This window comes from Rhipicephalus sanguineus, chromosome 2 (genome assembly GCF_013339695.2).
Source record: "Rhipicephalus sanguineus isolate Rsan-2018 chromosome 2, BIME_Rsan_1.4, whole genome shotgun sequence".
NCBI classification, from domain to species: Eukaryota; Metazoa; Arthropoda; class Arachnida; order Ixodida; family Ixodidae; genus Rhipicephalus; species Rhipicephalus sanguineus.
Window position 1 is genome coordinate 119,342,066 of NC_051177.1, and position 60,948 is coordinate 119,403,013.

Here is a 60,948-nt window from a genome sequence, read left to right on the forward strand (position 1 = left end):
ACTGCCGCTGGGTGGGGGAGGGGAAGACGACTAAGGAGTAAAGAATGAAAGAAAGATTAGTCAAATCGGCGACCATAAGAAGTACACCAAGCACGGGACCTTTTAATGGAACTATGTTCCGACAGCTGCTTTGCTACATAGGCGCACATTCATCCCCAAAGAAAGAAAGAAAGAAAGAAAGAAAGAAAGAAAGAAAGAAAGAAAGAAAGAAAGAAAGAAAGAAAGAAAGAAAGAAAGAAAGAAAGAAAGAAAGAAAGAAAGAAAGAAAGAAAGAAAGAAAGAAAGAACATTGCGTTTGCTTTTTCTTCCTCTTTCTGGTACCGCTGTCGAAACAAAGTGAGGCTGTCGCTACATTTGTGCCAGCGGGCGTCTTGGCATGATGAAAGCGCTATTACCGGATCATTCGCTCGTTCAGGACACTCGAATGTTGGCTTTATAAGGGGCGTCTTTGGCACAAGTTCGCACCTTTTCGAAGCTTCTTTGACATCACAAACATGCTTCGATTTATTAAATGCGAAGCATTTCTTAGCGAACCTCAGGCACTTTGGGCGTTTCTATCTACGTATCTATCTATCTATCTATCTATCTATCTAGCCGCCTACGTCTGGGCGCTCTCCTGGTCGTCTCCATAACTTCTAATATACCAAAATTGGCCTAGCAGGGGATCAGTGTATGACGAACGCGATTCACTGGTCATGACATGAAGAACGCAAAATACCTGTCGCGTACGTCATGAAACCCTTTCTCTCAGTCACGTGTGGCACATACCCGTAAACCAGAGTTAATGTTATATGGGTATGTGCCACAGGTGATACAGAGTCTCAACCAGCACAGTAACCGCGAACACACACATTGACACGCAAATAATGTGATAATAATAAGAAGTGTTGGGGTTTTATGTCCGAAAACCGCGATATGATATGACAGATGCTGTAGCGGAAGGCTCCGGAAATTTTGACCATCGGGTATTCTTCAACGTGCACCGAGATCGCACAGACCACGGGCATCTAGCATTTCGCCTCGTTCGAAACGTGATCGCCGCGGCTGGGATCGAACCCGCCACCTTTGGGTCAGCAGCCGAGCACCTTAACCGCTACACCACCTCGGTGGACGCAAGGAAAGTGCGGAAACTGAAAACGGAACACCACTGGAAGACGCTCAACTGCCATCCACTCGTCCACGTGATCCGCAACGTGGGCCACGCGGATTACGCAAAAGCCGGCGTCAATGCTTCCCACTATAAATCTGCTGAGAGAACCAGGCCTCGCATCGTTACCGATGATTTCAACATTGATTTATCAAGACCCAACAACGCTTGATCCTTATACTGCGTGAAAGACGGATTGGATGTGGTGAGGGCATCGCAAGACCTCGCTGCCACGTCAAGGACAGGAGGCATCATGGATCATTTCATCGTATAGGACATCGAGGATTTCCACCAGCTGCACTATACCTCGCACTTCACTACACTTGATCACTACACGCCATCACGAACGGATCCGAATAACAAGTCCGGAACAGCGTCTGGTGCTTACGGATCACGGTGATGATGACTTTGTTCAAGAACTGTCAAGAACCCCCTCTACACATACACACGGGTTCGTAAAACGTGCGTGCGTTCTCCGTCTTAACGGACAAGTACAAGCATAACAACTGTAACTGTGACTGTAACGTACGTGCAGTGCGCCTGCGCGTGCCACTAGGCTGTGTATATATCTAGGGAAACTTTCCTGAATGAAGCTTAGTTGCGAGTAACGCCTGTCCTGTGCATCTGTGTTCCTTCTTTGTCCTGTTCGGATTCGCGCTATCCAATAATAATAATAATAATAATAATAATAATAATAATAATAATAATAATAATAATAATAATAATAATAATAATAATAATAATAATATCTGGGGTTTAACGTCCCAAAACCACGATATGATTATGAGAGACGCCGTAGTGGAGGACTCCGGAAATTTCGACCACCTGGGGTTCTTTAACGTGCACCTAAATCTAAGTACACGGGCCTCAGACATTTTCGCCTCCATCGAAAATATTCGCGCTATCCAGTATTGGAGAATATAAGCACTACGTATCAGCTTACCGCTTCTCGTTTTGCTAACACCCATGCTGCTGTGGCCATCGTTACGCAACTGTAAACAACCGGTTATATAATAGATGTGCGACTCTTCAGCATATGAGTGTGTGTATACCATTTCTATATTTCTCTAGGATCATTTCGTAACGTTTTGCGCAATGTGAAAAATTACGCCACAGTCACCATATCGCGCATGCTTCGCATAACATCGATTCCCACTGTATGTGGAATCTGCCAATTTTTTTAATCCAACAATAGTGAGAAGACGCTAGCGCGCTCAAAAGTCCACGTTTTTCCTTGCCGAGCAGCAGGAACAAAAAAAAAAGGAGAGTGGGAGGGTGGCATTATTTTGTTCACTATGGTTTATGGGCCATGAAAATAACGAATTTCGTACGCCGCGTCGAAGAACGCGAGAATGGCATAATTAAATGCCAGTTGTCTCTCAGGCGATGTGCCACGGAGATTTGTCAAATACGCTATAGGGATAAATAAAGTAAAACCTTTGTCACAAACGTTTCTGAACTGAACTCCTAAAAAAGGATAATTCAACGTGCGAAGTTATGACTTCACATCTCATGACAAAACAAGATCTTCTTAAGAGGTATTCTTTTTTTCCTTTGGCGCTTGCACAAACAAAAAGAAAACGTACGTTCTCTCGGCTATCTGCACAAATCTTCCACGGTTCCTAGCAAAAAAATTAAATCTAAAAAGCGTCATCCGCGTTTTTCTTAAATACACAGGTAACCCCAATTTGGATTGCCGTCATGCCGTAATTGCACTTTCCTTTCAGTCGCAATTTCGTGAACAGAAAAAAAAATCCGCGGAATTTACACGCTGTGCGAATCGGTTTAAACGAATATCTCACTGCGCTTTAGCGAAGAACGGTGTCCTTATTTAGCGACTATTTGCGAGCACATTACAGAGCACAAGACCAAGTCGAACACATTTTAAAGACGATAGTCTTTCTTGGGGAACTTAAACGCAGAAATTTCGGTCTGTCTTTCTGTCTTTCTGTTTGTCGGCACGTCACCCGATTCAGCCAACCGGCCAAAGTTGAACCACTTGCTTACCGCCCACCCATCTTGAACTGGTACGGCTGTTCATACTTGTGAACGTTGTCGATGAAAAAGTAAATATTACGCATATCTGAGGCGTAACATCATTAGGTAAGTATTAGGTGGTGTGTTCCTTTAATAGAAAATACATAGATACGCAATTTTAAAGACCTTGATAGTATGCGTTTAACGTTGAGACAGTAACGCGTTTATTAAATGATTGCCACAGCTGAAGCGATCAGCGCTCCAAGCCGAGCAAGCGCGAGCGCCAACAACAACCGTCTTCGTCTTCTTCTTTCGCAGGCGTTCTTGTCTGCGCCCTACCAAGTTACAAATCACTGCCCCGCGGAAAATGAGCCATCCTGGCGACCTAAGCAACAGGTACAACTGGTGGGTCATAATGCGGCTTCAGTCGATCGACGCGAACAGTCTCGCGGCCGCGACGACGGCGGTCCGTAGATGATTGAACAGGCTCAATCATATAGTTAACTGGGGATGCTTGACGTAGGACGGGGTAAGGGCCATCGTACTTAGGCAGTAGCTTTGTGGAAAGGCCAGGAGCGGAGGAGGGAACGCGAAGCCACACCAACGTTCCAGGCGAATACGACTGAGGAGGCAGGTTTTCGTCGTGACGGTCCTTCTGGCCCTGCTCGCCCTACAATGTTACAACCCTAGTTTCTTAAAGGGGTCATGAAGCACCCCTTGGGCTGATTGAAAAAACACATCCAGCGGAAAGCTGACACGGCTATGAACTGCTCTGCCAAATATTACAGTCGTGCGCGCAGCGTAATGGCCACAAGCGGAGCGCGAAGTTGCCGTTTCCCCAGGCACCCTCTTTTCAAACAGAGGCCGGTTCTCACTCTCATCGGTGGGCGGGGCGTCTGTCCGCTCTACGTCGCAAGAGACATAGCATGCTTATTGGCCGATAGCCGACGTAAATCGAGAGCGGCGTTCGGATCAGATGCGCTTCTTGCCGCGGGGTGCCGCCACTTGCCAGCGCCGCACTCCTCAGTACACGGTAGCGGCACTCGCGCAAGCGAATCACAGCGGGAGAGCGATCGCGTTTCATGACGCGCGCTGGCGTAACTTCTTTCCCCCATGCCATCCCTCCCTGTCTAGCTTCCAGCGCGCTCGCCGGCACGAGAAAAGAGAGAAAGCGCTGGGAGCGTGCGCCAAACCCCCGTAACTCCGCTGATTCTTGACGGATTCGAGAAATTTTTGCGGCAATCGATTCGGGAGGCAGTACACTCCGATACTGAGGCCATTAGATCATTACTCGGAAAAGTCGTTCATGACCCCTTTAAGGTGCGCTGAAAGTGCGACTGCGCTGAAACTTGTGTTCCTCCGTGCCCTCTGCACAAGCTCATGTTGTGTTTCGGTTTCGGTTCAGTATTGCATTGTACGAATGACAGGGGGCGCCGCTCTGGCATTCCTGTTTTACCCAGGCGACGTGTAAGTAAGAGAGTTTGTGGAGAGTACTCGTTGAGTGCGGACGTTTCTTCTCCTTCGGCGCATCGCGCCCAACAGCGTGTTCTAGCTGGCCGGCGTCCCCACCGGTCGCGTTGGTCACCGCCGGTCTTCGCCTGCCGCTGCGCCGGGACTACCAGCCCGCAACACAGCACTCATGTTTCCCGACGTATTGCCAGATGGCGTCCATATCTCACGCAGTGCCTCTTCTATCGTCTTTAGACGACATTTGCAGCGAAGCACGCAGATACGCGGCCAAGTTTTTTTACCTCGACCCGTCTTACTCAACGTAAACTGTGTGTGTGCCGTGCTCCAACCTCTAGCTTTCAAGCTCCCCCATTCACTTCCCCAGTGTATAGGGTAGCATGCGAGTTTCTCTAGACTGGTTAACATCTGTGCCTTTCCTCTCTCTCCATTTCCTTCCTTCTGGCGCTCAAACAAAGTGAGATGGGGATTTTCTGAAGCTCCCACAGTCTACTGCCTTAACCTGCCTCGGACGCACTTCATTTTCTCGGAAATCCACTGTATTGCTGCGAACGCCACCAACCAGCAAAGGGGTCCTCTGCAACGTCATTCCAATCCATTTTATGATAATTTCAGCAAGTCATACGAAATTTCCCTGCGTGTCTTGAGACAGAACTTCCTTGGGCGCATGCCACGAGGTTCTCGCTGAATTGCTAACATCGACCCCGAAAGTATTTCTTAAAAGTCTCTTCCGATGTCATGATTTTTCGTGTTTACTGTTACTTTCATCCGCACGTTCACCCAACTTTACATCTACCCGTCGATATATATAGTTATCCCGATACCAAACTTTTATGACTGTGTTTTGCGCCTTGGCCCAGAAAAGACGAAGTTCTAAGGCGATTCTGCGGACGGATTGGATTGATGAGGTTGTGCTCGAGGCCAGCCGATGGGAAGAGAAGAATAGAAAAAGAAAATCGCACCTATTCTTTCCGTCGTCCTCTGTGAACAGCCTGAGTTGATAGGTGACGCCGGAAGGGAGCGCTGAGAGCGCGGTCTGCTCGCCGCCGGGCATTGTGCGCGCGCGGCTGCCCGAACCAGACGGCCTCTCCAGAACCACTCGAAAAGTTCGCGCGCCTCAATTTCGAGGCTGCAGTGCAGGCTTTCCTGCTTTCGCTGTCCTTATTTGATACAGTATTTTCACGTCTCTCGCGGCTCGCATTTCTCTATCACAGGAGCAACAATGAACGAGGAAGCGAATAAGAAGTACAGAAAAGAAAGAAACCCTTGTCCTTCGCACAATAGCCAAATTGAAAGATTGCGTATAGGCATTCTTGTATGCGTCTGAGTTTCAGTCATTGAAAGGTAGCGGATGGGATATGGTATCCCGTCGTACTCGGTGGTACTAGCCTATGTTGTAAGTAAGAAGTGAACTCCACAGTACTGAGTTAATTTAGTACTTTAGAGCACTATGGTAGCCAACTTAGTAATCCATTGTGTCACGGTGATCGTGCCTTCTCGTCTCTTGTTAGTCCTTCCACCTTGTTTCGCGCTGTGCCGTTTTGTACTTCATTGTTTGCTTCGAGAGCTCCGCTAAGGGTGCTGGAAAATTCAGGAAATGCTGTAGCACAGTTTACGTGACGTACTTCTCGCGCATGATACGCGGCAAAGAAGTGCTGAGTGAGGTTAGGGCGTTATTTTTACGCATGCTCGAGAAAAGTCTGCCGTTGTGAGCGCAGGAAAGAACGATACAAAGCAACCAACATGGAAATCGTGGAATGCGGAAATGGCAACCACTAAATGTACAAAATGATGAACTTATTCAAAGGGTCACAGCAGCAGCCGGTATGGCTGAAACATTCAACATGCATGAGGAATATGTTATCGCGCGAGCATAATAAATAAGGACGTGTGAGCAAGAAGTAGAGTGCTAAACGTATGGAGCTGAACTGTTCGTTGCAACTGCAGAGACTACAAAACAGGCGCATGCGTGTGACAGTATCATCAGAAGCATCACGGTAGCTGAATACATGAGCAGAAGTGTCACTAATACAAGCGCATCTAATATAAGCGGTAGCTTAACGCGTATGTTCTTCGACAGCTAAGCTCCAGGACGCGGGTTCGATTCCCGCAGACGGTGGCGGCATTTCGATGGGGGAGACATGTAAGAACGCCCGTGTACTTCGATTTCGGTGCACGCTAAAGAAACCCAGGTGGTCAAAATTTATCCGGAATCCTCCATTACAACTTGTAGAACACCTCAATTTATTATTACTAATTGAAACTTCTTACACAAGCATCCGACCTTTCGCTCACTCTGTTTGCTTTCGCGCGTCATTGTTTTGCTGAGCGCAGTATAGCATGTGTTCCTTATAGAACTCAACCAACCTGCCAAGCAAGAAAATTTGCTGAAATCCAGGTGTCGTATATTCGTCGTAATCGCAGTAGTTATTGTTAGCATTACTATTACCACGAGCAGTCGTAAGCGATAGTGATGGCGAATGCTTATCAGCATTTTACGTGCACAAACCTACAACACGTATTCTGTGTGCGGATGGTCGTGTGTGACTGCTGCAACTATGAAACGAATGGGAACGTGACCCTCGCAACAAGTATGCCTTTAAAGTTCCTTGATAAGTTCACAGGTGACGGTGTAAGTAGCTCAAAACGACGGATCCACATTTAATTGCTTTATAACACTAGTCGTCAATGTTGTTGCGTATATCAGGTGCTAAGTTTGCCGACACTGAACATTTTTCACATTGCTTATTAAGGAAACCTTATTTCTGCTGTTCTATTACCACATGTGAAATTCACTCAAGAACAGTCACGTTAATAATAATTCTTAGGGTTTTACGTCCCCAAACCACGATATGATTCCGAAGGACACCGTAATGAAGGGCTCCAGAAATTCCGAGCTTATGGGGTTCTTTATTGGCACCTAAATCTAAGTACACGCGCCTCTAGCCTTTCGCCTCCATCGTAATGCGGCCGCCGCTTCCGGGATTCGATCCCGCAACCTTCGGGTCTGCAGTCGAGCACCATAACCACTAGACCACCTCTGCGGGTGAATAACAGTCACCGTGGCGTCGCGTCTCTAATTTGGTGGAATATTTAAACGAAAGTCAAGCATCTATTACAGTCTGCAGTTCCGGCATTTCCTACGGCTGCATTGTAAGTACCAGAGTGACGCGTTTCGTTCTGTGGCGGTTCTGATGAGAAACCTCATATGTGCACGCCCGCACTCAGTTAAAGAATTGCCGTTCCGAAGTGGGTCAGCACCATGTCGTTTGTGCGATGCACGTCGCCCCCATCTCATCGTCCTCAACGTGGCCGTAATGGCGGTCGATTACTTCGGTCAGGCGCTTCGGTTGGTGCCGTATCGGATGACCACTCACTGACCGCCACTTTGGATGCGACAGGGGCGCCCAACAGTTTGTTTCGTATGTATAAGGGCTGAATGCGCTCTCGTCGGAGGCGATCTCGTAACTTTATACTGACTGCTGAATGAACTTCCGGACTGAGATTGGTTGCGCCTTTCGTGGGAAGTAATACTAAACAGATTGACGTGCGGTGATGTCCCGAGTTGTACGTTTCGCGATATTGCATTTAGATTTGCCATATGGAATAGAAGAGATGATGGTTCAGATGGTGCGCAGGAATGGCAACCTCGCATGCCCTAGAAATTCGATATGGCCAAAAAACTTCGCCTGCGTCTCTTAGGCTGTCGAACTTGCCCTGTTTGTAAATGCCAGCTTGAGTGAAATAATTTAGGCCAGAGTCGAACAGCTTCAAGAGCCAGAGACAGCGCTCAAGGTTACTGCAAATCACGTCATTAATCAGCACTAATTAATAATAAAGTAGCTTCTAGGGTCTGCGCTGCCCAAGTATGGCTGTGTCTGAACTCTTCACTTCTGCGGCCACGTACCTGTTCTCACGTTGGGGGAGGGGTCGTGTCTCCTAAAGAAATACCAACAAACAATCGCTAAACAATGAAAACTAACCAAAAGTTGGTAGCGGGGAAGAATAATATTGGTATGTTCGATTTTATTCGTACATAAAACCACTACCACAGCCAGATGTGGTCATCTATCGAGATTGAAAGTATTTTCATTGAATATTCCAGGCAACATGGGTAAAGGCACTTCAGAAAATTTGCTCTACATATCTTGCTTGAAGTATCGTTGCTGAAGCTGAAGTCTTCATTTTGTACCTAAATGTGTCGCCCATTTTTATTGCGCAGCCGATCACGACATGAAGGCTCGAAACTTTCGCTATACGGTACAACTCGCAACGCGCTTCGTCGTCTCGATCTGTGCTGGATGGTGGTGACACTGTTCCTATAGTATCTGTGCGCTCAGTGGATGACGATCTAGCACGCTTAATACGTTGTTCATTAGTTGATAAATGGTAGCAGCCACAAACCTTACACGTTCGTTTGAACATTTGACGTGCGTGTCTGTCGTGAATTTTAGTTCGTGAATTCATCCCTCTCTAATTTGCGATGCTAACAATCGTTATCTTGGCGTCGTTATTTCGCGTCAGTGCGGTGAAGAAGAAACAACGCGCGCTGCACCTGTGTCATAAAAATTGACGCAGCAATGTCATAATTATTGTTGGAGTTTAACGTCCCAAAACCACGATTTGATTGTGAGAGAAACCGTAGTGGAGGGCTCCGGAACTTTTGACCATCTGGTATTCTTGAACTTGCGCTGAAGTCCAAATACAAGGGCCTCTAGCATTTTCGCCTCCATCGAAAATGCGGTCGCGGCGGCCGGGATTAAATCCCGCGACGGGCTAGTCAGCAGTCGAGCCCCATAACCACTAGATTACGGTGGCGGGTTTGACGCCGCAAGAAGAGATGTGTGCAGCTCTTAAGAAAGAAATGTGGTTTTCTTAATCTTGGGGCCATTGAAAGACTACCTATGCTATCTCGAAGAAATAGAATTTACGGCACAGGCATATATTGCCATATATGTCTTGTCTCAGGAAGATATCGAGGAGAAACGTCTGGCTCTTGAGGTGTGGAGAGAGATAGAGAATAAATGTCTTTATTTGAGAAGAGAGCTCAGAAGAGGTATCCTTAGTCCGGGATGCCTTGAGCTCGGGCCGCGTCTTGAGCCCTCTCGAACAGCCTTAGCTGATCGTAGAGGTTGGTGCTGGGCAAAGCTATTTCTCCCAAGGCTATTTGGTGGGGTAAGAGTTCGGGGGCTTTAATGGGGTTTTTCTGCAGCCCACTACTGTATACAATAAAGGGACCCAATTTCTCCGCAGTCTAATTCTAAGGAAATAGGAGAGAGAACAAAAATGCGGACTGTCTGATCAGAGTCGTCTAAATAGCTTTCAGTTCATTCTGAGAAACGACTGTACCCACGTTCTCATGTAACTTTTGCCTGATGTGTCCCGGTAGTCGGTGCCTGCATGCGGTGCCGAGACGATGACACGGACGCCAGCCCTGCCTGAGCGACGGGTGAGGATCGGGCTACTTTGCCGCAGAAACAGCAGACATCGTTATTATCTACTGCCGCAATAACGATCACAGTTTAACCGTGTCGTCGGTCGCGCGTCTCAGCCACGCGCTAGCTGGCTACGTCACATACGTCCAGTAGGGCGGCCACCACGAACAAGGACGACGTACTACGAACGCCGACGCCTCTTCTTAACGGGACCGCGTAAATGGCCTCGTCGCTCATCGAGCCACACGCAGCGTCGCCGGACGCCGCGGTCTCCCCCAAAATTCTGCGCATGGGTCGCGAATGCAGCCAGGCCGGAGCACAGCAGGACAGCGCGATCGAAGAATCGCGCAGGAAAGGAGCGAAGCCGATATGGGGATAGATGTTAGGATGTCGATGGGGAAGGGAAGGATGTAAGGGAACGGTCGGGGAGGGAGGAAAGGGGGTGGAGGGTTCGACTGCGCGCCTCTTTGTGTCGCGCGTCGAGCGCGCCAATCTGCCTAATGGACCCTGGGGAGCGAGGGACGCGGCCGGCAGAGACAAGCGTCGCCGCCGCGATGCCGCGTAGGGAGCACGCTTCCCCCTTTCCCTTAAAACGCCCAGCGTGACGCTCCCCACTGTCTCGCGTGCCTGCTTGCCTGCCAGGCTCGCGTGGGTTTTCGAGCGAGCGAAGCCACCCTACGGCTAGCTAGTTCGGTTGTCGGTCATGCCCCGAGCACGAAACGTGCCTGTCGGAGCAGGTGTAACCGCCCCCCGGTAAGAGCTGCCGCCTGACCTCATCTCCAGGCCAAGCTGGCCTCGGACGATGCATCGGCGGCACTGGGACAGGCCACTAAGCGTTGCGCCTGGCTCTCGCTAGTCGCGTGGCATTGGCATCGTTGGTTGCGGTTGTCGCGATGGTCCGTGGCTCTCTCGGCCTGTATTTGCGTTTGTTTCGAGCTGTACGGGCGGCGTTCCGGGAAACGGGGTTGTTAGATGGCGCCAACACGTAGCCACCTCTTTTTTTATTTTTAATTGTTCACTATATGGTCATGTTGGAGGCGCCAGGGTAACTTTGCATACGAGCCGAGTATGTGGCATCGGTGCCGTGGTAACGAGCTACTTATGGTCGTGGCGTGTTTTGTTTGTATTAATCCAGTGTAGAAACGAATAAGGGGCACAAGGACAGACTGTAGCTACTGCCCGTGGATGCGGCACAACCTATCTTTCTGGCTAGAAAGGGGACTATATTGGCCTCGAGGACATCGCGTGGCGCCACCTACGTTGTGACGTTACTCATAGGATGCCGTGTTGTGTCGTCTGCTGGAACACCGCATTTCCTGCGCTTTTGCCACCCGTTTTTATTGTGGGCAACGCGCGTGCTTCCCCCTTGTTTTGAAGCTCATTACTTAAAGAAGCGGTATGAACTGATGGGCAAGCAAACCAGGTACAACTCGGTGCCCCCGGTGGCATCCGCGCGTCTAATTAGCATGCTACAATCATGACGTAAAGTACTTACAGCTGACGTCATGAAGGACGATGCAAGTGATGTCGCGAAAGCTAAACTGCTAATGCATTATGAAATACTTTTCCTGTAGGAATTCTCAGAATTTGTATAAAACGAACGAGTGAGCTTGCAACAACGAGGGAAAACGTGCCGCCGAACAGTATTGCCACCGCGCGTGCGGTGCACATGTACTACTGTCAACGAGCACGTGGGTATGGTGAGCGGAGTGCATCGCCACACATGCTCAGTTGTGCTGGTGGAATCTGCAAAGCAATGGGCCGATTCCCCCTCCACTGCTCCTTTTAGTTGTACTCCGATTCGATTGAGGACCATTACCGTTTCGTTTTTTTTTTTCACTAATGATACGTTTACTTTTCTCCTTGGCTTACATTTGTCGGCAACGTGTCGATGTTAGTTTTGAGCGCCTTCGATGCGGGTTTAAACGTGACAAAATGTTTACGTTTCGTAAGGAACTCGCCGTAAGAGGTATTCGAGACGCGGGCGCTTTTCTTCTTACTTATTTTCTTAATTTACAGTGAGCCTGTCGTTCACCAGCATCAATAAATTCAACTACAAACGCCAGCCATAAGCTGCCGGGAGCGCTCGCGAGCACAAGTCAGCTGTTGCCGAACATCTTAGCTGCGGCGGCGTACACGAAATCCTCGTCACAAAAGTGCTTGCTGCAGACCCGCGAGTTAGCGTTGGCGTCTTTTCCCACTTTCGGCTTTACCAGTCAAGCGTCGCGCTTTTTTTCTCTCTGTTTGTTTTTCTTTTTTCACATTTGGGGTAATCATGAAAACTTAGAGCGGGATCTGTCGCATACGTCTGCCACTGCGGCGCCGAGCAGTACACCAACAAGCTGAAGCTGCTTGCAGGGAACTTAGCACAGCCTACACGGCGATAATATCTCCAGCTGGCCTAATTAAGCTTCACACATTGAGAATTAATCCCAGCGCACCGCAAATTCACCCGATCGTCGCGTTTCACAACAACTACGCAGCAAGGCGATCAGGAGCATCCTATCTGTAACGTCAAAACGATCGCAGCGCCGGCCTCTCCAGTGGAGGACCTCGCGGCCAATAGCGCTCTGGAAGGAGGGAGAGGGCAAAGGAAAAGAAACGGCAGGAATGAGAAGAGCATATGATTTGCTGTGGAAAGAAAGAAGAGAATAGAAATAAGAGAGAGGTGAAGGCGAGAACGTGAACGGTTGGTACCACCCAGGTGTTACGAGAAGCCAGTCGTTTTCAAACAGCACAGAAGCGACTGACGTGCTTTCCGAGTCGGTGATCGACGGGGGTCCGTGTTCCGATCGCGTCTGTGGGCTCAGCGGACGATCATGCAGCCAACCTAAATGCATTGAACAATGATTTTCAGTTATTTCGAATCGGAAACGATGCGTCACGACGAATGGGGCGCTAATAAATAGTAATAATAATATCTGGGGCTTCACGTCTCCAAACCACGATATGATTATGAGGGACACTGTAGTGGAGGGCTCCAGAAATTTTTACCATCTGGTGTTTATTAACGTGCCCCGAAATCTAAGTACGCGGGCCTCTCGCATTTCGCCTCTATCAAAATGCTACCGCCACGGCCGGGATCGAACCCCCGACCTTCGGGTCAGCTGCGCTAAACCGTCAGTTCCCGGTGAGGAAACAGAACACGGGGTACCGCTGCAGCGCAGCGTATAAACACTCAGCAGCTACACCCATCTGGCGCGATGGAGCATGCACCTCAACTAACCATATTACAGCTGGCGTTCAGCGATAAACGCGCCCCGAGATCCAGTTAGAGCTAATACCGTTATTTCTCGCCATTACTTCCCAAGTGTCAGCAGCCACGAGTCCTAGACGTTCGCCTAAACATGTGACGTGCCATTCCGTGAAGCTTACCTGCTTCGTATACGCTATCCAGATGACAATGAGGTAGTGAAAATGCGTGACCTAGACACTGAAGCCGTATGTTGTGGCTCGAAAGTGCTTTGATTGTAAATTGTATGTTATTACCAAGCTAGTTATGGAACAACTTGGAGTAAAATTTTGTCCCGGTCACGACCACATTGGACTAATGCACTATTTTTACCTCGTTTACAGGCCTAACAGTAGGATGAATTGCGGAAAATATGCGCATTGAAGTCACTTGAAAGGAGCGCGCCTGGAACATGTTTCACAATTAAAATGTCTTTAAATCGCGCCGCTACAGAAACGGCCGGTGACCTAGAGACATAACGCTTTCCGACTTGTACATGCATGTGCACAGTCCCGCAGGGTTAACTTATTCGTTCAGCTGGTCGCACGAACAGCCATGTTTATTCGATATAAACTCGGGAACTAGTGTTTATAATTTACGTTATATAACGTCACAAATGAAGAATGAGTTCATGGCGTCAAACCGTGATGATTTTCTGGTTTCTCTCGAAGAGAGCTTCCGAGTGTTTGCTCCATACCAAAGCGATGGCGACCACACCCGAGTGGATTAAGAGGACAGCCCTTCGCGCCGCTCACCCACAGCTTTTCAAAGCGCGGAAATAGCTTACACCCGCTCATGGCTTCACAAGGCGTTCGCAGGCTGGGATAGTTTTCAGCTCGAAAATTGTCCAACAGATGGAGCGGATATATTACGGCGACCGACAGTTGCCCAGAAAACGTGGCGTGCCGTACGAAAACTCCATGTAACCTTAAATAAAATCAATTAAAAGTCAAGGTTGGAGCCGGAGTCGAACCCAGGCATTCTGTGTGGCAATCAAGTGTTCTCCACGGAGCCATGCCAGTGCATGAACCAGGTTTGCAAATAGACCTTATACCGGCGTCATGTCTAGCGAGGAGTCGCGTTAACGGAAGTAATATTGCGTGGCAGAAGCGTAGAATCGCGCCAGGCGTAACACCATGTGAATTGCGTAACGAGCGGGTGGTGTTAAGCTTGCCGCCCATTATACAGGGCTCAACCAACATTCATGATTCTCATCATGATCAGCAGCAGCAGCAGCCACAGCATCAACAAAGCGCACAGTCAGGTAGAGGTTCGCGTATTGCCCTACAGAGGTACTTCGCTAAAGTCCGTAAACCTTTGAAAGTACGTGCGAAGACAAAGGTACGCGCATAAAGTGTTGAAAAGGTCGATTTATAACAAAACGTGTTTGCTCGTTGCGGCTTTTTTATGTTACAAGAGTACTACACCTGCCGATATTTTCTCGGATTCTTTGACAGTGAATGCTGTAAAAAAAAAAAAGAAAGAAAGAGATTTGGGAGTTTGGCCCCTGATTCTTTCTTGCAAACTGGACAGAACGCGCGGCTGTTGTTATCACCTCACCACGAAGCCTGAAGACAAAGACAAGCACAGACACTCGGCCCACTCTTCTTTCGGCTAACACAATCAGCTACACAGCGTGCTAAATGTGTCGCCCAACAGCTTGTCGAAACACGTCGTAAAAGCGGAAGACCTTTATTTGTCCGCTCGTCTCTCCTCTATTGTTTCGTTCGGCCTTCTTCACATTCAGAACAATAGCGGCACTGGCTACGACAGGAAAGCGAGAAAAGAGCTCTCCCTCGTTACGAAACATGCAGAACGTATTCCACGACGTCCTCGCACAGAGGCACGATCGTTGCGTCCGAGGCGCGAGCGGTGGCAATCTTTTCAGCACGTATGCAAATGAGCCGCTGTTGCCGCCGGCCCGCGAGGTTATTTGTGCTACGTGTACGACTCTCGTCGAAGCGTTGGAAAGGGAGGGGGACGGCACCGGGGCGCACGCGTTACGCCCCGTCATTGACGCTGCCATCCTTTCCACCTCGACAAAACAACGAAAGCGCAGAGGGAAGAGGCTAATGGATTAGACTGCCGCATTTGAACCGGATTGCGTATACGCATAGCCCCCGAGCTGGCTTCCTCTAAACTCACTCTGCGGCAACAAGTAAACGGAGGACGTTTATGGAGTTCCACACACACACACACGCCCGTATTCCGCTTTACACGTATGTAATCCTCCGAGTTTCACACGGGGTCGTCTCGTTTCATAGCGCCATCACTCGTCATTAAGGCTAATGAGCTTTCGTTGGGTTGATCGCGGCCCGCTATCACTCTCAATTTCCCGGCCTGAGCATTCGTTCGCGTCGCCCTGTAAAACGCGTCTCGTAGGTTTTTTATTCGCACAAGTGTCGTACGAAACGAGGCGAACATGGTGTTTTGCTTTGTTCGAAGGGTCAATTTGTATACGCGAGAAGTTTCGAATAAACGGCGTTCAGATCAGCACAGTAGCGTCTTATACAGTGTCTCAAGAAGGCTGAAAGCTCTGCAATAAAGATGTGGGAGAACATTCGTCTTTTCTGTTCTAAATGCGAAGTGTTCCGATGGCGGTAAGGAAGAAAGCTTAACGGATATTGTGACCGCGAATATTCTATCGCCTATTAAGAAGGGACGGTGTCCAAATTGGCTTCGTGTATTTTGTATAATCGCGTATTTTGTTGAGATTAAAATAAATAGGGGAGTTAGCCAACTCGCGGAGAGCAGCTGAAGGAACAAACAGCACGCTTGATACCGTGGAAAAACACTGCCCTTTATTTCCTACGCACTCATCTTTTATAGCAACCTGGTGATGAAGTAATACGACGCATATCACACATCACATATCAGCGCGTGTAGCGGTGGCTACTATGTTACACTACTCCCCACCAACAAACAAAAAACAACGATAGTTTAGCGGCCTTCGTGGTCAGAAACGCACAACTGGTTTTCTTGTCCTCGTGCTTCTTCGCAGCATTGGCGTACTGTCATGGGTAGTAGGCACAACCAGATCGCGTGTTGCTGTTCCACTTTCGCTGCATGATTCAGGACACGGCTCAGCAACTGGATTTGGCTGCTCCGACTCGCACTTCCTGGGTAGCGGAACCAGTTGCTCAGCCGGTTGCACACCCGCCCGTTCCGACACGCACTCCGTGGTTGACGTAGCTTGTTGCACAGGCGGTAACACTGGCGTCGGTGACGAAGTCTGTCGCTCAGGCGGCAGTCCAGGAGGCGCACTAAATGGGGCGAAGTTCGGCCGCAGGTGTTCTTGATGGCGCCGCCAACACCTACCGTCTGACAAAAAGACATCAGCGATGTTATCGGTGGCTCTGTCAGTCACTCTTGCTGGCATCCAGGTTGGCCCCGAACGGAAATTCCGTGCGTAGATGTAGTCTCCGGGTTTTACGGGCGGTGTGGATCGAGCTCCACCCTCATGGACAACCTTCTGCTTGAGCTGCTTCAGCAAGACATTAGCTCTCATATCTGGATGCAACAACGTTAGAGCAGTCTTTAACTTACGGCCTATGATCAGCTCCGCTGGCGAGCACCCGGTAGTTTCGTGGGGAGTTAATCCTGTAATTGAAAAGAATACTGGCAAGTTGGCATGTAAAACTCCCTCCAACCGATTTCTTTAGCTTTGACTTGATGCACTGAACTGCCCGTTCTGCAGCCCCGTTTGACGCTGGATGGTATGGAGGTGTCAGTACTTGTTTGATGCCATTTCGATGCAGGAAGTTTTTGAATTCCTCGCTCACGAGCGCTGGTCCGTTGTAGGACACCACTACGTCTGGCACTCCGTGAGTAGCAAACATAACCGTCAGGCATGGGATAGTTGCCTCTGCCGATGGTGTGGATATAGGCACGGCCTCTATCTACTTTGAAAATGCATTGATAACGATCAGCAAGTCGCGGTTCTTCAAAGGTCCAGCGAAGTCAATATGAAGGCGAGACCATGGTCTGTCCGGAAACGGCCATGGCGTCATCGCTACCGGCCGCGCAACCCTCTGGTGTTCTTGGCAGACCTGACACTGGCGAAATGCAGCGATAATGTCCTCGTCCAACGAAGACCACCAGACGTGACTCCTGGCGATAGCCTTCATCTTGGTCATTCCAGGGTGCCCCTCATGAAGGAGTCGCAACACTTCTTGCTGTAATGCACTTGGGATGACCACTCACGCTCCCAGAAGTATACAGTCTTCTTGCACGCTCATATGAAGTTTTCGATCTGCGTAGAACCTGAACTCGGGGTCACGTAGCTCAGCTCCAGACCACAAGGCATCTCGTAGCTTCGCTAAGGTTGGGTCCTTGGAAGTAGCTTCCGCGACTACAGTCGACCGTAGCACCCGAGGATAAGCAGCCTCCAGCATGAAAATTTCCGCTGGCCTTTCCACAGGTTGAGCGTACACTGGTAGTGGAAGGCGACTCAAACCATCCGCGTTGGCAATGCTTGCTCCCGGCCGGTACATGAGCTTGTAGTTATACGCACCAAGCATCAGAGCACAACGCATGATACGCGTTGAACACATTTCAGGTACGCGCTTGTCCGGAGAAAGCAAGCCCAGTAATGGTTTATGGTCCGTAATAGCCTCGAACTCGCGTCCCCAGAGGTATTGTCGGAACTTGGTTACGCCAAACATGAGCGCAAGAGCCTCCTTGTCGATATGACTGTAATTTCGCTCGGCTGGCGCGAGACTTCGTGATGCAAATGCGATTGGTCGTTCAGCCCCGGAGTCTTCTCTATGGGCCAGAACGGCGCCAACGCCGTACGGTGACGCATCGCATACGAGAACCACGGGTTTCTTGGGGTCATAATGCGCCAGCACTGCTGCTGAAACAAGTAGCTCCTTGCTCCTTTGCAAAGCACGTTCGTGATCCTCACGCCACTCCCACGACACCTTGGCCACAACCAGCTCGTTCAAGAGATGCAACACACTAGACAGCCCCGGCAGAAACCTGCGGTAGAAGTCGACTAGGCCTAGGTAACTCTGTAATGCCTTGACATCTTCGGGTCTAGGCGCCTTCAGCACGGCCTCTACCTTTTCAGGGTTGGGTTGAAACCCCGCAGCCGTGACAACGTGACCCAGGTATTCAACTTGTCGTTCTAGGAAGGTACACTTATCAAGCTTCAATTTGAGCCCAGCTTGTTTCAGTCGGCTTAGGACTAGGCCCAGGTTTGTTAGATGGTCCTGCTCATCACGTCCAGTCACAAGAACATCGTCGCAGTACACCACAACGTGTCTGAGCCCTTGTAGCAGGTTTTCCATCTCCAGCTGGAAAATTGAAGGAGCAGATGTGACGCCAAAAGGCAAACGCGTGTATTGGTACAGTCCTTTTGGTGTGTTGATAGTCACCAGCTTGCGGGATGCCTCGTCCAGTTCAACTTGCAGATACGCATCCTTCAAGTCCAATTTGCTGAACTTCTCGCCGCCGCTAAGACGGTTAAACAGGTCTTCAACGCGTGGTATCGGGTATTTTTCAGGCACTGTCACGGGATTAACAGTGCCTTTGAAGTCGCCACATATCCGAATCTGGCCACTCCGCTTCAAGATAGGCACGATAGGCGCAGCCCATTCCGAAGTCTTGACTGGACGCAGCACTCCAACTCGTTCCATGCGCATCAGTTCCTTGTTGACGCGGTCGATCATTGCCAACGGAACAGGACGAGCCTTGAAGAACCGCGGCTTCGCGTTGTCTTCGATGGTTATTTTCGCGGACACTCCTTTGAATATTCCCAAGGCGTCGTCGAAAACACTCGCATACTCAGCGACGAGTCCCTCAACGGACGTGATAGCCTTAACGTCCATCACATTGCGCAGCTCGATTCCGAGGCCTTTTATCCAGCCACGCCCCATAAGGTACGGGCAGCGCCCTGGGACGACGTGCAACACGTCCCGGCACTCATGGTATCCCAGTCGTACAGTCGCAGGTAGGCTGCCTTGCACCGGGGACAGCTCACCGGTGCAACCTTTCAGCATGACGCTTGACGGTTCCAGACGACAAGACGGAAATATGCGGCGAAAGGTCTCTTCCGACACGACAGACACACTTGCTCCCGTGTCAATTTCCATAAGAAGTGAAGTTCCATTCACGGACACCTCAACCCGGTACGGGCTACCGTCGTGATCCGGTGCGCGCACTTGCCACATTTCGTAGACTTGCGGTGCCGGTGTCTCGGAGCGGCTTTCTTCGTCGCCTACGTTATGGATTGACTGATGCTTCCGGGACAAAAACGCTGAACCACCTGCGCTCGTCACTGTAACTGCCTTGCCCTTGCATACTCGCGCCAGGTGCCCCTTGCTTCGACACTTGTGACAGACGCTACTTGCATGTCGACACTGCGTCGCCAGATGCTCGCCTCCGCAGCGGAAACATGAAACTGGTTTATGCTTCTGCTTTCCTGTATCACGTGACACGGCATTCGTCGGCGCAACAGTCATTGGCATGGCTGTTGACAGCGCGCGAGAATCTTTGTTCGCCGCTTCCATCGCGATAACTGTCTTCTTTCCGGTATCAAGGGTCAAATCTGGTGACTCCAACAGTCGTCGCTGCATTGCCTCGTCGTTGACGGCTGCCACAATGCGGTCACGAGGCATTCTGTCTCGAAACGAGCCGAAAGCACAATTGTCAGCAAGTTTGTTCAGGCTAGCGAAGAAATCCCCAGCCGTTTCACCAGAATGACGTATTCTTGAATTAAACTTGAACGTTGCAACCACTTCCGATGGTCTCGGCGAAAAATGCTTCTTCAGTACTTCAAGGATCGTTGACAGGCTTGTTTCTGACGCCTTCGACGGTGACAGCAGGTTCCGCAGTAATGAATACGCGGCCGGTCCCAAACAGGTGAGAAGTACTGCTCGCTTTTTTTCATCTTCGACGTCGTTGGCTATGAAAAATTGTTCTACACGCTCTTGATACTCATCCCAGCTGGTTGTTCCCACGTCGAACGGCTCAAGCTTGCCGACTCCAGGCATTCTCACTGATATACGGTAGAGAACACAGCCTCACAGGGGACGTTCCAGGCAGCACCAGCAGATCACACTTTCATCCTCGTCGCCACTGTCATAGCCAACTCGCGGATTGCAGCTGAAGGAACAAGCAGCACGCTTGATACCGTGGAAAAACACTGCCCTTTATTTCCTACGCACTCATCTTTTATAGCAACCTGGTGATGACGTAATACGATGCATGTCACATATCACACATCACATATCAGCGCGTGTAGCGGCGGCTACTATGTTACATTGTCCCTGTTTGCTGGCAAGAGTTACACAGCAACACGAGGTCCACTCACACAACTGCACTAAGGCCAACACAATCCATTCACACGGACGGCGAACACATCGACACTGAGGTAAGATCAAATATTAAACATATACAGTAAGGTTCCCTCCCATGATCCAGAAATTTTCCGATAGACGCAGGTTATAGTCTACGTCACACTTCTATATATTGTGCATATTGTAAATATTTTCATCATCGTAGAAATTTATTATTGGTCGCTTTCATAACTTACCCAAATGTGGGTTACTTGTTGCGGGAGTAGTGTCCGGTCACAAGTTATTGCCGTTCCTTTCGGAAGTAACAACACGCACGAAAAGCCCCGTGTTTTTCAACCCCTCTCTGCAAAACAAGCACAGTGACCTTTTGTCGTGCGCCGCCCTTTAGTTGGGTACGTCACCACTATGTATCAAGACTAAGTGACTGCCGGCGAGGAGAAGGGGAGGAAAAGATGCTATTTATGTAGCCCTACCCTAGCTGGAAGCACGGCTCAGCGTCAACTGTCGGTGAGGCACAGCCGACGTGGCGGGTTTTTGAGTAACACTACGGGGTCGTCTTGCACTGGCCTGCATTAGAGCATGTACTTAAATATATCAGAGTGCGTTTTAAATTCCGCAGAGGCCCTCTTCTTGAGCGTATATAACATGTAAGCCAATTTTCTTGACCATGCAATAAAAATCAATCAATCAATCAATCAATCGATCAATCAATCAATGCCTCCGATCATAGTACACACTACATCGATGCAGCCATCCGAGTCAGCAGAGAGAACGAGGCTCTACCTACAACAACAACAACAAAAACAAAAACAAAGAAATAAAAACTGAAGGTAAAGCAGAGAGTGAATGAAAACATTTATTAAAATAATGACAAACTTCAGGGTCGTTCGCCGGGCTCGGCGGAGAACTCAGTACAGGACTCTACAAGCCGCAGCCGCTTTCCGGGTTCTCGCGACGAGATCGAGCTGGTCCCGGGAGTTTACGCTAGACAGCGAGGCTTCTGACTGCAGAAGTTTATGCAGACTGAGAACTGACGTTATTATGCAAGAGTAATGGAATTGAATTAAACTGCACATTAATAAACTAGATATGGTCCAACAAATAATGTTACAAGCATCTGTATTCTTAGCAGAAAGCTAGTATGGATCCCTGCATCTATAACATACATAAATGGACAGGCCGTAGGCAGAGTTATACAATCATTTGAAGACATGTTAGCTTAGCATACGGAACATATTGAAAACATCGAGCTTATATAGAACAGTATAACGATATTTTAGGCTTGCATATTAAGCATGTTTAAAAAGTCAAATATTTTTTTACATTAGTTTAATAGGATTTCTGGTTAGCATACAAAACATAAACATGCAGGAAATGAGTATAGTCGGAGCCACACATACGCGGCAACAACCTTTCCTAAACAAAATTACTTTAACAACTAACAACGACAAAGAAAAACAATAAAACAGAAATTCCACTGTAGTATCTGCTATAGATTTAGAGCTCGCTAATTTCACCAACGCAGAAACACAGATTCGGATTTCGAGAGGGGGAAAGTAAATGTTTGGTGGAAAGGTGTAAAAAAAGAGCGCGACATGTGTATATATGTGACAAGGGGAAAGCTTTTTCGCAGTGGGAGCTAGCGCTCTCTAAATGGGCCGTCAGTTTAATTCTGGACCCATTTGGCGCAAGAGCTAAAGCTGCAGCAGACGACGCAGTGGGAGTCGCTGCAGAATAGGCATAAAAAGGAAGAGCTGCGCAACTCGGCAACTCTCCGCGCGCATGGTAGGCGTTATATATGTTCGTGTGAATGCTCGACAGTTGACCAGAAAAGTGCGAATAAACGTATATGTCTACGAGAACGCTGGCGATTGCGTGCATGCTGCGGCGTTGCGGCGGGGGGAATGGATGACAGAGCTCGCTGAGACCGATTAGCAGCTCGCAATGCTGGACCCTGCTACGCGAGTAATGGGCCGCGCAGTGTTACTCCGTGTTCGTTACAGAGTCTAGGACGAGCCGAACAAAGTGGCGTCTAGCTGGAGCTGCCATTTGAATGGGTGACACGCCAAAGCGAGCGAACGAAAGTAACGAGAGTCTAGGCGGAATATTTCCCGAGTTTCTGACAACCCGGTGGCCTGGGCTAAGTTGGAGGCCAGCCAGCGGCTGACAAATGCGAAGCTGCGTTTTTCGCTGAGTTTAAGATTTGTGGTGAAAGCGTGTACGCTTGAGTGAAATGTCTCTCAAGCGAATTGGGCCGCTCGAAATAAGTTGTGAGGAATTACGTTTCGAATTGAACGACTGTTAAAAATGAAACGTAATATTTGTTCTAAAACGACAGGGCGTGCAAACACAGACACAAGAAAGAAGTCACGACACCGCAATATTCACCGTGTTGAGCTTGGTGTGATCTCAAGATATGGCCATGCAGAGATATAGAGAGTGAGGGAGAGAGAGATTAGTTAATTAAAACACATTTTATTGCCACTTTCGCGCGGGCGTTACTGTGTTGACTATAAGGTTGGGAAATTAACAGGGGGAGTTAATTCAAGGTAACTGCTGTCTCACCCTACTAGTAATGACGCCGCATTCGGGGCACTGTCAGAGGCGTTGGTAGAATCCCTGGACTTGGCGATGTCTTCGTAGCACGGAAGCCGGACGCAACGCCTGTGGTACGCTCGCCCTGGAGCCCTTAAACTTAGCAGCAACAAGTATATAATTGCTTATTCAAAATCACCCGTAAAGGTCCTGAAATAGTGTATTACCCAGGGTGAGGCACTTCAACACCATGGAAAGTCCCTTTTTATGCATGTTCGTTCCTGTGTTTGTACATACGCACGCAAAATGTGAATATTTCGGGGCGAGGGTCCAACTTCCAGCCCATCTACCCCCACCTCAGGCTGCGCCAGTAGGGTCTACAGTGGAGTCACAGAGTATAGTCGGCGTGTCCAGTACAATAGCGTCACGCGAACAACTCGATTTACGCAATTACGTCGGTCTGCCTCGTAGCGCGTTACTCTACACCAAATATGCGGCCCAGGCAGCACCCCGCAGATTGCTTCACATAACATCCTTTACCACAGCGCATAACATGTACCGAAATTTTAACAGCGAATCAGTTTAAGCTATCCGTAACTTGCGCTCCGTCGTGCAAAACTCCACAGGTGGGTGTGCGCCACAGGAATCGGGCAAGCCCGCCACTACCGAGTACAGTAGGTGCGAGCGTTAAACGAAACAAACTGTTCGGCGAAGTGGAGCACGTGAAACACGTGAAAGAGAGAGAGAGAGACAGAGAAAGAAAGAGAAAATAGAGAGAGAAAGAAAGGAAATAAGACATAAAATGATAGAAAGACAGAGAAAGAGATAGAAAGAAACCGACGCAAAAAAATATATATGATAAAACAGAGCAAGACAGAAAGAGAAAGAAAGAAATAAACACAGACAAAGAAATGGAGAGAGAGATAAGAAAGAGTACATAGAGAAATAAAGATAGAAAGAACGAGAAAGAGAAAGAAGTAGATTGACAGAGAAAGAAAGAAAGAAAGAAAGAAAGAAAGAAAGAAAGAAAGAAAGAAAGAAAGAAAGAAAGAAAGAAAGAAAGAAAGAAAGAAAGAAAGAAAGAAAGAAAGAAAGAAAGAAAGAAAGAAAGAAAGAAAGAAATAGGAAGAAAGAAATAGAAAGAAACATATTCAAAAAAGAGATGCAAGAAGAAGAGAGAGAAGGAAGAAAGAAAATAAAATAAAGAGAAACAAGGGAGGGCACCCAGCTGCACTCTTCATTCGTGTTTGGTACCGCTAGTGCGAAGCTGCGATACGCTTTTTTTTAATTGCAGTGCGTTTAAGCGGCAGAAATGTGGACTGAGGCGGCGAATCACATTTACGTGCCAGGAGAGGGTAGATCAAGGTTTCAGGGCGAAATTTCACATGGTGCATTTAAACGTGGGCATACATCATCGACGGAGAGCGAAAAAAATTTGAGGCGACACTAATCCTTGTTTTAGGTGTCTCATAGTAGCGAGTTTTAGTATAGCGGGAAACGCTTACGTTAGCGTTAGCGTGCGTCCCAACGCTAACGCTAAAACAGAACGCGCTGCGTGCCAACTGGTGGTCTTTTAGTACAGCGGAAGGCATTCCCGCTAACGCTACCGCAAGCACATACGGCGCCATCTAGACATAAAAACACTAAATGCACGGTAGAAGCCACAAAAGCGCCACCAAGTCGAGCTGATCCAAAGTCACCACTGTTGCGTCTCCAAACGCAGAAGTGTTGAGTTCTGACACACTGGTTTCTTTCGACATGCCGCGTTCGAGAATTCTTCAAGACCCCTATTACTTGGCCTTTTTAAGCTGGGACGCATCACGCGTCACATTCATGCACTGCCGCGAAAGGCATGAAGGGAAACGACGCCTGACATGTATCTGCTTGATTTGTGGCCGTATCTTGGAAAGAGGCGACTAAAGACAGCGTCGCCATCTCTGCGCTTCTACAGAAAACATGAGCGAACCTTGCAAACAAATCTTGCTAAGCCTTCTGCAGCGCAAATCCACTTTGTATCTCAAAAACGGAGCTATTTTATTGGCGGTACACGGTTGGCGAAGCCTCATTACTCAAATCTAAATCAAACACGAACATTATTAGGGAATGAATAAGTTTAATAATGCAGGACGACGGCTACAAAGATTCGAAGTGGACGGCTCTCGCTTCAACAGGCACCGCCATCTTGCCTTACGTACGGGATCTCTTGCGTGCGTTAGCGTTGAACGCTATATTCCAGAAATAGCGTTCGTACGTAAGAGCTTGGGCTACGTTTACGTTCTGCTCATGCGCAGTTAGGAGCACGCAACGCTAACGCTAACGCTAAATCCTTGCGTTTGCTGTTTTCCGCTATACTAAAACTCGCTAGTGGCACTCGCGCGCCGGCGTTCATGTCGCTGGCGTATTCCGTGGATTACACTGTGTTTCGACCCAGGAGGTTTAAAACAATTTTTTTTAAAGACGACCTTGGTTTCAGAAAGACGTCTTGCTGGGCGAGTTGGTAGTATACCATTATTAAACGTAGCGCAAAAAAAAATTGGACCATCTCCCCGAAGGGAACGCTGATGGGATGCGAAGCAGCAGCGTTGCGCACGGGTGGCGTCACGGGTTGAATGGCGCTAACGCGGGTGCTGCGGTGAGCGCTGGAAGATTCGTTTGAAGCGAAACTCGGTGTAGCGTTTACTGTTGTAAACGTTTGTTTGAAACGCACACACGGGAGGCGAGCGGGCGTTGGAGCCGGCAGCTGCGGCACTCCGGCGGGTGAGGGAGAGAGTGACGTACGCGCGCACCTGCGAGGGAAGCGTGCGAGGGGTGCGTGACGTCAACGCCCAGCTGCGGCGTGACCTACTTGGCACCGCTCCAACACCTGCGCCGAGGGAAGCGCGTTGCCTCGCGTTTGTGTGGACGGACGGACAGCGTCACACAGGCTGGTCAAAGAGCTGCTACGCCTCTAAAACACGGACACAGTAAAGGAGCAACAAACACAGCGCAGTTTTTTTCCTACGAGCGAGACACACCGCAGATAGCATAGAAAGCTATCAAATACGCCGGATCAGTCCACCGGAGATTATTACACTGAAAAGAGCCAAAGGAACAAATGATTAACTTCAGAAGGACGTCTTGCTGGGCGAGTTGGTAATATAGCATTATTAAACGTAGCGCTGTGTTTGTTGCTCCTTTGCATGTGTCCGCGTTTTTTGCGCTATACGTTTCACCTTGGTTTCGTCGTATTGCCGAAGCGAATCTCAGAAGCGACATGGAAAGAAGCATGTGCTTGAGATCTACTCCGCCAGATGCCGCAACGACACCACCTGCTCACACGAAAACCGTCTGCTCTTTCAATGAATTCATTGAAGTCATTTTTATTAATTATTCTGAAAGTTAATTGGCCCTTATCTTAAGTAAACTTATGCTCCGTTAACATAGGTATCCAATATAACTCTTAAATTTCGACCAGAACCATCGATTTCTTACTAACTTTATTTTAGAGGACTTTTTTTGATTATTCAAAAAAACCGGAATTCAGTCCTCGACCGTGTACGTTATTAGAAGAGAAGCAAGAGTTTCACTTGTTTCTTGTGCTTCTGAAAATTCAGGCAAAATCTCTTCTGGCAGTCGTAGTAGAGTTTTGTCAGAAACAGTAAGGTTCCGGCCTTCCCTGGAACGTTGTTGTCGGGCGGCCTCGGCGCGGCGTCTTTCATATTTTTGCTAGCGTTCTTCGGCGCCTGAAACGGCCCAACGGTACGCGCTTCCTGAGATCACCGAAACGCGTGTGTGACATTAAAATTTTGTCCATAGTCGGAATTTCTCTGGACTTGTGCAATGCCCCATGTCGGCATTGCATCATGCCCTAAATAGAAAGCTTTTACTTCACCATCACGGAATATTTCAACGAAGCCTCCATAGAAAATGTTATCCTTTTACATTTGTTTTGAATTGCATGTACAGTGCAGCAGATTCAAGTGATTCCGATGTTTCCTCAACCCTACCCCAATCTGCAAATGTTCGGACCAGTATATAAGACACTCGACTTTAAACCGTGGGGCCCTCCGTTCAAAACACTGCATGGCATTTTGTTTTAGGCATTTTATTTTTTATGTTGATTCGTCTTACACGACAAAGGGACTGCTGCACATACACATAGTTTTGTCGTTGAGTAGGCAGAAAAGTAGTTGCTCATTGAAGAGGCCCTGCACCACTTTTTCAGCATGGTCAGAAAACGCTCCCTGTCGGTAGCCGAGGCACCTGGGGACATGTGAGCCAAACATTATTGCGCAGCACGTGGCCTGGAATTTACAATAATTCTCAAAGTCAGCTAGATATCACACCCTCTTCTCTCGACAAATTATGCCATAAAGCCAAAGTCCACGGCAATTGGCTGATTTGAGCATCGTGAGCTGCGTAGTTATCGTGGCTTACGTTCATCTGTCTATATAGGGAAACGCGACGTCCTTACGCTCATCTGTCTCTATAGGGAAACGCGACGCTCTCGCGGTTGTGACCGACTGTTGTGAGCGAGCTCCACCGCGAGAAAAACTGGCGCCGCCGTCGGCATGACGTGGCATGAGGGGTCACTTCATTACAGCGACCGCGTCTTCTCTGTCGGAAGCCCATATGTTGCCCACTTCCATATTAAATGCGAAGCATTTCTAAGCGAACCTCAGGCACTTTGGCCGTTTCTATCTACGTATCTATCTATCTAGCCACCTACGTCTGGGCACTCTCCTTGTCGTCTCCATAACTTGTAATATACCAAAATTGGCATAGCAGGGGATCAGTGTATGACGAACATGATTCACTGGTCCCGACATGAATTACGCAAAATGCCTGTCGCGCACGTCATGAAACCCTTTCTCTCAGTCACGTGTGGCACATACCCGCATACCAGAGTTCATGTTATGCGGGTATGTGCCACATGTGATACAGAGTCTCAACCAACACAGTAACGGCGAACACACACATTGACACGCAAGGAAAGTGATAATAATAGTTGTTGGGGTTTTATGTCCCAAAACCACGATTTGATTCTGACAGACGCCATAGCGAAGGGCTCCAGAAATTTTGACCATCTGGTATTCTTTAACGTGCACCAAGATCGCACAGTACACGGGCATCTAGCATTTTGCGCCCATCGAAATGCGACCGCCGCGGCAGGGATCGAACCCGCGACCTTCGGGTCAGCAGCCGAGCACCGTAATCGCTACACCACCGCGGCCGACGCAAGGAAAGTGAGGGAGATGAAGACAGAACACCCATGGAAGATGCTCAACTACCACGTGATCCACTCGCCCACGTGGTCCGCAACGTGGACTACGTGGATTACAAAAAAAAGAAAGAAACGGGGGGAATGCTAATCAACAATAAATCCGCTGAGAAAACCAGGCCTCTCATCATTGCCGGTGACTTCAACATTGACTTACTCAGACCCAACAACGCCTGGTCCTTATACTGCGTGAAAGACGGCTTCGGTGTGAATAGGGCATCAAAAGACCTCGCTGCCACGTCCAGGACAGGAGGCATCATAGATAATTTCATTGTAAGAGGCATCCAGGATTTCCACCAGCTGCACTATTGGCCGCGAGATCGACCTACAGGTGACAGCACCGTCGCCGCGTTAGTGTGGAGAGGTGGTCGGAGGCGCGGATACAAATGCACACAGCGGCGCTTCGTTGTGAGTGGTTTGAGCCGATTGTCGGCGAATAAAATGCGTTGATTGCAGCTTATTGGTAATGTATACGCTCTTCATTGTTGAATCGATGCACGAAGATCATCCAACGTTACTATTACTAGTGAGAGAAGCGCAATCTGCCGATGAAAGGGATGCTTGCCCTGGATGACAATCTGCGCTTACGCACTACATGACGTTTTTTGTTGTTTTCTCTGTACGTGTTTAGCTTGCGTTTTGCGTACTGCAGTAGCACGGCTGAACAACTCAAGTGTTTACTTCTTGTTCATTTGTATACCAGCCCATATTCCTGTGCAATGAGTTCAAGAGCACTGTTCACGCGAATACGCATATATACACAGGTAAGAGTTTAGCACAGAGCTTTCATCGATTGATTACGTGCACGACAATGATGCAACAAAGGTCCGTTTATTTTATGGAACAAGTGTCTTTTTCTTTCAAACTAATAATGTCCGCCGCCTTCCATTAATTTATAACAACTGCACACAAACGCTCAAGATAATGTAAAAAGAAAGGATGAGGTTTTACGTGAAATTATACGACATAAATGTAAGGCACGCCGTCGGGATTAATTTTGAACATCTGGGTCCTTCAAAGCGTACCTAAATCTAAGCACACGGGTGGTTCTGCATAAATGTCGCCCCAAGTTAAAATTGCGCGCGGCAACTCCGTTTTATCACTGCCGTGTCATTCCACTGTCTGTTGTATCTTTTCTTTTTTAGGGACAGTTTGAGTACCGAAGCCTCACACTTCACTTGATGGAAATATTTCGCTGTAGCGGGACCACGACCGTACAATAAAAGGGCATCTTAAGCACAACTAAAGCCCATCATGAACTGGAGTGCCGCGGTTATACACCTAACAACAACGCGAAAGTGAATGAGCCTCGTTTTTGTTTACCACCGAGTCGCTGAAATGCTGCATTCACACACTATTCAATGTTCCTCATGTTTAGGACTATGCCAAGTGCACTTTAGGGTGTGCTTGAACCAGAGAGCGGTACCAACACTGAAATTATTCTGGCGAACGAAGGGTACGTCACCAATACACAGCCCTCTCGAAAGTCGGACATACCGATCTTACTACAATGCGCATGCAGCCCAGCAAGTTCATTTGCTTCTGTAAACCATGTTAGGTATACGTACGAGAAGTTAAACTCGCGCTAACATAATAGAACAAACCGCCCTTTGAGAACGTGCAGGACGTACGCGCACATGCAAACACGACGTGGCTAGCAGACGACGCAGGGAGCAATCCACACTAGACGCGCTCCAGTCAGTAGCCGCCAGGTGGCGACTCCGATCGATCTCGCGGCCAATACCTCGCACTTCACTACACTTAGACCCCTCGTAGCCGCGATCACGAACGGATTCGATAACAAGTCCGGTCCAGCTGCTGGTGCTCACTGATCACGGCGATGATGACCTTGTTCAAGAACTGTCAAAAACCCTTCCTGCACATACACGCAGGTTCGTGAAACGTGCATGCGTTCTCCATCATAACGGACAAGTATAAGCATAAAAACTGTAACGCAAGTGTAACAACTGCAACTGTGACTGTAACGTACACGTGCAGTGCGCCTGCGCGTGCCACTCGGCTGCGTACCTTATATATATAGGGAAACTTTGCTAAATGAAGCTTAGTTGCGAGTAACGCCGGTCCTGTGCATCTGTGTTCCTTCTTTGTCCTGTTCGGATTCGCTCTATCCACTATTGAAAAATATAAGCACTACATATCAGCTTACCGCGTCTGGTGTTGGTAACGCCCATGTTGCTGTTGGCATCGTTACGCAACTAAACAACTGGTTATATGATACATATGCGACTCTTCAACATATGAGTGTGCAACTTCCACATTTCTCTAGCGTCATTCCGTAACGTTTCGCTCAATGTGAAAAATTACGCCGTAGTCACCATCCCGCGCGTGCTTCGCATAACATCGATTCCCACGGCACGGGGGATCTGCCGATTTTTTTTGATCCACAAGGTTAGGTTGACAACCCAATTCAACTTGGCCTAACCGATCTGGAGCCCTGTTTATTTTTATAGGGAAGGTGCCACGCTTTTCGCGTTACAGACACGATTTGCTGCCGAAAATTCAGGAGCCTTTCCTCAATTTGGAAAATGGGGGCAAGCGAAGCTTGGCATGGGCGTGCCTGACGCACTGCTTTTCTTTCTTTCTTTATAGGTAGCAACCGTCCCCTGAAATCTGTTTTCGGGTGGAATCGGTGTGGCGTCTTACGTGTTCTTTCCAGCGCCCGTCAGCCTGTAGAATGACCCAAGGAAAGGACCATCACGCGATCACGGAAACGAGGGTTAGGAATTCAATTTTCTCGAAGTCGGAATTTCCCCGAAATGTGCAATTCCTGATATCGACCTTTCGCGTTGCCCTGCAGATCGCTTTCAGTGCGCCAACACGATATATCGCAGTGAAGCGCCCACAGCAAGTGCGCCAGTTCCCTTTTTTCCCTTTCTTCCTTTTTTTCCTTTTTCTTCTTTTTTTGCATGGTCGGTGGAACGCGTTGATATGTTTCAGTTCCGTTCACATTGGGCAAGCACGGACTCGTGGCCTAGCGTTCACGGAGTTCGCTTTCGACCCGCGGAGATCCGGGTTCAAAGCCCAGCCCTGATGCGAAGCATCTTATGCACACCGGATTGAACACGGCGGAGTTCAATCCGGTGTGCGGCGTGACCACCCTTACTGCGCATGCGCAACCCTCTCCACACACCTCCTCTCCACTCTTCCTCTCCACTGCCCCTCTCGCGCACCTAATTCTCTCCTGCGACGCCTTCGGCGTCTTGACGTGACACGAGCGGCCGATGGCTGCCTCTGCTTCTGTGGCTCTGGACGCGGGGCGCTCGTGCTCTCCTTCCCTCGCTGAAGAATCCCACGACGACACCAATGGCATGGACTGCACAGAGGCAGACGCACATGTTCTTGCGACTTTGCGGGAGTCGAATGCCTCGGACGCCGGCAGTTCCACGCAGCGGGAGCTGCATGGAGACTGGAAGACAGTGCTGATTATACGCCAGAGGAAGGCACAGGCTCGAGAACACGAAAAAAAAAAACTACACCATGCAAGGCGAGTAGGATGCCACATTTGCCAAGAGGGGATTACAAGATTGTAATCAGACCAACTGGAGGAATCAAAATATCTGAGCACGGTGTAGTTAACCTGACAGCGGCGGTGCAAGATGCGGCGGGCATCCCTCTAGAGGAAAGGGAGGAGGATATCATCTGCCCCAACAACTATCAAAGTATCCTGATCGCCAGTACACCGGATCAGGAGCATGCCAACAAGTATCAGGCAATAGCACGTATCAAAGTTCAAGACAAGTTTTACGAGACAAATGCTTATGAGACGGCGCCGGACATGACGGCCAAAGGAGTCATCAGAGGAATCCCACTCGAAGAGGGTCCCAGAGACATCACAGCAGCGGTTGTTACTACCAAAAACCCAACGGCGATAGCAGCGAAGAGACTCAGTAATACTACCACAGTGATTGTGCTGTTTGAAGGACACAAAGTGCCCACGTTTGTCCGATACAGGGCAGCGCTGCTCCGCTGCTCCCTGTACCGGAAACAAGTGGACTTCTGTCGCCAATGCAACAGACTGGGACACCGGGGAGACGTGTGTCCCAACCCTGACAACAAGCTTTGTGCCGGTTGTGGAACACCAAATCCAGATGAAGGTCATCGGTGCGAACCAAAATGCCAGCTATGCGGTGCGGACCATTCCACCGCAGACAAGACATGCAAAGCCAAATTCAAGAAACCCTTCATTGTTAAGCAGAGACAATGGCAAAGGCTGCAACAGGAACGACAACAAGACTATGAAGATTCTATCTCAAGAGAAGACAAGGCCGAGTCTCGCGGAAAGTCTGGCCTCCCAAACGCAAAGGAACGGCCCTCGAGATCAAGAACAAGGTCAAGCACGACATCGAGATCTCCATCGACCCGTCGATCCTCATCCCATTCTGGCTCCAGGAAACCGGGGACACGACCCAAATCCCGATCCACGTCCAGGTCTACAACCAAGCCACCCACTTCAGCAGACCCGAAACCTACTTCAGCAGACCCGAAATTTAAGGTGAGCTGGGCAGACGTGGTCGAGGGCGCGCCCCCGGGGTCTGGAGGGGAGACTGCCATTGCCAACGAGATAAGGGAACTAAAACACGAGAACGCGCAGTTGAGGATTATGCTAGCACGCATGAGCGATGAAATCAAAATTCTCAAGGAGGAAAAACGCCTAGTAAGTCAGGTAACTCCAGCTCCACATGCGAGCACGAAAGAGCCAACAATTGAAATCCCGGACAACAACATGGACGAAGGGGATGATCCCCCTCCGCTAAAACGCAAGGCCCAGGCCAGAAATGTTAAACAAGATAACGTGACGGTAGATAAAGCATTAGCCGATATACAAAAGAGCCTTGTGGAGATACAAAAATCAAATGAAAAAAGGGACGACATGATGAACCAAATGGCTAAGGCGATAGCAACTATTATGAATAGATTAGACGTCTTAGAAGCAAAGCAGTTGCCAGGCAGTGGACTCTCCTCTGGTGCAGGAGAAGCACCACAATCTATACCAAATTCTCAGCCACAGAATTATATAAGGTCAGCTTCTCTCCAACCTCCTGCTTCCACGCCATGGTCACACCCGCAGTGACGCGGGCTAAGAAAGCGTTCAGAATGTGGCAATGGAACTGTAGAAGTTACGAAAACAAAAAGTCAGTTTTGCAGCAGTATTTAAAAGACAAAGATAAACCGGACGTCATAATTTTGCAGGAAACACATGGTATCGCAAAGCTAGCAGGATACAGATCTTTTGGCTATGCCGAAGGGGAGACCAGGGCATTAACCACGCTGGTAAAAAGAAGCATCGCGTGCGTGCAACACAATACAGGTATAGTGCACATAGACAATATTTTATTGGAACTCCTGCCGCGAAAGAAGACAGGGCGCAGCTTATTTATTCTGAACATTTATAGCAACCCCATGCAACATAAGCATAAATTCAAGAACCTATTCCAGAAAACACTTAGACTCGCTGGAGAAAATCTAGTAGTTATAGCAGGAGACTTCAATGCGCAGCACACCGCCTGGGCATATCTATATACCAGGCCAAAAGGAAGGGCCCTGTGGAATGACTCGCAAGAATTAGGCCTAACGCTCGTCACCGACCCTGGCAGTCCAACCAGAATAGGCACGGCGCTAAACAGGGACACAACCCCAGACCTAACTTTCACCCAAAATATTGAACAGGCAACATGGCACAACACACTACAAGATTTGGGCAGCGATCATCGCATATCAGAGTTACACTTCGCAGATGGCCCAAGTAGCCCCAAAGAAAGAGAAATCAAATTAATAGACTGGGAACTGCTTCGTCGAAAGCGAGAGGCGACGGAGCAACGATCCATCACAGACATACAACAATGGACTAAGGAGTTCAGTGATGACATCAAAGCTGCTACTAAAATAGTGCCGCCTGAATCTAACTTAACGAAATGTGACAGCAAGCTTCTCCACATGTGGGAAGCTAAGCAGTCACTCCAACAAAGACTTAAAGGCCAGAAGCATAACAGGAAGCTGAGAAAGCGCATAGCGCTTCTTAACAAAGAAATCGAACAATATGCTAAGCAACTCAGCAAACAACAGTGGGACGAGATTTGTAATTCCATGAACGGGCAATTAAGCACCGGTAGGACCTGGCACTTGCTCAGGTTCCTACTTGACCCTGACAATAACAACAAAAACAACATTCAAGCCATTACTAAGCTAATACACGCTTATGATGGAACAGAAGAGGAATTTCTCAAAGAATTAGAGCAGAAATACATCACACAGGCACCCCCTTGTAACCATCCTAGCTACAACGGTAATGCAAACTCAACACTAGACGAGGAAATTACGGAGGCCGAAATCCGCGCGGCCCTACAAAACTTAAACACCAAATCAGCCCCAGGACCAGACGGTATCACTAACAAGACACTTAGGAACCTCGATGATAAATCAATCACAATATTAACAGAATACATGAACGAGTGCTGGATAAAAGGAAAGGTACCAGCCCAGTGGAAGAAAGCGACGATAACGCTCATTCAAAAGCCTGGTAAGAAGCTTGAGATCGACAACCTCCGACCGATCTCCCTAACATCCTGCGTCGGAAAATTACTCGAACATGTCATTTTACACAGAGTAGACAACTTCTTAGAGGACAATAACATATACCCAGATACGATGATAGGATTTCGCAAAAACCTTTCGACACAAGATGCGATGCTTCAACTTAAGCATCAGGTAATCGATTATAAAACGCGCTCTACAAGGGCGATCTTGGGCCTTAATCTTAAAAAGGCTTTTGATAATGCCAGCCATGCAGCCATATTGGAAACCATCGAACGAATAGGACTAGGGTAGCGGACATATAACTACATCAAGAGCTTCCTATCAGACAGGAAGGCAGTCATCTCCGTCGGAGGCCTGAAGTCGCCCGAGATCGACATCGGCGGTGCCGGCACGCCGCAAGGCTCTGTCCTATCCCCGATGCTGTTCAATCTCATCTTGATAGGGCTGCCGGAGAAACTCAATAAAATTGAATCCCTTCACCACTCAATCTACGCGGACGATATCACTATCTGGGTCTGCGATGGTAGTGATGGCTCAATAGAACAAAGACTCCAGACAGCAATAGACACAGTAGAGGAACACCTCATAGGAACAGGTCTCACATGCTCTGCAGAAAAATCCGAGCTTCTCTTATACCGCCCCACCCTTAGGGGCAGGCCTCCCAACGGATATGACAGAAATGAGGCTTACGAGGAAATTAAGGTACACACCAGGGACGGCCGAAGTATCCCCATAGTCAACCAGCTCAAGGTACTGGGCCTAGTAATCGAGAACAAAGGTACGAACGGGGAAACCATAAGGAAATTAGACACGAAGGTAACAAACACCATGAGATTAATCAAACGCATTACTAACAAGCACCAGGGTATGAAGGAAGAAAGCATCATACGGCTGATACAATCATTCGTAATCAGTCAGATCACATACATAGCAGCCTTCCATAATTGGTTTGCAGCTGAAAAGACCAAAATTAACAACCTGATAAAAAAGGTGTACAAAGTAGCACTAGGGATTCCCATCAGTACGAGCACGGATCTCTTTCTAAAGTTAGGACTCCACAACACACTGGAGGAACTCATAGAAGCACAACAAATATCTCAGGCGGAACGACTAACGAAAACCACAACTGGGCGGAATATACTACGCAAACTAGGAATGAATTACCACAGTCAATACGGAGAAAAGAGGACAATCACGAGAGAAATTCGTGAGAAACTGCTAGTACCGAATATACCCAAGAACATGCATCCAGGTTACAACAAGGGTAGACGCACAAGTAGAGCAGAGAAAATGATTCAAAGCTATGGGTCAGACGACAGAGCCGCCTTCGTTGACGCGGCTGAATACCCAAACAGAAATAGCTACGTGGCAGTAGTCATAGATCATAACCAAAAGCTTCTTACCAGCGTGTCAGTTAATACCAAATTTTCCGAGACAGCAGAGGAAGTAGCCATTGCACTAGCATTGGTCTCCACGAATGCTCAATACATCATTAGCGATTCACAGGCGGCCATTCGAAATTATGCTAAGGGCAGGATCTCCCCTGAGGCGTGGCACATCATCAGTGTTAACGAAGCCATATTCTCCAATGCAGAGAAGAACGACAGGCAACTGCTCTGGTTTCCAGCACATACAACTCCAGACATTCCCGCAATCAACCCCAACGAGGTAGCACACTGCGAAGCTCGAGGTCTTACTCGCCGAGCTGAGCAAGGAGTGACTTCTGTCGGTCAGGGGAACGTGGAGGAGGAGATGTGGAGAGAAAAAGATCGTTTAACAACATTTAGCGATATAACCAAATTCTATCAAATGCGGAGGCGAATTTTACCACCGCCTCACAGTAAACTCAACAGAGCTGAGTCCGTTGCTTGGAGGCGATTACAGACAGAAACCTATCCGAATCCCGTGCAATTAAAGACTTTTTACCCTGAGATATACACGAGCGACACATGCAAGCTATGCAAGTCGGCTAAAGCCACCCTACAACACATGTTGTGGGGATGTCCAAAATATCAAGATCGCATGGCAGTCTCCCCGGAGGATCTACGGGCGCGGTGGTCGACCGCGCTGCTCAGTTCAGAACTGACGGAACAACTTTGGGCCGTCCAGCGAGCCGTGGAGGCAGCGCGGGAGCAACAGCTCCAAGCGGCCATCTAGGCGGCCCCAGGCCCGGGCCTTCCATTCGCCGGATCTTAAATAAAGTTATTTCACTCACTCACTCACCATCTCCCACTCAGGTTAACCACCTCCCCGCTGCTTCGCATCCACACATGGTTTCCTTTAGCGGGAGATGGTGTAATTTTATTATTTGTTTGTTGCGCGTGCGCCAGCTGTGGGTGAGGAAGGTTTTTTTGTAACACCACCTGCTTACACAGGTCAAGCTAAACAAGCTTCACTTGGAAATTGTTGCGGTACTCGGAAAAGTATGCTGGACATTCAAATTTAGAATATTAGCCTTTAGACTTTAAGTGTGGAGCGCTTTAGGGGCCGGAGCTGTCGTATGATGTCGTATGTTATCCTCGTATGCTGTCGCAGCTTGGCGTAAGGCAGGCAAAACCACGAATAGCATAGCCATCTGTAGCATATTGAGCGCGCGCTCGCGCTAAGGAGACGTCTTCTTCCTCTTGTTCTTCGAGCGCCTTGATGATAATATAAAGTGCTGAGCACTTTAAGGGCCCGTGCTGTCGTATGCTTTCGTCGCTTGGCGTAACACAGGCAAAACCACGTATAAAAGTAGAAAAAAAAGTGGAAGCAAGGGATAAATAGAAAGAGAGAAAGAAAGTGGTAAAATAGGAAGAAAAGAAAGAGCAAGAAAGAGAAAGAAATAGATAAAGCGGGAGGAAGAAATAACTAGAAATATAGAGAGAAATTGACAGAAAAAAAAACGGGAAAAGAAAAAAAAAGAAAGAGCGGAGTAAAGAAAGAGAAAGCCGAAGAGAAACAAAGAAGGCTGCCCAGCTCCACACGTCCTTCAGGCTTGGTTTTATTTTTTATTTTTTTCGCCAGCTTTGCAGCTACTGGTTGCTGCGACAGCTTCTCCGTCTTTCAGAGCAATTTGTAGATTACGCAGGTCTCTGCTTAATTTCGACGTTTGGAGTGCAAGTCGTTGTTGCTTCTTGCTCAAGAACAAGTCCAGCAAGCGTCACTGCATTCCCTGTATTCTGCTTCACTTTTGCATGCTGCCACATGTTTTTCGTTATGGATTGTTTCTCCTCCCCAAAGCAGTCGCGAAGTCACGAAGGTTTGGTCATAAACACGCTGATGCTAGATAGCGACAGGTTCAGTAGAATTGAAACGGAACGGTTCGGAGCATGTTTAAGAAAGGAGGAGCTCATGGTTGCTTTAGTACCTTATGGTGAATGTAATGGATTATTAAAAAGAAGCCGCGGAAAATTGCTCGCTGATAAGACCGATAAGCATTCAGTGAAACGGAACATGATAAATAAGGCTTAAAAATGGTCCAGTAATTCAGAATAAAAAAAAAAAACGCCAGGCCTGCGCTGAAACCGCAGCACAGTCACAGCGAAAGCTGGAAGAGCGGCGTTTCTAGAGCCCGCTAAGCTCTCTTCGGGCTACCGTACAAGTACACCAGAAAGGTACCCACTACGCCATAAATCACAATTTTTGTGAAGTTGGGAAGCACCTACTAAGGCATTATTCGTCATTCTGCGGAGAAGCGATGCACCAGCTACACGTCTCTAAGGCATTATGTGCACTTTGTTGACGCGACGACTGATGATGATGAAGAATTATGGCTCAGCCCTTTGTAATGGGTTGGAATCTTTAAACGGGCCACCAGTTATGTAATTTGCATTTGGTGACGCCCGGTCGCTATTTCACTCTCCCGTCATGCTGTATAACATACGTTGACGTGGGAGAGAGACGGGGGGGGGGGGGGCGAAGAACTTTACGGAGACCCCGAGGAAATGGTCATGCGCTTATGGGCTTCCTTGGCAACCAATGCAGGTGCACTTGCGAGGAACCCACTACGCTATCAATCAGTGTAATTTTACTGAGACCCCGAGGAAGTGGATCATGCGCTTATGGGCTTCCTTGGCAACCAATACAAGTGCACTTGCGAGGAACCCACTACGCTATAAATCATTGTAATTTTTGAGAAGTAGGGCAGCAGGCACTGTGCCATTTTTCGTCATTCTACGGAGAGCGTTGGTACCTGCTATACGCATGTAAGGCATTATGCGCACATTGTTGATGCTGTGCCTGATGACGATGAAGAATTACGGCAGAGACCTTTGTAATGGGTTGGGAGCATTCAACAACCTACTCGTTGCGCAATTCGCATTGTGTGACGCCTGGTTACAGAATTCGCGTTGTGCGACGCTTGGTGCTTATTTTACTCTTCTACCACGCTATATTGCATATGCTAATGTGGTTCCTTCCCGACATGAAGCCTGTAGAGGACCTTTTTGCAAAGCAGTTTCAAGCACCGGCATGGCTCAGAGGTTGAATACTGGGCTCCCACGCAGAGGGCCCAGGTTCGAACCTCTTTCCATCCTGGAAATTTTTCTTCTTTCGTTTTTTTTTTCTTATTTCGAGCGATACTGGTTACGGACACCGGCGGCGGCGGTGGCAGCGGCGGCGGCAGCGGTGGCGGCGGCGGCGGTGGCGGCGGACAACTACGGCGCCAAAAACGACGGGTGAAATGATCTCATAACAGCTTTCGCTGTAAAAACTGAACAGGACAGACTCATAGGCTAGTTTGTAGTGCATAATTCTGAACAGTAGCGCGTAGAAGCACACGGACGGCGACAGATCAAGACGGGACACAGCGCTAACAACTCAGTGTTTATTGCCCGTGATCGCATATATATACACACGACACCACGGGAAGGAGTAAGAAACATAGGGGGGGGGGGGGGGAGGAGTATACAAGGCAATCGACCCAGCAAATCAAACAGGTGGCTGAAGCAACAAAAATACCATTTCCGTTTCCGATAAACAGAGTGAAGAGCAACTTCAAGCGTCTCTATGTTTACTGTCTGCTGTTTCAATAATTTCTCTCGTGAGCTGGTCAGAATACAGACGGGCAATACAGGCAATCAACATTGAGTTGTTAGTTAACGTTGTGTCCCGTCTTGATTTGTCGCCGTCTGTGTGCTTCTTTGCGCTACTGCTCAGAAAAATATTGAATCTTCCCGACGGCACATCACAAGTGGCGTCATCGAGGTCCCTACATTGGGATACAGCTTTAGAAGTCTGCGGCATATTCTCCTCAAAGGCGGATGCACACAAGCCTGCACCAATGGGCGCGCACTCCAGATTTACGTCATGAGTTGGACGGCCGGTGACCCCGCCTTCGGGCAACATTGACGAGTGCATGAGCGGGACTATTTCTTTAGTCGTGGAGTCGATCGGCTGCCGCGCTTCGGTCGCTGAGCGGGGCCTCTCCGGACTTCTTAAGTTGTATGCGACTATAGTTTTAATGAAATAATTTTCGAACCGCTCTGATAGCGTCTGTGCAACAACGGTCACTTGTGTACTGCCATATCCTCATATAAGGCGACCGAAGGCTTACGGCACTGTGCGAAAACGCGTTTGCACACGAAGCAATACATTCGTGCAGGCGTGCAGTCCATCGCCGGGAACCCGTGCGATCACTTCATTGATCCAGCTTCATTCTGATATGGTCCACATATTTATACAGACAGTCTACTACAAAAACAATTGTCTCATAGGCTGTTCTCAGCGTATCAGAAGCCGCTTTGTGGGAGACTCCATCACGGCGACTGCGCGCAGTGGGCGTTCAGTGCACTTATTCTACCTTCTTGTGCTTTCCTTTTGTCCAAAAATGTTATTTTGACCGGAAAAAAAAAAGGAACTTCCCTCGTTTCGAGAGCACATACAGAAATGTCCAGGAGGGCTCCTGCGTTATCCTTTTCTTGGGCGCCTACATCCAACCAATGAGGAGGGCGCCGCGTAATCCCTCATTATACGCCAACGAGGCGCTGCCGATAGATGGCAACTCCGTAAATTCCCCCCTTCCCCAATAACGCAATTATAGCGCTATCCTTCACGCCCTACGTCAATCTTCTTTGAGCCACCTTGGGAAATCTAGGATGTAAGCGTGACACAAAAGGTGCACCGGTAATAGCTTGTAAGCGTGACTTGTTACGCATTTTAATGCATTTTATTGTAATCGTGCTCAACCAGAAAATCAATGCGCAAACACTGGGCAGAATTGGTTTGCAGGTAATTTTGCACAAGCACGAACCTGACACACGCTGCTCGCAAATCAGTGAGCGAGAGAATGGTATTTACTCCGTAACGATGACTAAATTACCTGTGAAGCTATTGTGACAGTGGACATCAGGCCTGTGACTTCGTTAATTTCCAATGAAAGAAGGTAGCACGTGCAGACGCAAGCAAAGACAGCTACACAGCACAAACAAACCGGACGCCATCTAATGAAGCAGTCTGAATTATTTCAGGCAGCAGAGACTGCTGCCGGCATAAAACACTTTCGTGTTAATAAATCTCCTTGTACAACTAAATACCAAAGAAGTTTCTGCGTGGATTTTGCATTCATTCATTCATTCATTCATTCATTCATTCATTCATTCATTCATTCATTCATTCATTCATTCATTGCTGTTGCTATCAGTGCTTCTTCTGGTAGATCTTGCTCCTTGTTTGGGGACGAATTAGTAGCACACATTTAAAGGGAACCATTCCAAGCATTTTCTCCTTCTTTTAACCGCTTGCTTATAGGATAAAATGGAAACACAATTCAGGTTTTATGTACATTTTATTGCGCAGGTTACAAGTGAATCTACTTTGGATAGGCAGCCGGACTCTGAAAAAACACCGCATCTAGCACAGAGGCTTTTGAAGGTGACTTAAGCTTGGTGTATTCTTGTAGATTCGGCTCTATCGACGACGTAGGTGAGAAGTCGGCCCGAGGTGTATGTCAATGTTGTTGTTGTACGGACACTGTTTCTAAATGTTCGTGGCGTCTTGCAATGAAATAAACTTTTTCTAAACATCTCGTTGTTGTTTGGGCACTGTTTCCAGGTGTTTGTAGCGTCCTATGGTGGAATAAACTTTTTCTAAACACAGATCTACTACTGCGGCAATCCAGTCCAACAGAAGGGCTGGATTGTCTCGTTCCCCGACGCCATCACGCGATTGCTGAGAGAGTGTAACTTGGAGAAGCCACAGCATCTCGCCCAGCCCCTACAGGCCCGAACGCGCTTCCGCGTATATATATATATTATATATATATATATATATATATATATATATATATATATATATATATATATATATATATATATATATATATATATATATATATATATATATATATATATATATATATATATATATATATGCCTGCTTGAGTGTGGCACCTGCCACATGCAATACATAGGGCAGACGGAAACAATCGCATGCCAAATCCCAACCAAACCTTCCACTATCAAAACATGTCAACATGCCGGGCCACTCATTTAACAACCTCAAAGTGACGATAATAGAATCTGGATTCCGCACTAGCCATGACCGTGAGCTTCGTGAATCGTACCTGACTCATAAATTTAACACTCTCTCCTCTGGAATCAACGAAAGCAAAGGGAAACTAACTTGTCTAGCACTAGACTAAGAATGAAGATGCGCTTGTTGCACAGTGTAGCGCCTGTATCGCCTGCATCGCGCCTTCTTGGTCTTTTATTTTGTTTTAATAGGTTGGTTTTTTGTTGTTTGTTTTTTTTCCATTTTTCCCTTTTTTTCCTTTATTTATTTCAATGGCTTGAATTGTACGCTCATTTATCACCCTCGTTACACTGAGATGTACTTATACTGTCACGCCTTGTCATTACACCTGTGCATATGTACATCTTCTAACTACGCATAATCACGGTACACGTCACAATTATCGGAGAGATTCGATCTGTATGTCTTACTGTCTGTATTCGCATTCTGTTCTGTTCTTAAAACACGTGATAATGTGTGATGCGCATTGCTGTTCCAATCAGTGCAGATGGCGCTGACGTATTTTTAAAAAAAATCACAGCATATCCACGGAGTGAATGATGATGAGTGGGCGAAGCTGCGGAGGTTCATCGGTAAAACGTGAATCTTCCGTGAATTCTGCCCAGTACATCATCACCGACGTGAGATCGGGCGCGTTTATACTAAAGGTTCGATGAGTTATGACAACTTGCAGCTCACTTTTATTTTACATGTACGCTGTGAATTTTCATTGTTTAGAAAACCATTGCTTTAGAAAACATCTGGCGTCTTTCGTTAAGCAGCTGGCGTCTTTTCGTTTTGCTTTAGAAACTTCTGACGTTCTTTCGTTTTGCTTTTAGAAAACATCTTGCGTCTTTCGTTGGTTTATTTCATCAATCAACGGCGTTTTGAACAAAATTTTTATTGTTTAATCACGCACAGGAGAAATCTCACCAGGCACTACCTTGGAGGTAAACAATGGCTGCTAATGGGAATGAGAGACAGAAGAAGTCGGCTTTTAGGTAACACTTACACTTCTACTTCTACTAACGTTTCCTGCTGGAACATGCCAATGGCTGCTAATGGGGAATGAGAGACAGAAGAATTCGGCTTTTAGTTAACGCGCACGCTGCGAAATTTTTATTGTTCAACAACGCACAGGAAAAATCTCGCACCGGCACCACCTTGGAGGTCAAAGCGTAAGACTGCTTACGCACTACGACTACTACGACTACGACTACGAGGGACGAACGGGTGCCGCCTTAAGGAGCTTCGCCCCTAAAAGTTCTTTTAAAGCCATGTATCAAATGTTCTCGCGTTACTCTGACGAAGGCTGGTCCACCAGCTGAAAACGTTAAGTAAATCTGCTTTCAAGAAAGTTTCGTCGCCCCTTCCTTGCATATATATATATATATATATATATATATATATATATATATATATATATATATATATATATATATATATATATATATATATATATATATATATATATATATACATATACATACATACATACATACATACATACATACATACATACATACATACATACATACATACATACATACATACATGTATGATTTGAGGTGATTTTTTATATTCATAGAGCTGATCAGATGACTTGATTTTCAAAACTGTTTATTTTAAATCAAGGAAGATTCTGCACAAACAGATTGCGCAGGTTGGGCCGCCCTATGCCGCGACAACACAGCCGTGTTTAATAACATTTTGGAAATGTTACCTTGAAGTTTAAAAAGTACACCCAAATTTAACCTGATCATCTGAGCATTGCATCATCAAACTTCCCAGTCTTAGTTTGGCGTTGTAGATACCATGATTATGAAGAACCTGCTATGGACTCGAGTACCTTAAATTCTCACCTATTAAACAAAACATGTGGCTGACAAAGCATGGTACTTCGCAGAAGTCTTCAGGATAAGCCGAGTGTCAATTTCTTTACTCTTAGAGCCCTCTTATATAAAGTCTTTCTTAAGAAGAGGAAGACCAAGTTCAGTCGAATAATACTTCAGCAAATCACATTGAGCTGGTTGTGTATAGTTATACGATTATAAATGAGTACGAATTTATATACTAGGTGTCGTTCCTTGTCCTCCTACATTTCCCAGCTTGGGTGGGGGGTGGAGGGAAAAGGGGCGAAGTGCCCCTTTACTCCACCCCTCCGGTTCCTCCGAGTAAATAGCCTACGTAAACTGTGCAAGCTCAAATTTTCCTTGAAATACGTGGGCCATTATAACGTTAAACTACCCCGCATTGGTGCCTTCCGTATAGGTCGTTAGCTTCTAATGATTGGTCGAAATTTTCTGGGTCACGCTTACAGCACCTGCTCGTAAAACGACGCAACAAATGACGCGTAAGTGAACCACCGCGTAATTACCACGTACGCATGACTGCGTAAAAAATAATAATAATGAACTGCTTTCAATACGGCGTATAGTTTGTCATTGGTTCTTTGCAATTCGTCAAAAATTTTCAATGTGCCATAAAATCGTCTCCTTGTTACGCGGCGTCACAAGTCTGCGAAAACTCGCGGCGTTCAAGTGAAGTGTTCACAATAAGCAGCACACCACTGTGCTGAACAATAACTTTTCTTCGGAATAGTCAGACAGTGTCTCTTTCTGAACGTAATTTAAAAGGGCTTCCAGCCAATCACATTGGCAGCGGCTGCTTCTAGCAGCTGGCGAGATGGATTCATATGTGTATAATAGATACTTTCAGTTGTAGTATAACGATGTTGAGCTGTTTTTGCGCCTGTACAACTCTCTGTGAACTCATCGTTGCTGACAGAGAGGTAGAGAGAGAAATAAACATTATTAGGAACAGACACAATCCTTTGCAGGTAGACGGCCTTCTTAGTCCAGAAAACCGTGGACGCTGATCGTCTCCCTGATGAGATAAATCTTCGGGGCAAACTTGAAAGCTGGGCTTCTATATGTGCTCGAGTCGACTACCTTGCTACAAGTCGCCACGATTGCTGAAGGCTACCATACGATAAGAGAGAGATGAACATTTTAATGAAGCTGGAGATGTTTGCCTGGCTGTTCGCCTGACATGCTACTCCAGGTGCTGGGTGACGATTATGATATATGCAGTTAGCCAAATGAAGCAGGCTAATGGGAGACTAAAGTGGGAATCTATTTTAGCTGTCCTGGCTAGGCACAACTAAAATACTGGACACTTCTGCACACTCGTCAACTCACAGCAGCTTGAATATGGAGCAGTGGTGATGCTATTCGTTTTCAAAGAAATAAACTGAATTTCCTGAAAAGGGAGAGCGTTTGATCGGGGTATAAAACGTTTATTGGTTCGTGCCCATATTTGCGTCGCGGATTACTTAAATTTCAGGCCAGGCAGAACAAAATAAAATCATGACAGACCGATGTATTGTTATGTAGCCCCTGCTGAGCGATAGCCTCATCTCCAATGCTCGAGCGGAAGACGCACAAGCGTGGAATAGGCAGCCCGAACCGCAGAGAGCCTACAGTGCGTGGTCATGACACACGGAACACAGTCGTTACAGCAGAATCGTTTGACAAATTTTACTACAAAATTACGTTACTGCTGCGTTCAAGTAAAACTTTGCCTGACTTGTTAGTTTCCCAGTTTGCAGCCGACAATAACCACTGTAGAAAGTGGGAGGGGGGCGGCGGAGCCCCCCAACATTTTTCCGGGGGGGGGGGGGGGTAGCACCCCCCTTGCCCCCCCCGGTAGATACGCCTATACACGTGGGAGACCTGAAGCTGCTGTATACGACCAGCACATCGATGAGGTCAAAGAATTGTTCAATTTTAAGTCAGCACTCCATCCTGCTCCTTCGAAATTATTTCACCTGCTTGCGTGTTTTAAAGAACTCCTATAAGGACGGCGACAGTGCGATACCGACACCGGTGGAGCTGGTTAAGCACGCGTCAGATATAACTTGCAATAAATAATTATACCAACACGGTAATAACGAAGCATCTTAAAGCTGACGCTCGGGTACAGCGAAGGCATTGCAAGAGGCGCAAAGTAAAGCGCTTGCTAAGCCTTGGATCACGCTTGGGAAATGGCAAAACAAACAAAGCTGATCCAAGCACCAAGAGAATAAATCAGAACTGAAATAAATCTCCTTGGACAGCTAACTCCGAAAGGAGTTTCTGCGTGGATTTTTCATTCATTCATTCATTCATTCATTCATTCATTCATTCATTCATTCATTCATTCATTCATTCATTCATTCATTGTTATTGCTATCAGTGCTTCTTCTGGTAGATCCTGCTCCTTGTTTGGAGACGAATTAGTGGCACACATTCAAAGGGAACCATTCCAAGCATTTTCTTCATGTTTTAACCGCTTGCTTAAAGGGTAAAATGGAAACACAATTTATGTTTTATGTACATTTTATTGCGCAGGTTACAATTGAAGACATTTTGGATAGGCAGCCGAACTCTGAAATATAACCGGATCTAGCACAGAGGCTTTTGAAGGTGAATTAAGCTTGTCGTATCCTTGTAGATTCGGCTCGATCGACAGTAGCTTTGGTCACATGTCGTGCGATTTATAATGTTTCGAAGTGTTCGTAGCGTCCTATGAAGAAAGAAACTTTTTCTAAACATAGATCTAGTGCTGCCGACAATTCAGTCTTACACAAGGGCTGGATCGTGCCAGTAAGGTGTACCTTATAAGCAGTGTTGTATGCGTTACCGAAGAAAAGTAACTAAATACGTTACTCGTTAGGCTAACAAAAAAGGAACGCGTTACCGCCCTGCGTTACCGATAAAAAAAGTTAACGCGTTACCGTTACCGAAAAAAGTAACGGACTTTACTTCTGCCGTTACTCCATAATCAGAAATTTTAATCATTGCGCCTTCGCTGCAGGAACCTACAATAAGAATTTTATAAAGCCCAAAGTTCTCATTTAACTAGAATAATTTGCAAAAATGTGCCGTTATATAGTGGTCTGAAGTTGGCTGTACAGTTATATTTGATTGCTTCTATCTCCGTGGCGAGGCCATTTCTCTCAATGTGACATTAAATACAAGACGATCGATGTCGCCATCAACGCTCTCCGCAAAGAAAACATCACCTGAACAAACTTGCAGTAATTAAAATGCGCGCTTGTACTAAAAAAAATTAATGCGCAAACTTGTAGCAATAACAAAAAATGCTTGAATGAAGGAAAGAAAGTGACCTTAAGGGCTCGTTTTTCTTTGTTATACACAATAATAATGAGAACTAACAGAGAATAATGCCAAGGAAAGTATAGAGGGTGTTATTTGTAGTAATTACAATATAAATGTGAAGAAAGTAAAGTGGGCGAAAAGATAACTTGCCGCCGGCAGGGACCGAACCTGCGACCTTCGAATAACGCGTCTGATGCTCTACTACTGAGCTACGGCGGCGGTCATCCTCTCGTCCACTTTATGGGGTATATATGTGTATTGAAACCTAGGAGCGTTAGTCAGCGCAAAGAAAAACGAGCCCTTAAAGTCACCTTCTTTCCTTCATTCAGAGCGAGGGTCTCGTTCTGGCAGACTTGATGCCTTCAGGTAATATGCGGGGGATTATCTGTCAGCTGCCAGCTCGCAAAGATATCACGTGCTACGTGACGCCAACAGGCAAAAAAAGACTGTGCCACACTCGCCGCCATGTCTGCGATCGGCGCTGACTAACACTCCTAGGTTTAAATGCACATATATATCCCTTAAAGTGGACGAGAGGATGATCGCCACCGTAGCTCAGTGGTAGCGTATCGGACGCGTTATTCGAAGGTCGCAGGTTCGGTCCCTGCCGGCGGCAAGTTATCTTTTCGTCCACTTTACTTTCTTCCCAGTTATATTGTAATTACTACAAATGACACCCCCCATACTTTCCTTGGTATTATTGGCCGTTAGTTCTCATTAAAAAATGCCTAAGTGACGTAAATCCGGGAAAAAGTAAATGCGCGCAATTTTTTTTTCAATTTAAGCTGTGTAATTACCGCAAAAATTGCGAGTGCGTGGGAAGCTGTTCAGGGTCAGCCTCGCTTCCTCAGGAATTCAGTGAGTGAGTGTGAGTGAATAACTTTAATAAGTTCCTGCAGGTTTCCGGGCTGGGTTCCCGCCTAGGAGTCGGCCGAGAGACCGTGTCTCTCAGCAGCTTCCTTGGCCTGCTGGATCGCCCAGAGTTGATTGTCTAGTCCTGAGCTGAGCAGCGCGGCCCGCCAACGCACCCGAAGGTCTTCATTGGAGGCCGCGTCCCTAGTTTTGCGTATTAGCGCTGGACACTCCCAGAGAATATGCGCTAGTGTGGCCCTATTGGTGCAATACTTGCATGAGTTGTCTGTATACAAATCAGGGTAAATGTGCTTCATAATTACGGGATTAGTGTAGGTGCCTGTTTGTAATTGCCGCCATTGAACGGACTGGGCCCGGCTAAGTTTGGGGTGGGGCGGGGGGTATTCCCGTCGCTGAATTTTATAGTGTTGGGTAATATCGCTGAATTTGGTTAGTCTATCCCCCCACTCCCATTCGTTCACAAGGGAGTCCTTTCGGGTAGTGTCAACCGCAGACGCAGCTCGGAACGTGAGGCCTCGAGCCACGTTGTGCGCCACCTCGTTAAGATTGACCTCCGTGCGGTCGACGGGTGTGTGGGCGGGAAACCAGAGGATGTGTGCATTTTGTTCGTCAGAGCGGGTTTTGCCTTTAGTAAGGACTTGCAATGCCACTGGAGAGATCCTACCATTTGCAAAATTTCGAACTGCCGTTTGTGAGTCACTGATAATATATTGGGCATCGGTGTGAGCTATGGCCAGCGCGATAGCTACCTCCTCCGCTGTTTCTACGTGCCTTGTGTTGATCGAAGCACTGGTCATGCATGTGTGCGTATGGTCTACAACCGCAACAGCAAAACGGCGACCGTCTCGATAGCGCGCTGCATCGACAAACACGGCCTCCTCATTGCGGCCAAAACTTTGGAGCATAGCTCTGGCTCTACTGATTCTTCTGCCTTTGTTGTGTTCAGGATGCATGTTCTTTGGCAATGGTGGTATTATGAGTTTAGTACGGATATCGCGTGGTATGTCGTGTTTGTTACCGTGTTGTGTGTGATAAGAAATGCCGAGACTGTCGAGAATGTGGCGGCCGGCTTTGGTATTGCTCAAGCGCTCGTACTGTGAGATCTGTTGCGCTTCAATTATTTCTTCAAGGGTGTTATGAAGGCCTAGTTGGAGGAGGAGTTCCGTGCTGGTACTCTGCCGAAGTCCTAGCGCCTGTTTGTAAACTCGTCTAATGAGCCCGTTGAGTTTGGCTTTTTCTGCCGCGAACCATCGGTGGTAGGCAGCGACATATGTAATATGGCTGAGCACGAATGAGTGGATAAGCCGAAGAATACTTCCTTCTTTCATGCCCTGATGTTTGTTAGTGATTCGTTTAATGAGTCGCATCGTGTGCGCGACTTTAGCTTCTAATTTACGGATTGTCTCACCATTTGTACCTTTGCTTTCAATAAGAAGTCCCAAAACCCGTATTTTATCGACTGTCGGTATGATACGTCCGTCCGCCGTTTTCAGGGTAATGTCTGCATATGAGCATGTAGGACTATACTGTTTGGGGGGTCTGCCTTTGAGTGTAGGGCGGTATAGGAGGAGTTCGGACTTCTCCGCCGAACAAGAGAGCCCTGTCCCATGGAGATATCGTTCTACGACGTTTACCGCTTCTTGTAGTCGTTCTTCTATAGAACCGTCGCTGCCGTTACATATCCAGAGCGTAATATCATCGGCATAGATGCTGTGATGAAGCCCGGGAATCATTGACAGCTGTGAGGGCAATCCGAGAAGAGCCAGGTTGAATAATATAGGAGATATCACCGAGCCCTGTGGAGTTCCCGCGCTTCCTATAGATATCTCAGATGATGTAAGTGGGCCCACTTTAACTACGGCTTGTCGGTTCGTGAGGAAGTCGCGAATGTAGTTATACGTCCGAGTTCCCAGATTTAAGGCGTTAACCTGTTGGAGTATTGTAGCGTGTGTAACGTTATCAAATGCTTTCTTAAGGTCTAAACCTAGTATAGCTTTGGTTGAGCGGTCCGTGGTGTCTATGATTTGGTGCTTTAGTTGGAGCATGGTGTCCTGGCATGAAAGGTGCCTTCGGAAGCCTAACATAGTGTACGGGAGAATGTCATTGTCCTCAAGGTAACCTGTTAGTCGGGCTAGGAAGGCGTGTTCCATGAGTTTGCCCAAACAGGAAGTTAGAGAGATGGGTCTAAGGTTGGTAATGTTGAGTGGCTTCCCCGGTTTGGGGATAAGAATCATCTCGGCAGCTTTCCATTGTGGGGGCAAACGTCCTGTGGTCCAGCACGTGTTAATGTAATCCGTAAGATGAGTAATGGATTCATCGTCGAGGTTACGTAATGTCTTGTTCGTAATGGAATCAAGACCAGGAGCGGATTTGGTGTTAAGGCGGTGTAGTACTGCACGAATGTCTGCTTCGGAAAATTCTTCGTCAAGAGTTGCATTTGTCTGACCAGTGTAATCCGGGTGTAGTTGAGGAGGGGCTTGGGAAATGTGTGTGGTTGCTACCTCTCGCAGGAGCTCCTCCTCCGTGCCTGTGTAATCATGGATAAGCTTGTGGATATTTTGACGGTGGACTGTCTTGTTGTTATCAGGGTCTAATAAATGGCGGAGAAGGTGCCATGTTTTGCCGAAACCTATTTGATTGTCCATGGTGTTGCAAGTTTCATGCCAGTGCTGCTGGCTTAATTCCTTGGCGTATGTTTCGATCTCTCTGTTTAGGAGCGCTATACGTTTTCGAAGGTTTCTGTTTAATTTTTGGGTTTTCCACCTCTTCTGGAGGGACTGTTTGGCTTCCCACATATGGAGAAGTCGGCTATCAACCTCCTCGAGGTGCGCCTCTGGGGGTACTATTTGTGTAGCCTGGTCAATGTCCTGTCTTAAGCAGTTTGTCCAATGTACAATGTCCTCGATAGATGTGACCTTATTTTCTCGTGACTTGCGGAACTTAGCCCAGTCAACTAGCTTGTGTTGCTTTCCTGCCGGTTTGCGAGGGCCTCCCTTGATGTGGATATCAATGATGTAATGGTCGCTACCTAAATCCTCCAGTGTGTTGCGCCATGTCGTAGTGGGTGCATGTTTGACGAATGTGAGATCTGGTGTAGTGTCCTTGCTAGAACTGGTGCCTACCCGGGTGGGCACGCTTGGATCCGTGATGAGAGTTAAGCCCTCGTTTTGGGAGTCGAGCCAGAGATCTCGACCTTTTGGGTGAGCATAAGAATAACCCCAAGCTGTGTATGGTGCATTAAAGTCACCGGCTATTATAATGGAATTGGAACCGGCGATGTTGAGAGCGCGCTTAAAGAGTGTGCGAAACCTGTGTTTTCTGTGTTTAGGATTACTATATATGTTAAGAATGAAGAGGCTAGCATGTGTTTTGCGATGTGGGATGAGTTCAATTAGGATGTTATCGATGTGTCTAATTTTAGTGTCGTGTTGTATAACAGTGTGGTCTCTGCGGACTAGGGTTGTAAGGACAGTAGTCTCTCCAGTGGCGTATCCAATTGCACGGTACCCTGCCAATTTGGCGAGACCGTGCGACTCCTGGATAAGAATAATATCTGGCTTTGTTTTATCTCGTATATATTGGGTTAAAACAGCTCTCTTATTCGCGTAGCTTCGACAATTCCATTGCCAGATGTTGTACGTGGATTGCTTAGCCATGGTGAGGGGTGGGGGGTATAAATGTTGCCGGCTGAATCAAACCGGTGGGCGGCGATGTGGGTTGTGATGGTTGAGCTCCGGGCGCCATTCCGTTCGATGGCTGCGGGGAGATCCAAGTCTCCAATGCTAGCATTCTTTGGTTAAAGTGCTCATTTTGCTGTTGTATTAGTTGAGTAAGCGTCTCTATACGATCCGTGAGAGTAGGTATGAGGCGAGACGTGGTGGTCATCCACTCACTGAATTCCTTAACTGATTTCATGAGGTCGGTAAGGGCGGTATTACTGGTGGTAATGCGTGTAGGTCTGTCCTCACTAGCTGAAGTTTCCGCTTTACGTTTAGGTGGCGGGGGGGTTGCCCCTTCCTCCATTTGATCCACGGTTGCTTCAGGTATGGGTTGTACGGGGTTATTTACTGGGGTTGGTTCTGAGTGTTTAACTCTACGAAGTTCCTCTTTAAGTGTGCGGTTTTCCTCGCTTAAAGCATTGATTTTCTGATTGCATTGAGTTAGCATTTGTTTGAGTTGTTTTATCTCTGACTCTAGCTTACTCATTGCGTTCTGAGATGCGGCCTCCTCAGACCCATGCTGCGTTCCCGCGACCACGTCTGCCCACCTCAGCTCTTGTAGTCCAGGCGTTCGGCTCCGTGACCTGGATTTGGACCGGGTACGGGTGCGGGATCTTGGCCGGCCCCGGCCTCCTGGTTGTCGAGGGGAAGGAGAGTCCTGCTGATCTGCATTGTTACTGGCTGGTGTAGGCTTGGGTGAATCTTGTTGTTGGCGCTCCCAGCGGCGACGTTTCACAATGTAGGGGGTCTTGTAGCGTGCCTTGCAGGTCCTGTCGGCCGTCTGGTGGTTGCTTCCACAGAGTTGGCATGTGGGTGTACACTGGTGGTCTTGGGTAGGGCTCGGCGTCCCGCAACCTCGACATATACGATCGTTGGGATTCGGGCACACATCAGCACGGTGCCCCAATCTGCCGCAGTGGTAACATGTATCGATTTGTTTTCGGTACAGGGTGCATCGCAGTAGGGCTCCACCGTAGCGAACGTACGTCGGTACCCTGAAGCCCTCGAACAGCACGATCACCGTCGTTGTGTTACTCAGCCTTTTTGCAGCCATTGCCGTGGGATTTCGTGGTGTGACGACGTTGGCGGTGATATCGCGGGCGCTATCTTCCAAGGGGATGCCGCGGATTACGCCTTTGGAAGTATAGTCTGGTGCCGCCTCGTAGGCACTGGTCTCATACGTGTTGTTGCCGACCGTGATGCGGGTTATGCGTTGATACTTATCAGCATGTGCCTCTATGGGTGTACTCACGACGATGATATTTTGTTGTAGATTAGGGCAGATCATGTCCTCATCCTGAGCTTCTCTCGGGATTGCTGCTGCTTGGTAGATACTGGTCGCTAGGCGGACGGCTCCGCATTCAGCGACGCGGAGGCCTCCTCTTGGACGTATAATTATCTTGTAATCGCCCCGAGGTAAATTTGGCATGCGACTTGCTTTGGTTATTTGTTGTAAACGCTGCTCGCCTTGCCTCTTGTTGTTGTTGCAGTCGGAAGTCTCCACGCAGGCAGCCGACGCTTGCTGCCGAGTTGGCTTCCGTGAGCCGACGGTTCGCCACCCTGCGCTTTCTTCGAGATCTTCACTGGAGACCTGTTCCCCTTCTACTGCGACTTCCATCTTGTTAGGAAAATGAGGCGTTTCCGACGCGCCAACCGATGCTCCCTTGTTACCACCTAACTGCTCAGCAGCGTTCGTGGCGGCTGCTGCTGCGGCAGCCGTGCATATGTGCGTCCTTGATCTCGCTCCGGCCTCACTGATTTGTAGTTGTCCGTAAAGTGGCGAAAAATTGGGCTCCCACCTTGATTTTGGTGTCAGGTGGCTCCTGGAGATGAGCTGGATCTCGTGGTACCAAATACTTGTGGGTATCCGGTGATTTTCGCTGCAATCTCATGCGTTGAAGTCGGAGCTGACGCGACCACGCGTCCGCTCGCTCTGACGATCGCAGCGCCTCCTACCAGGAATTCAGTAGCCAGAAACTTAATCGCAGCTTCAGATAGCAAGACGCAAAACTAATTTGGGAAACAAAGTTTATAAGCAGTGCCAAAGTATTGCACGAACAACTTCCTAATGTAACTGCAACTTTCTAAATGTAAGAAGCAGTTGCATTTCAAAGCTGTCATTGGAGAGCTTGCCTCGTGTCTTGCTGAATACGACCGCACCTACACTAAACAGGCGCTCGACTGACACGCTTTGTGGTACCCCTGTATGCGTTTTCAGAAAGAGCTGGTGAACGCGCGTGTTTTCCTTGAACCCACTCAGCGCGACATAATGAGGCACCAAAGGTACCGAGACAGTCGTTTACCTACAGTTGGCGATGATCTTGAGAATGCATTTCCGAAGAAGTCATCGTTGTGCTGCAGCTCAGGCAGGCCGCTATACCCCGAGTCTTGATCTCCGCAAACCAAGAAAATCTCGACAGCTCGCTTTTGACGGTTACGAGGACGGCATTTCGCTTCGATTCATCGACAGTCAACGACAACTTGAACCTCGATAGCAAGGTAGCCGAAACTAGCAGATCCATTCAAGAAATTGCGGGAATTTGCTCCCCATTGATATTTTCCCCGCGCACAGAGGACCCCGCGCGTTGTCGCTTTGTCAACGCTTGGCGGGCTGACAGCAGTCCATCACTGCGACGATATAACATCAGGCAGAACTCTGGGAAAGTAGCTCCTAGGAGCCGAAAATTTTTGTGTAAAATTCTTGAGATAATCGGAATAAAAAGTAACGAGTAACGTCACACCTTCAGTTACCGAAAAATGGTAACGTAAGTACGTTACCCGTTACAGTTCCGAAATAGTAACGCGTACGTTACTAAGTTACTGAAAAAGTAACGCGTTACCGGTAACGCCATTACTTGTAACGCGTTACCGCCAACACTGCTTATGAGTTATACTCCATTTCACAAGCTGGTTGCAGCACTGTGGAAGCTGTGGGGATGCTTAGCCAATAGGAATAGCGAACACATCTCACGCTGTATTCATCCGCGCCGCGTCCCCATAGCGTCTGCGCTGACGCTTTGGTAGAGCGAGCCCACGGCGGCCACCAACGCTCTCAGCGTTGGGCAGCAACAGGAGAGCCGCAAGAAAACAACAACGCGCATTTGGCGAGTAAAGCGAGCACACGGTAGCAACCAACGCTCTTAGCGTTGGGCAGCAACGGTAGCGCCGGGGAAAAAAAAGCAGCACACGTCGACGCTGATTCCTTGCCCCTCGAAATTATGAAGTCGACGTCGTTTGCTGTGTGGCCGTTAAGTTCTAAACCGACGCTTGTTCTTGGCTTATATATGCGTTCTGGTACTTCGACAGCAATGTATTCGTGTCTATAGGCACCCGTCACTGACCAGAGGGCGCGATGGAGCTCTTATCGAACGCCTGAGTGTTGAGGGCACCAGCCGCCAGGGATACCAAGAAAATGAAACGCTCGCTGGACACATCGACGCCCTCAAGTGTCTCCCTTCTGGGCGCCTCTTTCAACGAACGCTTCCTACGTGCGTTCGTAATCACCTCAGGGATGTTGCCACCGCCTTCAATGCAGCACAAACGCGTTTAGAACGCGCTCTTTTCAGGCTGTGCCAAGGCAGCAGAAACGCTACAAACGCGTTTCAAACTCACTGCATTGAGGCGATGGCAAGTCACGTTCAAGTCAAGGAGCGTTTCTGAACATAGAGGATGCGGAGGATAGACACTCGATTTTGCTGCGTCCACTCGCTAGGCTGTGTTTTCTGGCGCTACCATCGTATCTCGGAAACTGCATTGCAGGGTGCCTATTTCACACTTTACACAATTCATTTTCAAATTCTCGAGTACAAGGCTTAGCAGGCGTGGCTGAGCAAACAGCTAATCTCAATAGTGAGGACAAAATGTACCTGATATTTTGTCCTCAGTGTGAGATGACACAAAGTGATAGCCGATTTCACCATTTATGTACAGCTGCCAGGACGATGGGCAAGTAGCAAGCGATAGTTTGGATCGAAGCGGGCGATCGCTTCTGCCTGGGCGCTGCCATGTTGGTTCGTCATAACAATTATCGGCAGCTAGCGATATGCTTCAGACGGAGACGTACCCTAATCCGAGCTCCCTACACGCCATTTATCCCCAATGACGCTTGCCCCCATGCGGGGACGTAGCCACGCTAGCACATATGCTCTGGGAGTGCAAGGCAACGTACACTAACCCCGATACTGCTTCGGCCAGGTTGAAGGCGGCCCTCTGCAGCTCCCTCCTGGCTGACCAGCTCTGGCCCGCCAGCAGGCCCGCGGAGCGGCCGGCAGGCTTGGCCTGACGGTCCCGACGTGGGAGTCGCCCGCTGCGCGCTGACGCGCGCCTTGCACGACCTCAATAAAGTTTTGCAACCAACCAACCAACCAACCGATATAAGAATTAAATGCTTATGACGTACGAGCGAATTGTGATAAGCATATCATGTATTGCTGTGACGTAGCACGTGCCGAGCAAACGCAATTTTCTTATTCGTCCCCAATTATAATGCAATTACAAACAGAACTATGTTTTGCTGCGCAAGCATGTGGATTGTTCACACCTCGTAGCTTCCACCTAGATGCAACCAGCTGGTGAGATGGAGTATAAATAGTTAACCATTTGTTCTAAACAAATCCCGCATTTCTAAGGGCATCTTTGCTGGCCTGTACAAGGAAAAGTCGCTGTTCTGCAGCGATTGGAGACGTTCTAAATCGGGCGCCAAATGTAACTCCACTAAGTGAAACCTGAGGAAGTGCGTAGCACGGGCATCCAGCGATTCCCGTTCGTAAAGTCCCTGCTGCCGCGTTTACCAGACCGCCGATGACGTCAATGTTTGAGGTAAGCAGGTAGGGTTCCCCCGCCGCGAGTATAATCTTTTTAGGCAGATTCGCAAACTCGGTGTCCGACATGTGTGTTACTTTTTGCTGCGCTTTATCGACTTCCTGCTTGTTGCGGCAGTTGAGATACCTATCGTCTGCAGCGACCTCCGTCAGGTTGTCTCCCCGTTCAGATGTAGCACCAGAGAAGCGCCGGTGGGGGGAGCAAATGTACGCTTGGCGAGGCGGTGGCTCCCTCTCTTGCGCGGCGGGTGAGTCAGCCGCGTGTTTCCGAAAGGTTTTAGCAATTTTAGGTTAAGCATTGCTATTACTTCTTGGTTATTTTTGTTAATTATGTTATTTTAGACCTCGTTTCTTTATTTTAGCTTAGCTTTGTTCTAGGCCTGTATTTACCACTTGATTTTGAGAGCGATCACACCGCATGACACCTGTGGATGGACAACCAGCCGGGCCACTAATGTGCTACGTACCTAAAACTCAATTCCCGAAGACCAGATATATCTGGCGAACACAGCTTGGCTATCAGCACGAACCCGCGGCTATAACTGTGGCCTCCCCGAGCTAATCTCGGAGGCCACGCTAAAAATATAAAATAAGGTGGCCGCCCAACAAGGGCACGAAATGCATGGTCTTCAAACTGATGTTTGTTCACTTGTTTCCAAGACAGCCCATTGAGATTTCCAAACGTTTCGAGAAAGGCTTGTCTTGTACGCATACGAGTTGCTTGAATCAGCACAGATCTGTCAACGCTTCTTTATTATTATTATTAGTCTGGCTTTATTATATGGTGTCAGGATTTATTAGAGTGCGGCGCTTAGCCGGCGCGAAAGGACCTGCCCTATTAAATGGCGGCCGGCCAAGCCTGTATGGCGTGACCGCCGTAAGCCTGAGTCAGCGAAACTATTTCTGGCTGCGCGGGCTGAGGAGCAAAGAATGGGGTGGATGTGCGGGAAAGTGGTCGGTACAGGAGCCACGGTCGAGGCCCGCATTTCCGGAGGCCGCGTGAGCGGTCAGGTAAGTCACGCGACACGAAGCTTCTCGCCTGCAGAGAATTGCGTGGCGTTATTTTCGGAAAGACAGCGCCCCTTTCTGGTGTTTCCGCGTGCAACCGACGATTCAAGGCGGCGCCCGTTTAGCAAGATAGATAGATAGATAGATAGATAGATAGATAGATAGATAGATAGATAGATAGATAGATAGATAGATAGATAGATAGATAGATAGATAGATAGATAGATAGATAGATAGATAGATAGATAGATAGATAGATAGATAGATAGATAGATAGATAGATAGATAGATAGATAGATAGATAGATAGATAGATAGATAGATAGATAGATAGATAGATAGATAGATAGATAGATAGATAGATAGATAGATAGATAGATAGATAGATAGATAGATAGATAGATAGATAGATAGATAGATAGATAGATAGATAGTCCAGGTGTCGGGTGATGATTGTTGTGTATAGTACTACACAGAGCACTTATGGCTTTTATTCAGCGCTGGGCCGTCACTCGCGCCTTTGTTCTGAGGCTTCCGGCGTATGTTTAGTGGTATAGTTAATAGCGGGTGTTATCACGACTTGTTGGTAAGATATGGGTGCAACCCTAGAAATAACAACAAAAGAACGACGCTATGATAACTTTAATCAAATCGTTGATTTGAATGCGATAAACATATTTGTGCACCGACATCCGCGCGCAGTATCAGAAGTTATGGACACATCAAATCGTGTTCAATAAATGAGAAACCTTGTTGCCGTTTCAGATGGCAGAGATGATTCACGCATCTATTACCCGGCATTGAAATCCTTCCTGCTTTGATCATCAATCTGAGTTTCTCCATCTTTACTTCTGCGGAGATTAGATCATACATAAATACGAGAAATTAAATAGAAGGCACCAGTCAACCCGTACTGCAGTAGGAAATATGGCCGCCGTCAATGTAGCGTATGGGCGTAATCAATAACGTGCGGCTTGCTTTGTTTGAGCAACGTGTTTACTGTTTGCGTTTGTCGTTCATTCTATTTGTCTGCTCTCGCAATACTGCGCGATTGGCCGACGATTACCGGATCTAGCGAAGACAGCATGCGACCATTGACCTAAACTTAATACGGCAGGTGACGAAATGTGAAATGCGTGTTTAGAAAAATCGTTGACGATAAAGAGAACTACGTGCTCTACTAAGAGAGAGCGATAATCAATCGCGAACTTACGACTACATGCGACAGCAGCGCCTACAGTCATTGACGGTCAGAAATATGCAAGCGATTTTGAATAATTTCTACTCCACCGTGGGAGCGCTGCATGCAGCTTTCCCGGTCTAGCATTAACACGATGCACGACTGCGCTTGGTTAAAAAAAATCTTTAGGCGACCTTAATGTTACATTTAAATGTCTTCAATGGCGCTGGCCCCTAGTGTTTGGTGAAATTTGGTTCCCTTTGATAGACCTTGGGGTAAAAGAAGGCTGTTCTGTAGTAGGTATGTGCGGTCTTGATGGTACAGTCCCACAAGAAAACAGTATGCTCTTTCAATGAACCCATTCAATCAATTTAGGCGCACTCGATGAATTGAGCTGGGTGGCTTCCGCAATCGACTCTGGCAGCACGCCGCAGTTGACTGCGGTCCGCTTCGCTCTGCCGAAGCGGACCTCAGAAGCCACGTGGTTGAGATCTGCTCCGTCAGATGCCGCCACGATACAAGCTGTTCCCAAGAAGACAGCCTGCTCTTTCAATTAAGTCATTTGATTAATTTTCATTACTCAACCTGACAGTTCATTGGCCCTTATCTTAACTAAACTTATCCTCTAACATCATGTGTACCCAATAATCCTATACAACTTTTATGTTGAACCATTACTTATTTTTGTGCTGGGTTTTGCTTCTTTCCTCCTTTCTTTCCCATCTTTCTATTCCCCTTTCCCCTAGCATAGGGCAGAAAACTTGACATGTGTCTGGTTAATCACCCTGCCTTCTGCCTTTCTATTTACTTAATTGCTTACTGGCTTTAATAACATTCGAGCCAACGCTCAACTTCCGTTTGATTGAGTGTGAATGCCGGTACGCTTCTTGAATAACATTATGTCGCTAGGTGCTAGTGCCATAACAAAATCCAGGAGCCCTAGCCTTATGGGGAAAATGGGGACAAGCGAGGCCTGGCGTTGGAATGCCTGAAGTACTGCTCTTCTTTCTTTCTCTCGCATTGTGCAATGCTCCCTCGTAACTGTTTCCTTCGTCCATGCCGGCGATTCCACCTTCTTCCACGTGCTTAGCAGCGCGAGACTTCAGTTGCTACAGGAAACAACGGCGGTCATGCGTTCACGTCCAAGCAACAATGAAACGTGGCAACGTGAAATGACAGGTGACTTCGATAAAAGATGAGATCGCCATAGCAGAAACGGCTGACCGCCGACAAGTGCGCCATCGAGAGAGCATCAATTATTGGCAAACGGCGCATGCATAGCGTGTGACCGACGCACCTTTGAGGGCCGCATTTCTCTACTCTCGCCAACTCAAGGTTTTACGGGTACGATTCCAATTTAGGAGCGAAGCACCTTGTGCGCTCGGGCTGTCGGCGTCTCCTGTCGTCGTTGACCGTCACTGTAAAGCAAGTGGCAAATAATACCTCGCGTTCGCTCAGAAAACGCTTGCGAGAGCGAGCGCTCGCTGCAATAGTCAGTGGAGCAGTGGACGAAAGGCCCCACCCATTTTGTTGCTAATAGGAATAGTTAATAAACGTTTATTCTCTCTCTCTCTCGCCCGCGAGATACGCCACGTGCGCTTCTCCGAGACGGCGCGTTGGCTCAAGGAAAGCTCTGTTTCTGCGATGGATGCTGTCTGCGATGGGCACTGGACGCTGTCTGCGACGCTGTCTGTAGCAATGAGAGGACGCACTCCTCTCATTGTTATTGCCGTGTCCCCTATGGGAAACACCGGTGCTTCGCACCTCCCCAGGTTAGTGAAGCTGCT

The 60,948-nt window shown here is 47.8% G+C and overlaps 1 protein-coding gene across 1 annotated transcript; it reads right to left on the minus strand.

The window, feature by feature from the left end:
* Window positions 1-33,464: 33,464 nt before the first annotated feature.
* LOC119381836 (uncharacterized) lies at window positions 33,465-53,772 on the minus strand. The gene is made up of 2 exons (XM_037649589.1): window positions 52,703-53,772; window positions 33,465-33,483 (listed from the first exon to the last, which is right to left on the minus strand). The coding sequence occupies exons 1-2, from the start codon at window positions 53,770-53,772 to the stop codon at window positions 33,465-33,467; spliced, it is 1,089 nt and encodes a 362-aa protein (XP_037505517.1).
* Window positions 53,773-60,948: the final 7,176 nt, after the last annotated feature.

Excerpts from the sequence above, each read along its gene's own strand:
- LOC119381836 (XM_037649589.1), bottom strand. The coding sequence starts at position 53,772 with ATGGAAGTCGCAGTAGAAGGGGAACAGGTCTCCAGTGAAGATCTCGAA.